The 72089-nt window shown below is 39.2% G+C and overlaps 4 protein-coding genes across 4 annotated transcripts; 3 read left to right on the forward strand and 1 right to left on the reverse strand.

The window, feature by feature from the left end:
- Positions 1–4783: 4783 nt before the first annotated feature.
- LOC127792034 (uncharacterized) lies at positions 4784–9467 on the reverse strand. The gene is made up of 9 exons (XM_052322326.1): positions 9203–9467; positions 8927–9123; positions 6838–7019; positions 6468–6752; positions 6286–6344; positions 6149–6185; positions 5963–6034; positions 5527–5851; positions 4784–5412 (listed from the first exon to the last, which is right to left on the reverse strand). The coding sequence occupies exons 1-9, from the start codon at positions 9312–9314 to the stop codon at positions 5035–5037; spliced, it is 1647 nt and encodes a 548-aa protein (XP_052178286.1). The 5' UTR covers positions 9315–9467; the 3' UTR covers positions 4784–5034.
- A 5823-nt stretch (positions 9468–15290) lies between these two features.
- LOC127788504 (ubiquitin-like domain-containing protein CIP73) lies at positions 15291–32022 on the forward strand. Its single transcript, XM_052316864.1, has 16 exons — positions 15291–15516; positions 16516–16690; positions 17099–17216; positions 18534–18614; positions 23505–23608; positions 23722–23796; positions 24858–25010; positions 25162–25231; positions 25475–25638; positions 28257–28421; positions 28576–28647; positions 28810–28942; positions 29082–29483; positions 31298–31482; positions 31607–31687; positions 31777–32022. Exons 2-16 carry the CDS (start codon positions 16562–16564, stop codon positions 31783–31785), a joined length of 1941 nt encoding a protein of 646 aa, XP_052172824.1. The 5' UTR covers positions 15291–15516; positions 16516–16561; the 3' UTR covers positions 31786–32022.
- Positions 32023–32394: 372 nt separating this feature from the next.
- On the forward strand, positions 32395–37688 carry LOC127792889 (40S ribosomal protein S11-like). The gene is made up of 6 exons (XM_052323572.1): positions 32395–32398; positions 32937–32965; positions 33075–33177; positions 37039–37183; positions 37273–37362; positions 37445–37688. The coding sequence occupies exons 1-6, from the start codon at positions 32395–32397 to the stop codon at positions 37533–37535; spliced, it is 462 nt and encodes a 153-aa protein (XP_052179532.1). The 3' UTR covers positions 37536–37688.
- Positions 37689–41441: 3753 nt separating this feature from the next.
- LOC127788511 (flotillin-like protein 4) lies at positions 41442–43740 on the forward strand. The gene is made up of 3 exons (XM_052316876.1): positions 41442–41864; positions 42092–42673; positions 43053–43740. The coding sequence occupies exons 1-3, from the start codon at positions 41520–41522 to the stop codon at positions 43572–43574; spliced, it is 1449 nt and encodes a 482-aa protein (XP_052172836.1). The 5' UTR covers positions 41442–41519; the 3' UTR covers positions 43575–43740.
- Positions 43741–72089: the final 28349 nt, after the last annotated feature.

The raw sequence follows: 72089 nt of genomic DNA on the forward strand, positions 1-72089 counted from the left end.
TTCCGTAGTCACTAGATTTTAAGACTAACATCTATTAATTTATAAGGTCCTTTGTACTACATCAGTTAATTGACAACATCAGTTAATTGACAAGAGAGAAAATATGAATTTTTAATAATAGAAGAATATTCTTACAATTTCTTATAACCTGGGGTGATTTTTGATTTATGCCCTTTTAACAAGTATATGAAACACACTCTATAGTAAAATTTTAATTATAATTATTAATATTTCAACGAAAAAGTCAAAGATAATTGTTGTAGGCTGGAGTGCGATTTTGTTCACTCCCTTTAACGGGGTAACTTTATCCCGTTAGTTTGAGGGGGTAAAAAGGTCATTTTGGGGTCTTTACCCACTTGTTTCTCTCTATCCTCTCTCTCTTTTTCCTTTTTCCTTGCTCTCGCTGTCATCGACCCTCTCGTTGCCTTTCGCTACATCGTCGCTGCATCACCCCGTCTCGTCGCGCCTCTACACCGCCTCACTACTACATCGCACCATTGCCTCGTGGTTGGCGAGGTAAGGCGGTCAACGCTTGAGAAGAGGCGGTGGCAACGATCGGAGAAAAAGAGGGAAGGGGGGAGAGAGGAGAGACGGAGAAGCATAGAGAAGAAAAGGGAAGCAGAAGCAGAAAGGAAAGGAAAGGGAGGTTAGTTTTTCGTTCACATCGCACTCTTGTAGGCTGTGTGAGGTACAATGTACTTGATGCTTCCTAGTCACGTACTCCGTACTTTTCCGTTCAGGCACAGTTATTGAACCCATAAATGCTGCAAATGAAAAAAAAATTGTAAATAAATGTAAAATTATGGTTCATCTCTAATGATGTTAGTTTATGGTTGTAAGTTAATTAAATATTTCTGAGTAAATTTTAATTGATGATCATAAAATATATGTTAAGAAAATTCTTTTTTTTTCCCACTTTTTAACTTCGAGATTCCTCTTTGAAATTGTTTGATGATGGAGAAAATAAAAATAAAAGGATGAAACTAAATTTTAAATCAATTAAAATTATCAAATGAGATGTTAAATTTTTGTACTTCTTAAATGAAATCCGATAACAATTTATAACATGCATTGCCGTGGAAACATGTTAGAATCAAATGAAAATTGGACATCATTGCTATATATCATTTGATACATTTAAGCATATATATATATCATGAATATATTATAACTAATCACCCACACTCAACAACATTACTGCCTATAAATAACTCAAAAAATCTTTACAATTGAGAACACCCAAACTTGGTCTTATAACATTGGATGGGCCATATATGGTTGTCCTCAAAGCCCTCATACCACTTTAATTTGACTTCTAAACTTAAGCGACGAAAGGCTTAGTCAAAACCTAAAAATCAAATAATAATTCTTGGGATCAAACTGATATATCTATCCAGAACATACCTTACAAGGACTCTAATAACACATCCCATTCAATAGTAAAGTTAATTTTGGCTAATATTCTTTATTATTATTTAGAGATAAATCAAATTTAACTCATAATTTAATTTATACGTACTATTTCAAACTCTTTTATTTTAAAATTTAAAAAAATCAACATCAAAGATAAGATACATCTTTTGGAATTTGCTCAAAATTATCATTCATAGTTAACATTAATCACGGAGACTATTTAATCTCATATAACGAATGTTTCATAATAAGTATTTTCAATCATTATTCATAACTATTTTATTTACTTTGTTATTATTTCAAGTCTAATTTAGATATTGGAGTTGACTTTTGTAAATTCAAAGAACTCAAAAATTAATCTGTAATTCAAGTTTAAGTGTCACATTTTTCAAGCAAATATATAATAATCAAAATTCTACATCATCAACTAAGTAGCTAGGTTCCCCCCCAACGATGCGGAAGGGCATGTCTCGTGGGAGCAATTAACCAACTTGGAGGCCATTGGTACAGGGACTATGCTAATTAAGGCCTTCGGGTCTTTGGCGCAGGTCTTAGCCTCTCTACAGAAATTGAAAGTGGTAACCTACAGGTTATGCACAAGTAGCTAGGAGCAGCCAACAAACAACTGTGTCGAACAGTTTGTTTTAGTTACAAACTCAGAAGCAAAAAAGAAGTGAGGATTGAATTTGAACTTAAATGCAACTGCATGGGTACGTACGCGGGAAACATGTATGCCGGTACAAGATAACCGCTAACGGAAATGTCAGAATAACGAAGCGGCAAACATGGCGGCTCATTAAGCGATGCGAATAAACATAACAAAACAGAGATTATTATATGCTATTATTGATCTTGTTTAAAAAGTACCTTTATTAGGTTTTTCATAGTAAATACGCTAAATAGCCTTCCAATTTCGGCAGAGCCATGATTACTTCAGATTATTCATTATTGTTACGCTTGGGTTCCAGCCGCTGTCATGCAAAAATCCATTGCCGGGATCATAGCAAGCATGCCCTCGATCATCTACAAATTGTCTTATCTTTATCAAAAACTGCATCGGCAATCGCCAGATGTATGACGCCGTCGCCGGGATCATGACGTGCCTTCACCTACAAATTGTTTTATCCTTGCCGAAAACTGCATCGGCACTCGCCAGAAATATGACGTAGTACGTCTTAATTTGTTGGAATCATACTGTTCCTTCATCTACAGTATCCTCTAAAAGCAGAATCGAACCTCGCCGAAAAGACGACGCCAAGGCCGGGGTCATACTGTTCCTTCTGATCGAACCGTTTTCTAGAGGAGATCAAAGATGTAAGTGTCAAGAGGACATGACCAACCAACCGGTAACTGAGTAACATGGAAGTCAAGGATAGTCGGCTTTGGACATGATCGACAGCCGACTTGGCCTTGGCTGAAAATCAAACCGTCGCCTCTGTTGATGCGATGACGGCCGAATCAGCTGAGCCAATGCTCGCTTCACCAAGTCGCCTTCGACGGTTCCGATTCGGACCACCGGGCTCGCCATCTCCCATCTGCGAGCGTTCAACGACATCGACAGCGCCGTGTTGGGATTCTTGTGCAGACTGCACCGAAACGAGCCCGAATGCGTCGTCGGAGAACATGCACACGTCTTCTTCGGCAGATAGCTATTGCTCTGTTTTTGAACAAACTGATCTCGAGGCGAGACCGCCATCAACCGGCGAGGAGACATCGATCTAGAGATCGGAAACTGCACCGAAGGCCCCAACGGAGCGAAGCCATGGATTTTGAGGCGCGGCGGCGACGAAGGCCGGTGGAAGGACGACGGTGCCGAATTCGATGACATCTCATCCGATGAGGAATGGGCAAACTGGCGAAGCGGTGATATTGATCTCTGAAATGCAGACCTGAATGGTAGAACTCGACCGCTTGAATATCCTCTAGGCGACTTCGCCATGGATGGAAGTGTTCGGTTTCCTCTAAAGGGCGCTTGGAGTTGGGGCTCTTCAGTTTGGCAAACCTGTTCCGCTTCAAACTCTCTATTTATAGACGAGAGACGGCAACGGGCAGATGGTATTAACGGACGTTTTGGGGGCGATTATTTGAGGGATAATATCTATGTGCTAACCAAACAATAGCCCACCTGGGGTTGAATTTAACCAGAATTTGGGTTAGGCAGCTAGGGCGTGGGGGTTCTGGCTTCTGATCTGACGGCTGGAAATTGACTGTTTTGAAGGAACGGACGGATGCGGAGCCGTTGGGCACAACTGTAATTAGGCAGGCCTGACGCATGTGCCGGCCACCTACAAGTACAAGATAAGATGGAAAATCTTGTTTGGATATAAGATACTTAGTATTAATAATTACAAAATTGTTAATAATAAATGAAAAAATAAACAATCATGATATTTTTATGTTATTAATAATAAATTATTCACCTTACCCATAAGATGGGAAGTTAACGATGGCCTTGTTTTGAACCAATATGGATAAGATGTTATATTGATCAAAAGTGGTGAAAACTCCAAGAAAGTGGATATCATCATATAATTAGCACATGATTTTTATTTTTAGAATTACATTGAAGCATCAATAAATACGTTAAGTTTAATGTCGGAGATATTTAACATAATTTAATTTATAAAATTGATGACGGGACGAATCACATCCATTAAAAATAGAGTTATATACTTATGATATATAGGCTAAAACATATTACGTAGGTTAAAGTATCTAAAAATTATTGGTAACATTTTTAAAATAATAAATTAGCAAAAAAAAATTAAAACGATAGACCTCCGAAAGCCCGAACTAATGATTGTGGGCCGGGGCCCAGCAGAAATTGTTGATCTACCAAACAATTGGACCATTGAATACCATACACTCCATGTAATTGGGGAATTTGCTAATTGTCATTCAATTATTGTAAAATGTTAAAATTTCTATTACAATTTATATAATATTAAAATTGTATTATTGTAAAATTTTAACATTTCACCTTTGTGTGACAGAGTCTCGTGACTTGCACAATTGAAATTGAATTTGTAAATTAAACCATTTAATTTCAATTAATTTGATTCAGTTGGGTTTCATTACACTGAAAATTAAATTTTAACACTAATTTTTTTTTCCTAATAAATTGCTGAAGTTTATAAATTATTTATAGAATTTCACTTGATCTAGAAACCGTATTTCCATTAATTTTTTTTAATTATCTTATATAAACCCTTTATAGCATACGAAAACTCTTAACTAAATTTTTAAATTTCTTTGATTCTATTTCATCCACTCTAACATCTTTTTTTTTTTTGCGTGATCAAATCATTTTAACTATTTATCTTCTATACAACACACAGTTTGTTTCCATGATGATTCTAAGAAAACTACGTTGTTCAGTCGGAAGTAAACTAGAACCGCAAATCAAGTTGGCTTATACTTCTGAATTCTGATATCACCACAACAACACGGCCACGTAAAACCCATCAATTAGCCACAAAACCATCTGGAAATCTGCAGTAGTAAACAAATGGAACCTCTACAAGCTACCATTTCAATAAGCCAAATAACACTCGAGGAGGGTAAGTTACTAGACACATAGCAACGGCCTAATATTAACTTGTACATGCACGGGAGAGTTTTCTAGCCATTCTTCTCCCGTTCAAACGCTCCAGCAAACTCGGCGTCGTGCTGTTTTGTATAAGCACGGTGTCGACGCTCTCTCCCGTATATAACCCAGAAAAGCAGAGAGAGCATAACTGCAGCAGAGACGATCACCAACCCGATATAGATCCATTCGCTGTACTGCTTCAGATCAGGGCAGTGATCACTGCTTACATCGGTAAAGGTTTGTCGAACGAAGGTGCAGTCCTGTAGATCAATTAGGAATGGACCATAATGATATAAAGCGAAGCTCACGTTTACGCCAGAAATCATCTGGTTGTAGATTGTTGGGGTTAAACGGCCCGTTGTGATGCAAATCCCGCTCGCTGAAACCTGACATACGTAGTTTCTCCACACCTGCAGGCCACAAAAGCATACAAGATTAAGCGCAACTCGGAAGGCCTAGGGTGTTTTCAGAAATTAATTCATTGGATACGACAATTTGCTTTATTTCTTTTTTCCTCTGCCTACCTCTGTTGCATTGTCCAAGTCCACTTCACCGGCAGTACAAGCTCGGTCCGTGAGATCAGGTTTGAAGGGGTTGCACAGGAGTGGCAGCAAAGGACCAGACTGATTGTAGTATAATGGGGCAAAGGCAGGAGCCAAGTTAATATTCGAGACATTGGTGATGGCCTCATTGATCACATCCACGAGTTGAGAAGTGACTTCCTTGCTACGCCTTAGAGTTTCCTGGGCCGTTGCATTATCCACACAAGGCAATATATCATCTAAAGCTGTATGTGAGGTTGGGTTTTCAACCCACTGATTCATTGAAAAACACGTGTCTGCAGTCACACTAATACGTTGAATGAAGGGGAATTAAATTACAGGAGGAGAGCAAAACAAAGATGTTAAAATACGAAAAGAAAGAAGATTGGGAAGGACATTCCCGAGCACTGGAACTTACTTGTGAAGAAGAAGAAATACGCCGCATAAAATAAATGTACCCGTAACAAGTATCCATCCAATGATCACCAAGCTGCATCAATTTCTATAAATCATCCCTTGTGAAAAATAACAGGTGCATATATATTGAACTATAAAGAGCTGGAGCGCACAAAGAAAATGGAGTGTACAGAAAGATCTCGCTCACATGTAGACAAGAAATTGCATGCCGAAAATTGAGAATACTGGACCAGAAGACAAAAGTGAATGAATATCCCGGAGAGAAATGTACAGAAGACAGACAAAGAAAGCTTTGCATCTGATCAAGGGTAAAAAGAGGCTTACCAAACCCGAGAAATGTCAAGGCCAGCATGACAGCAGAAAGAATGATGAGAGCCAATCTCCTGAAGAAGTTTAAAAAAAAAAAAATACTCCTTGAGATAAAGAAATAAACTCCAAACACAAAGAAAGCACGGGTGGGAACAACATAAAATAAGAAAAAGCTTTTCAGATTAATTGTCATTTACATGGAATCCAATAGATCCTTTATATCTCCTGAATTATCCTGAGTCTTAGAAGCAAGGGTGGTGGCAGAAGAATTAATCTTGCTTTCAATGTCGTCGATGTCAGTTTGGACGTTAGATGGTAGAAAAACTTTGAGCACTCCAACTTGCTTAGCCGCAGCAAGATAATCTGAAACATCTCTAAGTTGCTGGACAACAGCATTGGCCTGATTCACAACGTAGTCCAATGTTTTTCTCGTACTGTCATGAAACCTCCCCTGACCAGTGTACAGAACAACACATCCAACACTGAAACCACAAGTAAAGTTCTAGTTTGTCAAAATGATCGAGTAAACAAAAATAGTGGAGAAAGAAAAGCAAAAGGGGTGTGTACATTGCAGCAACAGTGAACAGTATGAGGAGACAAAGGGAGAGAGCATAAGCTGCTTGAGAATAGCCATAAGGCTCCCTTCTAAAACAGCAATAGCAGAGGCAGATGAGAGATAAGGTGAGTCCAAAGACCAGAAACCAGGCAGCTGCAATAACAAAGAACGGAGCAGCAGTAAAGCCAACAGACTGCATAGGACGCAAGAAGAAAGAAGTTAGGAGGCATCAGAAGTAAAATGAAGGCTGCAGGAGAAGAAAAAGATATAGATGCTGATACTCTAGTACCTTGAAAATTAATGGTACATACGAAAGACATCATTAGTAGAAAATTAGGATGGTGAATTAACATTTTTTTATATGGATTTTGAACTAGTTAATCAAATAAGAAGATACATAGCAAGGAAAACTAGTGAAATTAAATTATTATTGTTATAATCAACAACCCGGGGGGGGGGGGGGGGGGGGGGGGGTTCAAAGCTCCAATAACTGATTCACTTGGAACAGTAGAATGTTTAGTTAATGGAAAGTGACATAGTTAAAGATTGTTGAGTTGAATCAAGCTGCAACATATACAGCTATATGGCTTGCACTTTTGCCGATTGGATACATGACAAGGACAATAATTTGACTCCGATTAGTAGTAAATGGGATTAGGGTAAACCTCCTTCGGACCTGAGGATCAGGACCCAAAGAGTATTCTGTATCCAACAAATTATGAATGCCGCCCTTAAGCCATCACAATAATATAAGCTATTCCTCATAACAAGATAGTTGCTTCATTCGTGTCGAGTCATGTCAATGTTTGCCTGTAGATGAGATTTGATCATTTTCAGCAAATCAGATACCATCTCAGTGGGAAGAGGAATAAGGACTTCAAAAAGATCATGGGCACCAAAAGCATAAATACAATAGTCACGGTTGCCCTCATAAAACCGTAGTGTTTTCCATCAAACCACTCTTTCTTAATCAATTAATCAATCAATGATGGTGCATTGTTTCTTTTTAATTCAATTAAGCACTAGCAGCATTATCTCACTGTAGAATCAACTCAAAGGTACAAAACAGTGCATATACCACTAAAGTGAAATTCAATTTCAGAGACATTCGAATGCCCTCTTAATGTTTCTTACACTCAATGACCAGAGAAGCCAAAGTCCTCTGGAACCATTTCAACTTGAAGGATCTTCACTGTTTCTGCACGTCCTTCATTCATGCCCAAAATAATGGTCAATTACATCATCTACTGCTAGTTACAAAAATGATTCAGCATACCTTCTCTTGATTTAATACAAGAATAACACTTATTGTTGCAAAATTAAATGCTAGCCTCAAAATCAAGTGAAGGTATCCTGAATCATTTTTGTAACTAGCAGTAGATGAAAGATCAAAATCAAAAGCAGCATGCTCTATCAAAAAATTTTGTACAGAATTTTCAAAATACCATGTTCATTTATATCCACACAGAAGAAAAAAATAATCTTAAAAGCATTACAATTAATTTCATCTACCACCAAGTGGCAGCCCAAGCAAATGTCTTTTAGTTCAAGACTTCAGATCTACTGCAAGCAGCCTCTCTCTGACCTAGTGGCTCGATCGGTCGTTGGTCATGAGGGTTTTTTTTTTCTGTAAATGGGTCATGAGGTTATTTTGGGTTTAGGGGTGATCAAGCGGATGATGCCACCTATCATCAATCCTAACAGGGATACTATTAGTCACATGAATAGCACATAGGTGCAATGGGAGAAGTTTAACATGAGCTACCGCCGCCAACCTTACCTAACGGGTGAGGCGAAGGGTAGTGTTTGTTCGTACATAAGTGTCCCCTATAAGCTAGACTTTTTTTCCTTTTTTTTCTCAAGTAAGATTATATATTTTAGGACCTCAAAGAGCAATTGAAGCTTATGAGGCTCAAACTCGAGATGACGAGTTCACCAAGACTAGCACCTAACACCTAACACCTAACACTATGCTACAACACCAGTGATCTTCTAATCCAGACTTACCCCCTTTTGTTCATTTTAAAAAAAATCCTCTACAAAAATTCCGTAAAAATATCTTTTTTCCGGGAAAGCATCTGGAAGATTTGAGGAACTTACAGCCCAGTAATGGCGCTCGCTGATGTTCCATCCTCCAGTGTATTTCTTGAACCCATCAAGGGGGTCTTTCCTGCGCGTCCTCTCAGCCGCCAACACCAGAGAAGAGCTCACCGGAGCTTCATCACTGGACCCCTCGGCGAGAAACCTTTTATTCCCCCAAGAAACCAACCCCCCATTTACCTCCCCGAAATCTTGCCCTGAAAGTGAAAAAACAAGTGATGGGCGACAAGAATCCCAGCTTTAGCTCCTTTGAGCGTTCAGAACAAAGTGGAGTACCTGAAATCGGCGGTGTTTGGGTGGTGGGAAAGTGAGGCCCTGCTTGCGAGAAGGAAAAGAAGATAGAAGTAACGAGAAGAGAAAAGAAAGCCAGTAATCTGTAAGATAACATTGTAAATCCAGGCCCCGGCAGCTCTGCGTCTTTCAAATTGGCTTCCTCTCAGGAGAAATACAACTTTTGCAGATAATGAGAGAAAAAGACAGCAATCTTTGCAAGAACCTGCGAAGAGAGAGATCAGAGCTGGTGTAGAGAGGGCTAGACCTTTTGTGCTGCCGATAAATGGTTTTTTTGGATGACGAAACTACCCTCGTTAATCCGTCTGCTGGTTCCGCAATTATTGACTCCCAACGCAATGATTAAAAAGCCGAAAACTCCATTGTTGTTGCTGCCAACTCTTCTACGATTTTCCCAAAATTTCTTTAAGCAAATGACTAATCGATAAGTTCAATTCAATGATTCAATCTCCCTATTGAGTGCAAGCAATGCCATTCTGCCGCCACCCCCGGGATGATCCTTAAGCTTTGATCTATACATTCAAGTGTGCTTGACATAACTTATCTTCTTTTATTTTTTATTTGAATAAAGTAAAAATTATATTATATATTTTATTATAGTTATACTTAATGTTACAAAGTAAATGGGTAATTGGTTACTAAATCATATTTTTGTATTTTATCATGTCTTTTAAAAATAGAAGGCGGTTGAGTTAAAATCTTGCGAGGCTGAGTCTATCATCAAGAAGTCAATTTATAAACCCGAGGAAAAAAAAAAAAAAAGCCAAAAATGAGAGGGTATTTTCGTAAACTGAAGTGGGACGTGTGGGAAACCGTGGGTCCCAGTGAGGCTGTAACCGTGTCCGCGATAAACGGCTCTTTCCCCTAAAAAGAATTTAAACAGAGAAGACTCTTTGACATGTGGTGATACGGCAACCGATTTTGAAATGGACCCATGGCCCACAGCACAGTGCACCCTTCCAATAATTGATAAATTAAAAATTACTTCATGAATCGTTAGAATTAGAACCGTAAAATTACTTCATTTTCTTTATTATTATTACTGTTTAGTGTTTAATTTACAACAATACGAGTTGTAGTGAGTCAAATACATTAAAAAAGTATGCTTTATATTTTTGCCATATAAACAGTAAAAGCACTTCGAGGAGTGCACGTTGTGAATAAATTAATTTCTGACATCGTGCGTTGGCGTTGATTTGAGCTAAGTTTACGAGAATTCCGGCTTCTGTTCTGTTTGGTTTGGAATTTTATAGTGCTTCTCATATCGGCCGGCCATTGTTCAAACCGAACAATATTGATTTTCTTTTCCCATTCTCTTCTATTTTTAGGTTACGTTTTATAAAATTGTAAGAGTAGCTATGTACAATTTATAAAATAATAGGGATCCTTGCTGTAACATATAAATATTATCTTGAATATTTGTTTTACCTTATACATGTAAAATACTATAAACCTTGTTTTAAAATAAAATACGAGGGCAAATTTGTCATTTTATGCTTTAACGCAATGTTAGGCCAATGAACAGATATTTTCTTTTATTTTTAAGACATCAAGAGTATTTCTTATATATTTTTTTTAAATCTAAGGATATTATTTTCAATTTACTTTTTTAGACTTATGATATTAACATGAATGATAGATTTAAAGTTTAAAGTTGCAATAATAGTTATATCTCAAATTAAACATTTTATAGTAATGATAAATTGCTAGTGACGACACTCAAATATAATTATTAGGGCGATTGCTCTATTTTTATTTTTTTATTAAAAAATGAAAAGAAACAAGTTTATTAGAGATAGTAATTTAAGAGGCTTATATCTCTACTAAATTTAAAACTATTCGAATAAATTGTAGATTTATATTTAACTAAACTCAAAAATATAAATGGACTAATTACATGGGCCAAAATTTGTATTTATATTGAGTTTTTATATTATCACAATTTTTATGAATAATTAAGTGTTAATATAAAATGATTATAGACATTATATTTATTTATTTATTTATCTAAATCATCATTATAATTATAATCTAGTCGTTGAAAGTATTATATGAGACCTCCAATTAAGGTTATTGTCAAGCTCGGGGGGTATTTTTTTTTTTTTAGGTGCAATCCAACGTAATCAATAATAGCGTTGAAATAATATGGAGAATAGATTTGATTCACTTCCAAAAGTACTATCTTAATTTTATTGTATAATTTTAAATATTTGTTTGAAAATAATGAAATTTATTATACAAACAAATATTTTATTTTAATATTTAAAGTATTGTTTATTTATCGACCGTATCGGCCCAATCTTGACCTTCGACCTACAGTCCAATCCTGACCCAATCTTAGCCCTCAGCGTTAACCCAACTTTAGTTCTATGTCAGCTTGCAACAACATTATTATCGCAGCATGCTAGATATTTCAGCGCCTATTCAATATCTCATTCTTATTAATGGCATATTTCATTCTCATTAATGACGGATCCCATCCACATTAATAATGGTCCCATCCACATTAATAATAGTCTCATCTACATTATGCCACTGTCAAGGAATCTCATCAGTGCTGAATATCTAGTTCCATCATCTTGCAAATGTACTACACATGCGGAAGACCTATTCTCTTTCTATATAGACCATCTCTCTTCAGATTCAAAATATTTTATTCTCTAACCTACTAATATTCCGTCAACTTACTATTTTACTGATTTGAGCGTTAGAGTGTTTGTAGATGCTAGCTACCCTTTGATGGATCGATCACCGAAACCCATTCCTTGTCGTTACAAACTCGTATTCAACCATCCCTTTAGACAATAAAGAAAAATTTATAAATTTTGTATAAAAAAATATAAATCATTATTATTTTACTTGAATTTGTGACCTCTAGAATCCAAGTTGTTGTAAAACTTAAAAATAATAATTATTGTTTCCTTTATGACCTGAAAGGACGATTTTTGCCAAAAAAAACTCTTCCAAAACTCATTTTTATTTAAAAAATATATAAATATATAAAATTAATTTATAATTATTGAATATCATTCGGTGAGTCTTCATTTAAAAATTTATATTATTTTAGAAAATTGTTTTATAATTAGCTACACTTTTTTTTTTGAGAAAATTTGTTTAGTTGTGAGAAATACTTTTCAGCTTTTTATTTTCAATATCTTATAAAATCTCTAGTTATCAAATTTTATAGAAATTTTAGGAAATGTACTTAAATGATAAAATTATAAAAACTAATTTCTTATACTGAAAATTAAGAAATTTGTTCGAGAAAAATATAGATGTTTTAATTTACTTATTTTAGTATTTTTTTAAAATTTGGTTTAATTTTAGGAGATTGCAATTTTCAAATTTATGTTTTTACTTGAAATTTTGTATATTTAAATAAATTTTCTATTTAAAAAAAAAACCAAGACAATTTTACACAAAGCCCTTTTTCCAAATTCTGCCTCTTTTATTCCATAACCAAAATAATATCTTTAAAATTACAAATATTATATTAAAAATGCATGTAAATTTCATACACCAATGGAGTTTGTTTAAATTGTACCAATTACCTTTATATTTTATAAAATATCACCTAGGTTAACTAAATTAATCGTTTTACCCCTATATATAAACAAATTTCTTATTTCTTTATTTGTCATATCTATTTTATTTATTATCTCCCATCTCATATATTTCTTTTTCTTTCGTATCTTGCACCTCTATGACTCTTGTTGATTAACAGTTATTTTTTTCTCTTTCATTTTTTTATAAATTCCTATAACCACAATTAATGATAGTTTATTCTTTTTCTCTATCTTTATCTTTCTCTTCAATTCTATCCTATGTCTCTATTTTGCTATATTTATTTTTTTCATTTTCTCTCTATTTTGAGTTTAGGGCAAACTCTCATGTTAGGATTAGATTTGTTTTCAAGTATAGTTTCAAGCATTAACCTAAATTCAGTATCTCTATCTATCTCTTTATTTTTTATTTGAATAGCCCAGATAAACAATTAGGTTATTTGGTTTGACCCAAATTCAATATATATATATACACACACAAATATGTTATATTTCTTGTGTCAAATTTTTTCGTGGACGTGTAAAAGGAGGAGAGCTTTCACCCCTCTCTCATTTTATCTGTATCGGACAAACGTTATATTATCTGACACGAAAAACATAATATTCTCGTGTATATATATATATATGCATCTAATTCAATTTATTTGTTTATCTATTTATTTATGGGTCATTCAATTGCTCTCCTTGTCTATTTGATTTAATTACTCGTTTTTTTTTATATTTCACGATCCATTCTCAAACTCATATCAACTATAGTTTATTTGAATCCAAATTTAATATCTTTCTCGTATTTTTGATTTGGTCCTTTACTTTAATTATAGGAGTATTTCAAAGATCTGAATAAAACTAACATCCATTACTCAACAGAAAAAATGTATACAATGCATTGCAACTAACTTTAAAAAAGATTAAGAGATCTAACGAACCATGCTTCAAAAGATATAAGGCCCCGTTCGATAGTCATTTTTTCCAAAGAAAATATATTTTTCCATCAAAATTTTCACTTGTGTAGTGTTTGATAGTCATTTTTTTTTTTTTTATAGGGAATTCATTTTCCCATTTATGGTCACATGAGTGGATTTTCCTTCAAATCATGGAAACCAATTTCCTTAGGGGGGGAAAGAGTTGGAATTTTCTTGGCAATTGAAACAACCAACTTACCGAGCAATAAAATCGAGAGAGCCAAAGACAGCAAGCAAGAAAATGATGGGAAAGCCGAGGATGATAGGCCAAGGGGACGACTGGTGAGAGTGAGCCTGAGGCCGAGTCGACGCCGACAAGTGACAGAGCTAGACAGAGACAAGAACGACTGAGCAAGTAATGAGCGAGGCGGGCGAGTCAACGATAAATCGAGTGGTTCAACGAAGGCAATGAGGTTGGAGAGAGAGAATGGTAAGGGGTGGGCAGCTGGGGATGAGGGAGAAAGGTCCCGTTTGTTGCAGCTTAATTAAATAAATTATAATTTCTAACTTGTTAGATTATATTTTCTAAAACTTAGAATAAGTTGTGAATTTGTTTGTTATAGTTTCTTATAAGTTGTAGTTAAACAGTTGTGGTGTTTGATACCATAAACTGTAAAATAACTTATTTTTGTATAATTGTTCATAATACCCTTAATAGTTATAGAATGATAATTTAAAAATTAATTATTGTATATGTATAAGTTTCAAGTGTTATAAAAAAATTAATTAGTAGATAGAGAGAAAAGGAGATGGCGAGAGAGAATAAGAGATATAAAAATGGAGATGATGGTGGAGAAGAGAGACCCTTGATTGCGTGGACAGAAGATTAATTATTTGTTAAAACATGGACAAAATTATCACAAAAATGCAACTATTTAATCATAAGTTGTAGAAATTGGGGTTACCCCAGCTTTGAAAAAATCAGTTTCTACCCCTTCTAAAAGCTAGTAAAAGATATAAGCTAAAATTCTACAAGGTAAAACAAACACTATATACCCACTTTTTTGAAGCTAGAAGTTAAAAGTTACAGCTTTTAAACTGCAACAAACAGGCCCAAAGGCAGGTAGGAGAGGGTTTGCAAACTATTTATATTTTGTATTTTTAATAATTAATAAATATATATATATAAAATATGAATAAATTATTTCTTTGGAAAATAATTTTTTTAATTTTGTAGTTTTATTTGAGAAAATGATTTAATTAATTTAAAATAAGTTATTGTTTTAATTTTTTGTACAAGATTTAATATTTTAAATATTTTTTCATCATTAAATTTCAAGAAAAATATGTTATTTTTCATGAAAAATAATGCCTATCAAATATGAAATGCTAGGAAAATGACTAAATTTTATGAAAAATATTACCAATTAAATACTAAGAGATAGAAAATAACATCATTTTTAAAGTAAAAAATTATATCAATCAAATAATTTAAATTTTTAATTTTTAAAAATTTATTTTTTCTGTAATTTAATTCTCTAAAATTTATTTATTTTTCACTTAAATTTCATCCATACAATGAAACGCACGCCAAGGGTGAGATGTGTCACCACCCTAAAATTACAAACAGGACGCGCGCACACACAGTCGGCTACTATATAAATCAGTCACGAAGAGTTCTCTCACAGGACTGGAGATACAGAGGGAGCGACGGAGAAATCACCCTGTTCTGCTCTCCAAGCAGGCAATCGTCCGGACCGTTCTCGATCAAGATTCGCCGTGTAACGATCCCTCTCCTCTCGCTTCGATCATTGAATCTGTTTTCTGTCCCGTGGTCTATTTCCTCTCTTAGTGCTCCTTTTATGTTTCTTGAATTGTTGAATTCATATATTGGTGCAATTGTGCGTGTTTTGTGTTTCCTTTCCTTACTAGAATTACCGACCTCAGTGGAATTTAGGGCTTGTGAATTTCGTTCTGTTTGAATAGACCTTAGAGAGCGTTGGAAATGTTTAGGCTTTTATCCAATGTATGCTAGTACCGACTGAATTCTATCGCATCGGATCAATTTCAGGGTTTTATTTATATATATATATATATTTTTTTTTTGGGGTGGGTGGGGGGGGATTGTTTAGTTCAAGATTGGTTTTGTGGAAGTTTCTTCACTTGGAATTCACCAATTTTGTTAACTTTTTCTTTTACTTTGTTTGTCTGAAAATGGCATGAAATTGAGATTTTGGTGTTCAATATAATTATATTCAGTCATTAAGTATTAATGGGTTTTATGCAGTTTAGCCTTTACTGTAATTGTAAAAGAAGTTTTTGGTTTTTGATTTGTGGATGGATGGTCGTATGGGAATTAGATTGATTGGTTCCATTCAGTGCGGGATATTCTCCGTCCACTCTCACATGTCTCATCTCGTCTGCACCTGAATCTAAGATAAGGATTCCTAGAGAATATAGTTTGTAGCACAGGCCTAGTTTGCCAAGTTTGTTTCACCATTGACGTTTGGCCATAGAGTAGAGTTTGTTGTGTAGTTCTAGTTTATATGCATTGCTTTATGTTAATGGGTTGACAGTTACACGATACATGCATGTATCCAACTTGTATGAATTACCCGTGTCATTGAACATATGAAATACTTTCTGGATTCGCTGGGTATGTGCCTACCCTGTCGTGCCTTATTATCATTATACTGTTCCATGGCGTCCTGGACATAAATATCCATGTTTCTTAGATTATTTTCATCTATTAATGTTCCAAAATTTTAAACCTAAGTGGGATGCCTGAGTGCCTCGACATCTCATTTACCTGTCAAAATGTGTCAAATGTTAGGTTTTTTCCTGCAGTTATTCTGGATATTGACTGGACCTTGAGGAAAATGGGAAGTAGTGGTGGCGATGAAGGTAGGATCTCTGGAAGTGACATGGCTAAGTGTTCTGAAGCAACAGTTGAAATAAAGATAAAGACATTGGATTCCCACACATACACTCTGAGAGTGGATAAATGTGTAAGTGCCTTGTTTATTTTACTGGAAATTCTCTCCCTCTCTCAGGGTCATTTACTAAATAAATAATATCAACTTGTCTAAGTTCTTTTGAATGCAAATAGTTGTTAAGTTTGTTGATTATTTGTTGTGATACAATCCTGCACCATCTTCTGCCAATTAGTAAGATTATGCCTTCACTTTTAAAGAGTGTAAGTCACACTGGAAATTTTCCCCTCCTTTTCTTGAAGAAACCATTTATAATCATGTAAAATTTACATCAGGACAAAGACATAGGATTCTGTCTTGTGAATTGTCTTCATTATTCTATCTGTGGATATTCACATCTAGTGCTTATGCTTGTATATCGCGTTCAAGTAATGATAAAAAATTTATTTCTTATTTCTTTCTTTATTTGTAAATCTCATTCAGGTGTCTGTGTCTGCACTGAAAGAACAAATCGCTACTCTTACTGGCATGTTATCTGAACAACAGACACTGATATGCCGCGGAAGAGTCTTGAAGGATGACCAGCTCCTCTCAGCTTATTGTATTCTTTTTCTATTGCACATATTGCATTTAACATCACTTTCATTTCATTTACTTATGTATTACTTGCACAACCTTGTTAGATATGCCATCTGTAGATTATTAGCTGCATTTGTTGTTAAAATGATCTATTCTTTTACTCTCACTTTATATGCATATGCTCATTTCATGCGATAATTTTACCCATTTTATCTTTCTATTTATGTATAGGAAGTTCCTGTAGTAACTCAGAAATTGTTTATTTGAGCATTGTCATGCTTGTTAAGTCCAGAAATCAGGTCCTCATCACTATTTCTGATAGATATTCTGCCTGTGCGTCAGCAATTTCATAAACTTCAGTGTCAAAATTAGCTGTCTAATTTGGTTATGCTATTGGAAAAGAAAAATTGAGATGTGAATGTTCCAGTGGATGTGTGGGTGTGGCCATACATGAAAAAACAAAATGAAAAACAAGACTATATGCAATAAGGTTGAAGTGGTGCCTGTTGAAGATAAGATGGATATGTGAGAAGAAGGCTGATAAAAGCACCTGTGAGGCAACTGAATAAAATAGAGGAAATTTGTAGCAAAAAGTGGAGTGGAAGACCTAAGAAAATTTGATGGGAAACCCCTTGATCATGGACATAGGATTCAAGGGATCCAACGACTCTATCTCCAGGATTCAACTTAACTCAGATTTGATCCCATTCCCTCACGGTTTTGTACTAACCGATGAGAACCAAGTACTTCTCAACCTCAAATCTAGATGACCAATATATACTAATATTTATAGATATCTTCATTATGAATGTTTTAATATTTGAAGGCAAATCCTTTGGGCTTCTTAACTCATGACTGTCTTTTGGAGATCCTAATTAATGTATAACTTGTCTAGGTGATGTATATCTTAATACATGTCTTTTGGGTAGCCAAGCATATTGGATTTCCAATTCATTAATTTAAACTAATGTACTTAATTTTAAATCACGTACCAACACTTTTATTAGGTTGTCATATGTGATTGCCCTTTGGGGGCTCCATGTCTTGGGAGGAACTTCAACCTTTCACAAACTATAGTTGATTGTAATTTTTTATTACTTATTAGGATACAAGCATACTGTCTGTCTGAGAAGCATTTCTAGCAATACTACATTTTTTAATTGTTTCCAAGTTAAAATTGGGGTAATTTATGAAGTGTTGGTGCTGTTAGGTAGAACATCCAAGTTGCTGTCTATTGGTATGAGAGAGATTTTACATTTTCCCTGAACATTTTAAATATGTTTTTTTTTTTTTAATATCTCATTTGAATATAGTAGCCCCTAACAAAATACAATTATAGATGTGGAAGACGGTCACACTTTACACTTGGTTGCAAGACAGCCAGTTCTGCCATCATCAGGGAGCTCTCCTGATTGCCCAGGTCTGGCATGCTTTCAGTTTCCTAAACTAACATTATTATATATTTTGATATGGTGCAATATTTAATATGGAAAATTGACAACTGCAACATCTATATATAAGATTCCATTCTGTTCATATTGGCATCCTTTTTTGTAATTTTTTCTTTTATTTAGACGCTACAAAATAAAAATATTTTTCAAGGCTAGGATTCCTGTTTTGAGATTGCTCCTATGTTGAAACCTTGATTTCTTGCATTACACTCCCTTCATGGGTTCTTATCTAGTATCAAACTCTGGAAAAAATTGAGTTATCAGGGTGGGAACTTGCTCTAATCGTTGTGGCTACTCTACTCTTCAAACAGATTTGGGTCAGTAGCAACATAAAATTTTTTATTGACCGAAATAATTTTTGAAGTTTAATAATCTATAAAGGAGCTTCACATGGTAAATATTAAGGTCAGGAATATGAAATGGTTATGCCTTAATAGTTTCAGAAAAGAAAGAAAGAGCTATGACTACTTAAAAATATTATAGGTTCATGCTCCTAATAAATAAGCCTTTCATATAATATATTATGAAAATACTAAGCATTCTGTCTCTCTATTAATGAAAAACTTACAAAATTGCTATACGCCGAATTTGTCTCGTTAATTATCAAAATGCTTTAGTACTCTGTGTCAGTGTTATTAAAGGCTCAAGGCGCACTAAGGCACAAAAGGGTGTTGGAGCCTGAGGCGCAAGGTGCACTCCTGATGGAATTAGGCGCATGCTTACTAAAAAAAAAAGAAAAATATATATGCTAGTTGAAAAATAAGGTATAAAATAAGTCCTAACTCTTAATAACATAGTTACAAGTATGTTATCGAGGAAATTAAAAAATTCAACATATACTAATAAAAAAAACAATAAAAAATGCCAAAAGATGTAATCTAAACGTCTTTAAGTCAACTTAAATTAAATCTTAAAAAAAATTATAGGTCTTAAATCTTAATCAAGATTGACTAATTATGTATTTTAAATAATCTAAAAATTATTCTCATCATCAAGATCAAACATTTCTATATTTTCATCATTAAAATCATCATCTCTAATATTTTCTTCCATATCATCTACTCCTCTTGTTGGATGATTTCTATGGTTTAGAAGTGTGATGATAGTTTCATACATTTTTTTGGTAGGTAATATACTAGACTTGAATTTGCATCTTTCTTTGTATAATGAAAACTCAGCCTTTTGTCACATACCTAGGATTACCTAGGTTGTGATTGGAATTTGGGAGAGAAACTGGATGATAGAATTAAAGGAGGGAGAGAGAATTCAAAGAGAGAGTTAGAGGGAGAGATTAGAGAGGAAACAAGAGAGAGAGAGAATTAGGGAGATATGAATCACTTCATTCATCAACATACATTTCTCTACATTTTAGAGCCTATTTATAAGCTATTCAATAGTAATTGAAATCTGGAAAATAGCACCCATGTGCTCCTAACAACTCACAAAATACCTCCCACTAATTACTACAACCTTATTACAATAATGCCCTTCTCACTACCCATGAGTTGTGACATTCCCCTCCCCTTGAAAGGTTTCTTGTCCCCAAGAAACTTATTACAACCAAGCCATTGTTTCTTCATCCAATGCCCGTCCTCACCCATTGGTTTCTTCTTCGCTTTTCCTTCTTTTTATCTTGTTTTTCCCTTCTCTTTTGCTTTCTTTTTTCCTTCTCCTCAGCAGCAACAGTAGTATGTCTTGCTGCCACACCAATGGAAACATGAGTAAGCAAAACAACAAGGGTCTCGGTTCCTTCAACAAAGAATCCCTTCCTTTTCTTCCTTTCATCTTGTTTCACTTTATCCTTTTGCATCCTCCATTGCTCTAAATCAGAAACATACTGCTGGAAGGTTTTAGTGTAATCAATTTCATGCAAGCATCCTCCCTTAACCTCTAACCATTCTTGAACTGCCCTCCATTGGTTATCCATTTCGATTAAAGCACAAATTTCCCTCCAATTGACTGATTTCTCAGTTGGAGTTACCTGATTCAGAGTAGGTAATTCAGTCACTCCTTCCATTCCTATTCTTTCAAGGGAAATAGATTTAAAATCTCCACAATTTAAGGCTGTTGTGGGCGTTTCCATTCCAAGATCTTTGGCTTCCGGATTGTTAGCTAACATCTTAGCTTTATCCTCAACAGTTACCTCCTCCAACGGTGTCATATTGAGGATTTTAGCGGCTGGATTTTCAGTACCAGTGAGAGTGCTTGAGATGCTGCCAATTGTTGGACTGCCATCCCCCAATTCTTCGATCCCTTCTACTGCTGCTTTTTCTTCCTCATCAGCTTCTTGCATCTCCAAATTAACAACCTTAGAAGCTCCATTGATCATATAGGTTTTGGTCCTTTCTCCAAACCGGTTACTCAAGTCAATTACAAATTGCGGCCAGCTCAATTCCACCCTTCCCCAGCTCCAATTCTGGAACCAAATGTATGGAATTCCACTTAGATTAGTTGCAGCCATTTTTACCTTCTCCTTTTCAGCCACTCGGTGTTGGTAGAACACCGTCTCTGGAATTCCTAGAATTTGCTGCTCTTGATTTGCCTCCTAATTCCGCTCGATATCCCGTTGGAATTCTTTCGGCTTGTGTTGTCTTCACTCCCAGGCCGAAGTTGCTTTGCTCGGCTTCGCTTTTCAAATCCAAACTTGCTTGGCTCAACTACGCCTTCCAATCCGTGTTCAATTCTGCCTTGCAGTAGTCGCTGGGTTGGAGTGCCTAGCCCACTCAATTTTGGTTCATCTCTTCTACCTTCGAGTCGACTTCCTTCTTGTTGGATTCGGTGCCTTCTTCTCTCACCCGATCACCCTCCAAGGCCTGGAGAGCCACTAGCTTTGCTTCAATCTTCTTGGAGTCACTATCGCCACCCAATCACCGTCCACCGTCTTGCTTTTGAAGCCACTTCCGCTGCGTAACTCCTCCTTACCTGATTTGACTTCGTCACTGAGAGCAATAGCCTATGGCCGCAATGCCAATCCGATCCTCCTATTCTGCGTTCGATTCACAGCGGATTCAAGATTGCTTGGATTCGATTGCGATCGCTGTAGCCTCCGATTGCTCCAATCTGCTTCTCTCTGATGCCTTAGTCTACTTCAGTTGTAATTTCCTTCTCACCCTGGTCACCTGCAACGACTAGATCTGGGATGCAATCAAGGACACTTGAGTTTAATGCCGATTCCAGATTGTGGCTAGGATTAGGATCGGATGCCTAGATCTCCTTGCTGAGGAGTGTCGCCTTCAACATATAAGTCCGATCACTGTCGGAACTATCTTGGCCAATGTCGCCTTCAATACCGAGCCGATGTCTGCTTCGCACGACTTCGCCTCTCAATTCCGATTCAATTCCAAGCCAAATTGTATGTGCTTGAAGCAATGGAAATCGCCTGGCTCGTCGGAATTAAATGCCTGAATCGCCCTAGGTAACTGCCAAGAACTTCCTGATAACCGCATTTCAAGAATCAAATCTGAATTCAGCTATTAAAGTCTCCATAATCACAGCCGAGGAATGATTGGCTCTGATATCATTTGTCACATACCTAGGATTACCTAGGGTTGTGATTGGAATTTGGGAGAGAAACTGGATGATAGAATTAAAGGAGGGAGAGAGAATTCAAAGAGAGAGTTAGAGGGAGAGATTAGAGAGGAAACAAGAGAGAGAGAGAGAGAGAATTAGGGAGATATGAATCACTTCATTCATCAACATACATTTCTCTACATTTTAGAGTCTATTTATAAGCTATTCAATAGTAATTGAAATCTGGAAAATAGCACCCATGTGCTCCTAACAACTCACAAAATACCTCCCACTAATTACTACAACCTTATTACAATAATGCCCTTCTCACTACCCATGAGCTGTGACACCTTTGTGGTGTCTATAAATATTAATCACGCCAATAGAATGTTGATCATTGGATATTGAGTGTAGTTTGACTTTTTATTACTAGAATAATATAATCTTAAAGAAAATGGAGACTTGAACAGCTTTAACAAAACATTATTGAAGTAAATGAAACACAATCAAAGAAGATGGAAAACTAAGGAAAAGCCACTACTTAACTTGGGCCTATGAAAATATAATTATCTTTGTCTCTTTTTGTCCACTTCTTGCATCTGGAGATCATAGATGATATATAGAAGCCTAAGAAAGATGGTTGCAAGTATGGGGGGTGCTGTTTTGGTGACTTAATGTTACATTTTGTTATTGCATGCCTTGAATTTGTTCAATTCTCCCTATCCATCTTCATCTAGTTCAAATTCAATTGGAGCATTTGAAGTAGTAGCTTTTTTACTTATTGTTAAATTTGTAGTTGAAGTAATAAATTTGAACCCTAAACAATAAAAAATTAAATAAAGTAACAAATAGTCAAATAAAAACCTTGAAAAAACAATTAAAAGGCCCAAGGCGCGCCTTAGCCAAAGGCGCCTTGGGCTGAGGTGCGCTCCTTGTAGGTCTGTGCCCACCTGGGATGCTTTCAGGCGCCTAGCCTTGAGCCTAGGTGCGCCTTTATAACACTGCTTTTTGTGCAGGGCAGTGATGTCAAATATACTCTTTGGTAGATATATTCCGATGCATTTTCTATCTGTTGACTTCATACTAGGAGATCAGGTTGAATTATTTGGTGATGCTTACAAACTGAAAAGTAAATCAAAGAAGAATACCAATATGTTTCTATCTAACTGTTGTGATTCTCATATTTTGTCTCACTTTCCTCCCTTGATGAGCTTTTAGGTAAATGCTATTTTTAGTTGAATGTTTGGATTACATATTCCTCACACATTGAAATTATATAGATCAAATTATTCTAGGTATGTAAAATCTAATTTTGACAGACAGTATTATCTTTTTGTAACAATGTCCAGCTTCAAGTCTTCGCCAGCAAGGCAATAATGCAGGTGCTAGAGTAGTTATTGGAGCCTTTAATCTATCTGAACAAGGTGGCAGAATTCCTTCAGGTCTCAGTCGGGTATGTAGATATGACGTTATGCAATCTCACATTTTGTCCTGAATTGGTGCTAACTAACATATAACGTTTCTGGTTTCCTCTCTCTTTCTCTGTCACACAAAAATATCCAATAGTTTATCTCAGCCATTCTTGATTTCAATGGAATCACAAATATTGGCAGTGGCAATGAAGGGGCTGATGCTATCAGGGTAAGTTTCAATTACTTTCCTTGAAAGGCCTCGCATGTAGAGATGGTGGTTGTGTTAAATTTAGTACATTTTGAGCAATTTGTTCTTATACTCAATCCCCAACTAGGTTTAGTTTAATGTGAAGGGTCCTTTTTCTTCTAATAAGATGCATGAGACTGTGACATGATTAAAATGGTTTGATTATGTGAGAAGAAAACCAATAGAGGCTCTTGTGAGGAGAGTGAACGGAATGGAACAAGTACCTAGCGAGGAAAACTAAGAAAAATTTGGTGGGAGACACTTAAGTATGATATATTTAATAAGGGCATTACAGCAGATAACATCGTAGATAGAAATGACTAGTAGTGGACTAGAATTTATGTGGTTGCCCCCACATAATAGGATAAAGTCTTGATAAGTTATTGTTGTAGACTATGTTAATAGAGTTGATAAATTGTGATGGTTAAGGTAGATATTTTTCTCCATGGTTATGTATCTGATCTATATCAATGAACTCTGTTTGATTGGACGTCCATTGATTACTCAAGAGCCACGTCCAAGGTAAATGAAATGATTATAAGATGGCTTCCTATGTATCCAATTGCAAATTGTGGATTGTTAGAGAAATTTATTTCCTCATGTTGAATTGTTAACTATCATCTAATTTAAAAGATGAAATTTGGGGACAGAGAGGGTAACTTTATTTTTTATATTATATTTTTAATCTCAACACACTCTCGCTCATGTGCTATACTTTGCTGAATAATTGGTCTAAATAGGTGTATCTATTTAAATATTGAGTTGGCAATGAGGTTTGAACTTAAGATCTTTGACTGCTTGGATACGATGTTGAATTATTAATTACTATCTCATCTAAAAGGTCAAGCTTGTAGAGAGGGGCAGCTTTATTTTTTTTTATTTTTATTTTTAATCTCAATATGCCACCAACCCTGACTTGCTTAGGATAAAGTGCAGTTGATGATTATGATTTTTCATCTCAACACATTACTCGAGAAGAATTGAGCACAACAACATCTGAAATATCAGAGCAATTTTTATTCACTTATTCTTTCTATTTATAGGATGCTTCTGCAGAAAGCTTTTCAAGGATTCATGCTGGTAGCTTAAGAAATTCTGGCAGACAAGGCAATTCAACAAGAAGGGGTCAATCTATTCCCTCTAGCAATGTTTCGCCATCCCTGACTTCTGTTCCTTCTGAACCTCTGCAGCTGCCTGTAAGTTTTGATTGCCTTTTTTTTTTTGTGTGTGTGGTCCTTTTGAGGTTTGATGCTTTTCCATTCCCTATTTCTGTTTCATGCATTGTCTGTTCTTTCTCTGCTAGAGCAGGGACATCACCACATGGTCATCTTTGTCTTGTTTTTGCAGGTTATCCCTGATTCTTTGTCAACTCTGTCCCAGTATTTGACTCGTATAAGGCGTGAATTTAGAGCAAATGGTTAGGACTATTTTCTAGCATTATATCATTATATCTTTCCATGTATGCTGCTCTTTTTTTGGGGCGGGCGGGGATGTTATGGAGCATGGCCATATATGTTATCTTCACTCACCTCTGTCTCATGGAACTTTTCCATAAGAACATGGTTGGAATTTTATCTCATTTGGGGGGGGGGGGGGGGTGTTGTATTTGGTATGCTCTTTCCCAAAAATGTTACTGACTTTTGAGTTTTGGTGATGGCAGTTGGAGGTGAGAATGGTAATTCCCAAGCTGCTGGCACACAAGGGAATGATGGACAAGAATCTGCTGCTGCTGGACAGGCAGGGCTCCCAACACCATCATTCTTGGCCGATGTGGTGCTGTCTACTAGACAAATACTCACTGAACAGGCAGCAGATTGCTTATCTGTAAGAAGATGAGCTCAATATCCCTCATTTTTGTTAGATTTTGTAAGTTAAGATTATTCTTTTTATATCTGGTTGAGTTGTTTCTGTTGAGCTAATCTAATGTGAATATATAAATAAAAATGTGGCAAAATTATCAAGATTGAGAACAAATTGCATGCCTCGAAATATAGGATGTAGATTTCAATGAAGAAAAATAAAGATAATAAATAGGCATGGGAAAAGAGTTTGAATTGCTTATATATATGTTATTAAAGACTTGTTCTGGAGCAGAGACATGTGAAGGAGTTGTTGAGGCTTTTCCAATTATAGAGTCCTTATCCATTTGCCTTGATAATGGATGAAATCACTAAACATATCTAGGCAGAGATGCCTTGGTGTGTGCTATTTGTAGATGACATTGTCTTGGTGGATGAGACAAAAGAAGGCATGAATATTAGAATCAATATATGGAATAACACTTTATAGTCTAGAGGTTTTAAGTTCAGTAAATTGAAAATCAAATATATGGAATGTAAGTTTAGTAAAAATATGTGTGGATATTGTTATGATGAAATTTGAAAATCAAAGCATCCTGAAAACATATCAATTTAGATCTTGGATCACAATCACCCAAAGGGATAGGGAGATTAATGATGATGTTACCCATAGGACTAAGGTAGGGTGGGTACAATGGAAAAATGCATTCGAAATTTTATGTGATGGTAAGATTCCATTAAAGCTAAAGAAAATTTTTATAAGACAACTATAAGACTAGTTTTGTTGTATGTCACAGAATGTTGGGTAGTAATGTACCAAGATGTGCAAAATATGAATGTAACAAAGATGAGAATGTTTTGATTAATGTGGCACCCTTGCCCCCGATCTCGATTGGGTATAATTGTCTCACACTGCCACCACACAAAATCACAATGGAGTCTTTCCACTAGATGGATACGATTATAATATGTCAAAGTCTTTATCCCATTATGTGAGGTCAGTTACATGAATTTTAGATTTTCATTCATTTTTGTCCATTGCCTTGTCTTCTGTAAGGCTCATTACAACACTCTTGTTTTTGAAAATGTATGGATCAAGCACCAAAATTATACGGTTCTGGTAGTTTGACAAACAACTAACTTTGTTGACTGCCTTTTGTTTGTGCTGAGATTTTTTTTTTTTTTCTTGCAATTTTTGCTGAGATTTTCTTAAAATATTTTTGTTGGGAAATGATAATGACAGCTAAATTTAGGGCTTATAGATCCTTTTCCAATTGTGATAAAATGGGTTTTCACAATTAATTTGGTAATGATGGTTTGGTATGGTGATGATGCATGTCATGAAGTGCTTGCTGCTCTTTTTTCCAAGAATAACTTGATCTTCAAGTTTTATTACAATATCCACACTCTTATTTTTACTGAACTTGCATTTCTTATATTCTGTTTTGGATCAACTTGAAACCTTTGGATTCTAAGGTATATAACCATAATTCATATATTAAGAAAAAGTGTAAATTACATTTCTAGGCTTCTATCCCCACATAGTGAGATTAAGGCTTGATATATTGCTATTGTTACACTTTAGCCTTCTGCAATCAGACAATTATTTGATGAGAAGGTCAAATATCTTACCTGAAGCAAGTCTTTGCTTCATCTCTTTTTAGAATCCTAGCCAATTGTCATAAACCTCCAACCACAATGACACCAATCAACATCCATCACCCACCAACCGTGAACAACCACAAAAAACCTTATGTCTATATTATCAATCCTATCATTGTCACTAGCCCAATCTACATCCCTGAATACTAACAACCAATAATTAACCACTATAATCCATCGATAACTATCAACAAGCAACTGCTAATCGGAGGACCATCAACCACTAAAGTGGAGAAGAGATGATTATTATGATTATTGAGTATGTTACTCACATAACCAAAAGAAGATTAAAGTGAACATTTTTGCAATTGTAAAATCCATTTGAGGTTAGAAGGAAAGTTTTATTAGATGGTAACTAGCTTTGCTGCATGGCATGGAATGTTAGGTAGTTAAATACCAACATATGCAAAATATAAGGATAACTTAGATGAGAATGTTGTGATAGATGTGTGTTCATACAAGAAAAAAAAAATAGAAATGATTATGTGTGTTAGGATTGGGGGGACACCTATTGTACATAAGATGCAAGAGATGCAATTAAAAGGGTTTAGATATGTGAGAAGAAGATCAATAAATGCAGTTGTGAGGAGACTGGATGGATTAAAAGAAATTTGCAGCAAAAAGAGGTTGAGGATGACCAAAGAGAACTTGGAGAAAAATGCATAGCGCACTCCAACAATGGGATTAAGGTTTGTGCTACTGCCGATGATTAATATGGTTTCCAATGCCTCAGACCCCTCTTGTAAGTGTAAGGTTGGAAATTCTTTTTCCATTAGTGTTGAATTGGATGATATAGTTTTTCATTCTGGTATTTTCTATGAAGGGACCTCTTCAAACCCTTTTTGCCCCTGGAAAGTTTCAGAAGAACATTTCTACTCCCTCTCTACGTTGTCCTGCTGAGCCAATAAACTTCATGTAGTTGTTACCTGAAATGCACAATGATCAAGCAACAAACCTTACCATTTCATTTCATACTTCCAGGAACTTAGCAGGCAACTAGAGAATCAGGCTAATGTGATTGATCCTCTGGCAAGAACCAACATTCAATCCAATGCTATAAGATCTGGCATCCTTTTGCAAAATTTAGGTGCTCTGCTACTCGAGCTTGGTCGGACAACCATGACACTCCGAATGGGCCAATCACCTGTGAGTTTTTGTTTTATCCCTGGTCATATAAGGAATTTCATCTAAGTGAATGTGCATGGTTTCAGTGGGTGTCATTTGAGCTCGGGGGATGCACATTAGCAAAATCTTTGGATGATTGTAATGATACCATTAATGGGAGTATAACTTTCTTCAGGCTGACACTATTGTTAATGCTGGTCCTCCTGTGTTTGTATCCATGTCTGGTCCCAATCCTATTATGGTTCAGGTTAATCTCTCTCTCTCTCTCTCTCTCTCTCTCTCTGTAATTAGTGTTTATGTTCAGGTAATTTGCTCAACATTGCTTTCTTTGTGCATTTAACATATCCCCTCATCCCAACATACCCCAAAACCAAACTGCTCTGCTTCACTTTAATTTGAACTTAAACAGCCACTTCCTTATCAACTTGAAACAAACTTTGGGGCAATTCCTATTGGGACTGTACAACATGGCTTTGGATTGTCTAGAGGATCTCTTGGCTCTGGTTTCCTTCCCAGAAATGTCGACATCAGTGTACACTCAGGTGGCGTAATTATTGGTCATTTCAATGTAGATAAATTATTGCCACCTTTTACTCTATGCCTTTTCTATGTTTATTAAATGAATTCCTTCCACATGCTGGTTTTCTGTAACTTTTTATTGACACCAAACTTTGTTGTTAGGTCCCTTGATGCGTCCACCTTCCGCTAACCAAAGGGAACCAAGTGGTGGGCAGCAGTCTCCAGTGCGAAGCAGCCAATTGACTTCTGGTAGTAGAAATTCAAGTCATCAGGCCACTCCAGGAGCCTCTGGAAGTCCATCTTTGACCAGAGAGTATGAAGTCCGCGCACTTCCTATCGGGACTGTGGTTACAGCAATACCTGCTTCTCTCAGGCAACCTCCTGCTGACTTGCCTCGAGGTTCAATGGGCTTGGTCTATCCAGTTCTTGCAAGATCTCAAGGTGCTGCTTCTGGAAATCTGAACAATGGAAGGGATCCTCACACGTCCGATGGACCTCGCGCTGGTGGTCTCGAGCTGGGGCAACAACCTACTGCAGGGTTGCGGCAAAATGTTGGAGCAGATGGTAACCTTGCACTATGACTTTCCCTGATTTCTTTCCTTTTAGAAATGGCTGTTTAGTTACAGAAAACATTTCCCAGGTTTTTATCTCCAACAATTTTTTTTATTTCATCTCCAATTTCCTTTTCCACATATAATTTGGAAAATGCATTCAATTTTTTTTTACATGGAAGACTATTTTCTTATTGTGAAAACTGAAATAAGTGTTTCAAATATGAAAACATGCTTTCACTTCAGTTGTTATATACATTGTTAATAATATTATTATGATAATATTAAAATATTAATGATTATATTGTTATAATATTAATGCTAAGACAATGTATATGATATTGCTAATAATACACTTTTAATGATAATAATTTATTAAAATATTATTATATTTAATTTATGACTAAATTAGATTGATAGTATTACATATTTAATATTACAAAAATATTCATCCTATTATTAATATTAATATTTATTGTTATATCATTAATGATATAACTTATTAGTATCTTGACTATTTATTGGGTCAATTTTTTTATTTAATAATACTTTTACTATTTATAATACTAATATTGCATTATCAATATTAATTTGTTAAATATAATTATTTTAAATCAATTTTAAAATAATAATATTATTTTATAATTTTAAATTTATAATATATAGTATAATAAATTATTTATCATTAATCAACTTTTGCTATTTGTTGATAATTCTATACTACAATATTATTATTTGTATTTTTATTGATGTTAATGTTTATTCAATTAATATTAATTTTGGTTGAGTTGGAATTTCATATTTTCTATGCAGAAAACAAGGGGAAAACTCTCCTATTTTGTGAAGAAAACAATGGAAAAAACCTCTAAAGATATTTGTTATCTAACAACAACATGTTAAGCTTTTATCCTATTATGTGAGGCTGGTTACATGAATTCTAAGTTTCCATTCATTTCTATCTATAAATTTTATCTTCTTTAAGGCTCCTATAAAATAAAACTTACACTAAGTCTTTCTTGGTCTTCCGCTTACCTCTTATGCCAAATATTTGTTTCATTCCATCCACTCCCAAGTGAATTTTGAAATACTGGAAAACTGAGTTTTCTGTTTTTATTTAGAAAATTATCTCATTTGAGCATGTTTTCCAGTTTTTTTGTTTTCTATGATTCTTTTCCCAAAAGACAAGCCTTATTTCCAAACTGAACAACCCGTTATGGTTAGTGCTGTAAAGTCCTTGAGGTGAACACTCGGTGGGGTAAAACAGCTGGTTGATGGTTGGCTCCTTATCGCTGTTCAGCGGGGCTGCTTCTATGATCTGGTTAAAATTAAGTATAACTCTGAACATGCATTTCATGTTAATCCTTTGTAGCGTTAAATGTCTGAAGTAAAGTATGATCTGCTGCATCTATTAATTTGATTAGAGCAACACGAGCTATTTTTTTTCTCCTACTCTTTGTAATGATATTCCAAACCAAATAACTTGACCTAGGTTCTCTTTTCTGTATCTCAAATATTTGTCTACTTCAAAAAAGAAGTAAATAAAATTCAGATTTCCCTCAACGGGTACTTTCAGAAAGTTATCCAATGAGTTTAAGGGGGTGTCTTATGAAAATTTCTACCTATTTCCTGTTGGGGCATGCATAGATTAGTGGGTTTTAGTATAACACAAGTCATGTAGAAGTAGAGAGGAAACATGTCTTGTGTTATGCTAAGAAGGAACAGGGAGGTGAAACAGGTGTACACCATTTTTGGTTCCCTATTGCCTTTCTTATTCAAAAGTGGGGTGAAAGGGAAGAATGAAGGGCTTATCCTATCTTTCCACTGCAGTTCGTGATGGATCGGGTCAAGTTACTCCCGCAACTTCAGAGGCTTCGCCAAGAGTGAGTGATCAAGGGCTGTTCTTTTCCAATTTACTGCGTGAGATCATACCCGCTATATCTGAGATTGCATCAGGGGGGTCAGCTAGTACATCATCAGATGGAGAAGTTGAGACGGAGGATATAGCAACACAAGTAAGTTTGCTTTACAAGCCGTTCATCCCCCCACTGTTAAAAGATGGATAGTATATTTGCTATTTTTCGAGTAATAGGATCAATTTTAAAGTTTCCTAAAGTGAACAGCCTACATTTCCTCCAGGCTGAAGAAAACGCAGATGGAGAGGCCTCAGCAAGGCAGCGTCGCGACCCACAATGTCCATCAAGCTCAAAACGTCAAAGGGTAATACGCTGCTGCTGCTGCTTCTTTTTCTATACAGTATGAAATTCTTTTTCTATACATAAGCTATTTTTTCCTGTTAATTACTGCAGAGGGAGTGAGATTTTCCCAAACACAAGACTTTGGAGCTTGGGTTTGACATGTGAAGCTTGTAACTGACTGGTTAAGAACAACAATCTGTTGTACTTTTGTAGGCTTCAAGATTGTACCATTTTGGTATAGGAATTTTTGTTCATTCCAGTGAATTTATCCATAACTTTTCAATATTGGAACTATTTCCCTTTTTGATCCTTTGAATATTCGAGTGAATTTGTCCACAATTTTTGTTATTGGGATAAGTTTCATCTACACTCAATGTAGTTTTTGTTTAGTTTTATAGAGGTTTATAGTTTAAACTTAGTTTTTTTTATGCTTATTAAAAATTATATCGTTTCAATAAATTTCATAAGAATTTTTGGGCAATTTTAGTTTAAAAAATATATATTTTTAATTTTTCAGCTTTAATTTTATAATTCAACAAGTCTTAATATTTTATGTCTCAAAAGATAATGTAATTTATTTTTTTAAAGTAAAAATATATATTTTTGTTCATTTTCAATTCATAATATAAAATAAAAAAATTCTCTACAATTAAATATAGGACCAAAAGTTTTTTTTTTTTTTTTGAGAAAACATAATTAAAAAATATAGGAAGCAAACCAAGTGCGCCCATGAGTTTGAATTGATTCGTAAAGTTGGAGCACCCTAATCCCGAGCTCCACTTCAGAGCTAGAGAGGCTCACAGAGAGATTTATAGAAAGGAGGCAAGAAGTCAAAATTACCCCCGCCCCTGCTTCTCTCCTCTCCCCTCCCATAGCCGCTACCTTAGCCTCGCTGTTGCCCTCGCCTTGCCACTGTGCCTCCGTCGCCTCGCTGCGCCTCGCCTCACTACCATCGCCGCCTTGTCGATGGTTCGCTGAAGATGTAGCAACGATTGGGCTCGACGAGGAGACGATGGCAGCGAGGCGAGGGCGGTGGCGAGACTAGGGCAGTGGCCATAGGAGGGGAGAGGAGAGAAGCAGGGCGGTTGCAATTCATGGGAGGGGGAGAGAGAAAGCAGGGCATGGAGTAAAATTATCTTTTTACCCGCTTTCGATAAGCCCGTCGGTAAGCCCGTCAGGCTTTCTAGCATTTTCCCTTAATCCCATGCGCTTATGTCATCTTGTCATCAAAATGTGCTTAATTCTCAGCTGCTAAAAATAATAATGAGAAGGCGTTCTTAAGCAGCCAAAGGTGTTTCTTTGGTGAGATTCGGGCGATTCGCTCTGCCTATCTTCGAGTTTGTTTATTCGCCGGTCTGTGTTTCATGAGGGGATCAGACGAATTATGGTTTTAACAATGTGTTTGTCGCTGCTCGAAGAAATCAGGAAAAGGGGAACGACCTGGAAAGGGAGGGAATCGCTACTGGAAGAGTATTGGATTAGGCTTCAAGACTCCTAGAGAGGCAACTGAAGGTACAGTATAGTCGTGAGTTTGCCATTTTTAATTAATTTATAATCAAATGGATTTTGAAAGAATTAGTGCGTTCTTCATTGTTGGATTAATTAATAATGCGTGGGATAAATGACAGTGGGAACTCGATTTTTCTATGATATTAAGGGAAACTGCATATAATTGGAATTTTGAAGCGTTGGATTAGATTTATTTTTCGAACTCTTTTAAAGGAGAATAATGTGTATCATTCCCAGCAAGAAGTTTCTAGGCATCTAGCTGGCTGATGCATAACGAGTGGCATAAAGTGAAAGATCTTTAAAAATTCAAGGTTACTAGCTCTTTATTGTTTGCTAAATCATTAACTTGGTCTTTCTATGCTTACTATGTACTGAAAATTATTGTACTCATAAATATTTAGATTAGAAAGTTGTGTCCTAGGGCGACTGTTAATCAGTATTTTTGACAGTTGGTCTAAATGAATTTTCCTGTAGGACATGTATCTAATATAAGTTCTGAGGAAGTGAGGAGTAAGCCCATCATATGTTGCTTTTAATGAATCAAAGGCAACATGCTCTCACATTGTAATACCCACGGTTTAGAGATGTCAGCACGTTCAATCATGCCTTACCATTTATATTAGCTGTCTTGCGAGGGTAGAAGTTATCCTTTATCTATAATGAGATGTTTGGCTATTGGGAGGTAGATTACAATATTTAAAGGGCAAAATTTATATGGTTATGCCATATGTAATTTTTTTTGTTTATCTTTGTACCTTCTCTTTTGGCACTTTAACAAATATATAACTTCTATTATTGACTTGTCATACATGGAACAAAATTGATTTTCATTCATCTTGGTTTCTTTTCTTAATCTTTCCTCAATCTCTCTTTCTTAGAGTTTCATAGTGTGTAGGGCTACAAAAGAGAGTGTTTCTAGGCTTAGATTTGTTTATTAAGAATTTTGTCAAACTCAAGCTAGGATTCGACGTGTTAAGAATTTTGTTAGGCTGGGGCTCAACTAATTTATACTAAATGAGCTTCAAATTCAAAATGAGCCTTTTCATGAGCTCTAAATTTAAAGTTTGTTTAAATTAGTATGTTTTAAAATATTTTTAAATTTTGAATAATATAAATGGTATGACAAAAAAATGTCATAAAACACATTATTTTAGAATAAGCCTATAAACACATTGTGGTGCTGTTTATTTGCAGCCCCAATAGTGTGACTCATTGACCTGATTTATAATTTCCACAATGTTAACATCTCTCTCATTATTATAATTAGGCAAGCAGTTCTCTTATCTCATATGAACTGTTCATTTTTTAAAATCTATTGTTGGCTATGATCAGCTCAAATATCATGGCAGAATCCAGAATAGGTTTTCCCTTGTGTTACAACTTTTGGGTAGATCTTACCCTCAAAACCTAGCTGTTAAGGGGAGGGTGTCCAAGAGGTTATAAACCTCACACCAGAAGCTTGAACTTTCAATGTGGGATAAGTCCCATACCTGCAGTTGACCATAACATACCACCACGCTCTACAGCCCGACGCCCACGACGGCAAGCTATGCACTAGCCATTGCTAGTCCCGGGCGAACACTACAATGCTGTCGTCACCTCCATCGCCCCTTGCTTGCACTAGGAGCCATGTGGTCAGCTTTGATTGATACCACTATTATAACCCTTGGGTAGAACTCACTCTCAAAAGCTAGCTGTTAAGGGGAGGGTGTCCAGGAGGTTATAAACCCCACACCAAGAGCTTGAACTTCCAATGTGGGACAAACTGTAATGGACCATAACATACCACCACGCTCCACAACCCGACGCCCATGACGGCAGGTTGTGCACTAGCCATTGCTAGTCCTGAGTGAACACTGCAATGCTGGCATCATTTCCGTTGCCCCTCACTTGCACTGGGTGTCATGTGGTTGGCTTTGACACCACTATTATAACCCTCAGATAGAACTCACTCTCAAAAGTTAGCTGTTAAGAGGAGGGTGTCAAAGAGGTTATAAACCTCACACCAGGAGTTTGAACTTCCAATATGGGTTCCATACCCTGCAATGGATTATAACACTTTGTTATTTCTTTCTTAAAAATCACAATCTTCCCATATTCCCTCGTTATTTCTTTCTCCAAATCCATATCCCTCATAGTCATATACATTTCTAGGTATTTCCTGTACCTTTAAATCTTTCCAAAATTGGCCTTATATCCTATCCTAATCCAATATGCATATGTACAATATTAGTCTCTTCTCCAAAAGTAACTTTAGCTGCAATAATCTTTTCTTCTGTTGTCTTCATATCCACTACGCCATCCTTTCAAGTTTCATTCATATTAATCACCATTCCATTAATTGTCTGATCATTTCATGAGTACCAAATCCAACGATCTCAAACCTCTTGGAAGTGAATAATATTAATTTCTCTTGATTATAACATGTCACTTTCATAAAGTTTCTTGTTAAAGTTTTAATTAGTGTTATTAAAGACTCAAGGCGCACTAAGGTACAAAAAGGTATTGGAGCCTAAAGTGCAAGACGGGTGCCTAATGGAATTAGGCAAATGCTAACTAAAAAAAAGAAAAAGAAAAAAATATATATTCTAGTTGAAGAATGAGGTATAAAATAGGTTCTAACTCTTAATAACATATTCACAAGTATGTTATCAAGGAAAGTAAAAAAATTAATATATTCTAATAAAAAGAATAATAAAAAATGTCAAAAGATGCAATCTAAAAGTTCTTAAGTCAACTTAAATTAAATTTTAAAATAATTTATAGGTCTTAAATCTTAATCAAGATTAACTAATTATGCATTTTAAATAATCTAAAAATCATCATCGTCATCAAGATCAAACATTTTCATAGAAGTATCATCTCTAATATCTTCTTCCACATCATCTCCCTTTTCATTTTCATCTAGTTCAAATTCAATTAGAGCATTTAAAGTAGTAGCCATTTTACTCATTGTCAAATTTGTAGTTGAAGCAATAAATTTAAACATTAAACAATAAAGTTAAATAAAGTAATGAACAGTAAAATTAAAAAAAATAGTTAAAAAAGCCAAAGGCATGCCTAAGCCCAAGGTGCCTTGGGTCGAGGCGTGCCTTGATGGTTTGTGCTCGCCTAAGGCATTTCAGGCGCCTAGGGTGTGCCTTGTGCCTAAGTGCACTTTTAATAACGCTGGTTTTGATATTTTATGATCCAATCTTAATCTCCGATCTTGAAGAGTTTTTTACTTTACTTGAATCTGCCCATGAAGAGATGTGAGAGTCCTTGTAGATTTAGCTCTACATTTGGACATTGATGAATTAGCCAAAGCTCATTTTTCACTACAAATTAGCATTGCAATGGGTTGTTATGAATAGTTATGCCCCAGCAATTTTTTATTTGTCTAGAATTCATATTGTTTGATTTGATGAGTTTTATGCTAGCTATCAGCTATCTAAGGGGTTTGGGTCTGGTGATAATAGAAATCCATAGATGGAGTTAACAAGTCTAGGTTTTATATCCCGGAATTAGCTGAATATTTATTTATATGTAATGCATGCAAAACCAATAAATAGTAATCAGTCTCAATAGGGTTTTTTTTTTGGGAGGCAAGCATCTACCGTGAACATTGCACAGGTTTTATATTGAGTGGTTGTGCATGTATAAACATTTTCTCTTACAAATGAATAATTTCTGCCTTTTTATTGTTTTTTATTTTTAGTTAGATATTTGTATTGCTATGTTGTTCAAATTCTGGTTGTCTATTTCTAATATTGTAAGATGAGGGAGGTTTTGAATTGCAAGTGAGCTTGACTTTGCTTAAAATGACTGGAGCCTTCTGGATTAAGATCAATTTCGGTAATTAGAATTTTACTTCTCTGTTTACAGGAACCTATATTAACAAGAAATGTCCATTTACTGGTGATGTTTCTATAAGAGGCCGTATACTGGCTGGAACCTGCCATAGTGCCAAGATGATGAGAACAACCATTGTTCGACGCAATTACCTTCATTATGTCAAGAAATACCAGAGGCAAGAATAATGTTTCATCTAATTGTGTTTTTGTTTTTGGAAAAAAATATATTTTAAGGTCAAACTTTTTACATTTGTTATAATTTCAGATACGAGAAGAGGCATTCAAATATTCCAGCTCATAAATCCCCTTGCTTCCGAGTAAAAGAGGGAGACCATGTTATTATTGGCCGGTGCAGGTTTGTCTTAAAACCTCTACAGTTCTTGATGCATTTTGGAGTATACTCGGTTTTATATGACTGTCTATATTCCATTGTGCAGGCCATTGTCAAAGACTGTAAGGTGTAATGTACTAAAAGTGGTTCCAGCTGGTTCTCCCGGTGGTGGAAAGAAGGCATTTACTGCAATGTGATTGAGTTCAGAGGCAGGATTTTTCTTAGGATTAATATTGTGCAACAAAGGACGATAACGTTGGATTGAGCTCAGCTAGACATTTTATATTTGCTATTCAAATTTGAAAATTTATCGACGTGGCAATTTATACTTTCCATCAAATAATTTTAATGTTGCCAGCTTTCATGTGATGCGAACCCGTCCCGTTGGCATAGTGGTGTTGATCGGCTTTACAATCTGTACTTGATGTTCGTGTTATAGCCTGTTCTGGGTCACACTAACAAAATTGGAGTATTTGTGGAATGGGTTAATTAATGTTTGTGTTGTCCCTGGTTAAGTCTTATTTGTCCAAAATAGATGAAACAAACCTTCACCCCATAACTGCTAAACATTGTCATCTAATGATATCTATCTTGATCTAGCCAAAAGCAAAACTAACAAATTTAAGTAAAAATGCAATTCTATTTTTTTTTTTTTAATGACCCAAGTTTTGATCTTCATCCGACTAGTCCTGGAAGGGAGTGGCTTTCTCTCTTAATTTGTCTTTTAAATAAATTTAGATATAATTATAGTTTATACACATTTGGAATAAGCATTCAAGAATTGATTGCCTTTTATGTGAACCCCTTTTTATGTTATGTGTTCGAAGATTGATTGCTCTCTTTCTATGAATCTCTCTTTACGTTATGTGTTTTTAATTTTAATAGAGAAAGTAAATTATAGATAAAAATTTTATTTTATTAAATAAAATAAGAAATTGAACTCACGATCTACTGATATTAATCCTAATTTATCATATCCCAATTATTACTTAATCCATATTTAAAAAATGACAATATGTTTGTTCTTCTATTTTGAAAAAGGAGATTTATGTCTTTTCTCTTATTTTATCTAGGTTGCGCGAACATAATATTATCGTTCTATAAATTAATATTTTTTATCTTTATTATTATTAAAAATATTATATTATTTATGTCAAACAATATAATATTTACGTAAGATAGACAATATTAAAGAGTGCATGGGCGCTGCATGTCTCGAACATTTGACTATAGGATAACATTTATGTTGTTATTGTAGTTTTCTTAAGAGTCCATCACTTTTGTTCAAATTTATATATAGAAAATATAATTAAATTGACTATTATAACACCCTTTCCCCCTCCCCTCCCCTTTAAAAAAAAAAAAAAACCAATTTGACTACGTCATTCTGAGCAATATATCCGCGTGTGTGTGAACGTATAGAGAATATTTTTATTCTCGCTGTATAGAATATGCGCTGATTTATCATTGGCTCCGCTCCGGCGTGGATTGCAACCACACATAGCCATAGATGATAGAACCAACTGGGAGAGGGTCTGATTATTCAGGGTTGTCCAACTGAAGCAGCTTCTTTTTTGTTTCCGAAAGCCAAGTCACACTCGGACAGGCGTGCAGAGATGGAGGGAGATGCCCAAGTACAGCCAACCTACTGACTTTTCACCCCACTGTTTGTATGTTAATGTTCCTAGGGGTTGCTTCGATCCCTGGAGTTCATCACTTTTGTGTACGTATAGAGAGAGAATACTTTTATTCTCCGTGTATGAATTTTTCAGCCTTAGGAAAGCCTCTTGCAATTCATTGACAATGACATCCATCCATACTATCACATAAATAAATATTAAGATAATTTTTGTACGCATTACAAAATTTTTGTTAGTAAAGTGTTTTTTAAGATAATTTTTATATATCTAAATTTTAAACTGTTGTTACCCACTATACTAAAACTCATTTTATTTAAAATATAAAAATTTAAATAATTACCATCAAATATCAATTAATAATTTTTTTTACTTAATTATTTTTCTATATGTGCATGCTACGTACAAACCACTATTCTAATGCTATTTAAGAGTACTCCCAATCTTATTTTCCTTTTAAGTGTATTTATTGTATTTTATTCTTAATATTTAAATAATTTTATTGATTAATAATAAATGAATGAATCATATTCTGAATTATTTAATCAACTAATAGAATTTGAATGGTGTAATAAATATACTTTATTTAAAAATAATTAAGAAACATTTATTATTGTTTAATTAACTATTATTTTAAGAACACAATTAACATTAATACCCTAATAATATTAATAATAAGATGACAGTGATATTTTTATAATTATCTTGACTAACTTTATCTATCAAACAAACTAAAAGATGACAATCGTCACAGCAAAAATAAATTATAAAGAGAATAAGACACAATCATTTCTTACATATGACATTACTTAAAATATTAATTTGTACACATGCATAATTCGCACTGGTTAATATATATATCTAGAAAGTAATATTAATTGAAAAAATAAAAATTTTATGGTATCTTGACATAAACAGACTCTTTAGGAGGATTAATTTTTTTTGTGCTCAATTATATATGTAGACTTAATTTAAATGAGTTTTACATACAGGATCGAGTCCTGCATATATATATATATATTGTTGAAATCAGGCTTTTTTAGATATTCGAATATTTTGTAATCATATTTAATTTGGCTGTGGAGGGTTTTATAGTAAAAAGAAATGGATGTCCTTGTTTTATGAATAGTTTTTTTTTTTTTTTTGTAAGAGTTGTTAAAAGAAAAGTTGTAATAGGTATGGTCCATAGTTATCTAATACGCCCCTCCCCTCGGGAACCATGTTCCAGTACACGTGCAGTGGAACGCGGTGCGTTTGCGTCTTGGAAAGCTTGGGGACGTGTCCCAATTCCCCTGTAATGAAGACCCGGATCTTTGATGCCATTAATTTTGGCCTACACTCAGTCTCGCCATTAACCCTTCCTCAGACCCTCTCTCGCTCAAGTGCTCGCCGTCCACCTTTTCTGCCTTTCTCCCTTTCTCGCTTCGCTCGTTGTCGGTTGCGGGCTGCTATCTCTCACTCTTACTCACTCCGGCCTCCATGCCTTCGTCGGATGACTCAAACCGTCACTAAGGTCGCTGACTCGCTCGCCCTCCTCGGTCGCTTGCCTCGCTCAATCGCTCTTCCTTGTTGCCTCTCTCTAGCTCCGTCGCTCACTTGCGCCGCCTCGCCCTCGATCGTCACTCGCCCTCACCGGCCGTCGGCTCTCCCCTCACTCTCTCGCTTGCTGCCTCTCTGGCTCTCTCGGTCCGTCGCATCAACTAGAGACTCCCAGTTGCATCAGTTGGTGGAGACAATAAAGCTTAGCCTCTTTCTAGAGTTGTGATTTCATTTTTTGGCTAAAGCTGAGATTCCATATTTCATTCTATTTTTTAAAATTTTAAAATTATTATATTAATATTTATTTAATTAATATTTTTATTATTATTAATATATTTAAAAAACTAAGTGACAAACTGGCGAACCGAAGAAACCTACCCCCACGTACTGCATTCCGGGAAAAATAACGTATCACATTCCCGTACCGCGTTCTGTATACCAAATGTTTCACAAACCAGGTAACTATGGTATGGTCGGTCCTTAAATCATAGAATTAGTGGGGCTGTATTCAGTTCTAAAAAACAGAAAGTGTGCTCTATCTTTCTATTCTAAAGTTGTAAAACTAACGTATATAAACAATTATTCTTCTTTACATGCAGTTTACCAGATACTTTCATTCATGATTTCTTAGAATTTGGATTATTGATCATAATATGTTGTATATATTTATATTATTAATATAAATACGTACACAGAAATATTTCTAAAATGATTATAATATCTGATTTCGCAGAAGTATCATTTTTAATTTGAACTTAGCGGCCTTATAATAATATAAATATAAATGCTATATATATGTATGTTGAATTGAATGTTCCTGCTCGAAGGTATCTTCTTGGGTACGTATCTCGTGTCTCATTTCGCAGAAGTATCATTTTTAATTTGAACTTATATAGCGGCCTATAAATGCTATATATATATATGTTCCTGCAGATTGATCTATCCTCCATCGATCCCTGATCTCTGTCTGATCATCTCATCGAGCCAGCCAATCAAGAAGCCGCCATGTATAGAGTTGCGAGTGCATCGGAGTACTTAGTGATCACCGGTTTCGGCATCACCGACATCAAGATCGCCAAGAAAGCATGGGTGCTTCCTGGCCAGTCCTGCAACGTCTTGGACCTCTCCCCGGTGAACTACACCTTCGAAGTCCAGGCCATGAGCGCCGAGAAGCTCCCTTTCGTCCTCCCCGCCGTCTTCACCATCGGCCCTCGCATCGACGACCGAGACAGCCTCCTCAAGTACGCGAAGCTCATCTCTCCCCACGACAGGCTGTCCCGCCATGTCAAAGAACTCGTCCAGGGAGTCATCGAAGGCGAAACTCGCGTTCTCGCCGCCTCCATGACCATGGTACGTACGTATATCAATCTCTCTGTTCGATAAATTTTGAACGTGATGAATCAGTCTTTAATTACGATCTTATATGCCTTCACAGAAATTGTGCTGTCAAAATTAATTATCAAGATGATTGATATCTAGATCCGGCAATTTTTTTTAAGATTTTTCCTTTAGATGTTCATAAATTTTTACCCTGATTAATCAGGCGGCGTGATATTTTTGTGAATTTAATTTATTAGGAAGAGATTTTCAAAGGAACGAAGGAGTTCAAAGAGGAAGTGTTTGAGAAAGTGCAGCTGGAGCTCAACCAGTTCGGGCTTCTGATCTACAATGCGAACGTCAAGCAACTCGTCGATGTCCCCGGACACGAATACTTTTCTTACTTAGGGCAGAAGACTCAGATGGAGGCGGCGAACCAAGCGAAGGTGGACGTTGCGGAGGAGAAGATGAAGGGAGAGATTGGAGCGAAGCTCCGGGAGGGAAGGACGCAACAGAACGCAGCGAGGATCGATGCGGAGACGAAGATCATATCGACGGAGCGGCAGGGGGAGGGAAAGAAGGAGGAGATTAGGGTTAAGACTGAGGTGAAGGTGTTCGAGAACCAGAGAGAGGCGGAGGTGGCGGAGGCGAACGCAGACCTGGCAAAGAAGAAGGCTGGGTGGGTGAAAGAAGCTCAGGTGGCGGAGGTGGAGGCCGCCAAGGTGGTGGCTCTACGAGAGGCGGAACTGCAGGGTGAGGTGGAGAGGATGAACGCGTTGACTCAGACGGAGAAGCTCAAGGCCGAATTCCTCAGTAAAGCTAGCGTTGAGTATGAAACCAAGGTAACGCTAACGAATACATCTCTCACTATTTTTTTATTTTTATTTTTAATAAAAAATAAATAATTAAACTGAACACAATGATTACCCACAAATTATATTTAGAACATAAATATGCAAAAAAAAAAAAAAAAAAATCCCTATAAGTAGAACATAAATAAGCAAAAAAATTTGAGAGGCCAATAATGGTCTTAGCTAGCTAGCTGGGTTCCATTTCCATATACTTAGCTCTATCCGAAGATGTCTATTAATTAATACGATGTGATAATAGTATAAATTTTAAATTATAAATCAATTTAATATATTTTCAATATATAAAAATCTATGTAAATTACTTATTGGAATTCAAACTAACTATTATGATTAAAAAAAAAATACAAAGGTACAAGAGGCAAACTGGGGCCTCTACAGGAAGCAGAAAGCTGCAGAAGCAATCCTCTACGAAAAAGAACGAGAAGCCGCGGCCCAAAAGGCCATCGCCGAGGCCGCTTTCTACGCTTGCCAGCAAGCCGCCGACGGAGAATTATACGCCAAGAAAAAGGAAGCCGATGGGCTCGTGGCACTGGCACAAGCCCAAGGCCTTTACATCCAAACTCTTCTAGACGCCCTTGGAGGAAACTACAATGCCTTGAGAGACTACCTGATGATCAACAATGGCATGTTCCAAGAGATAGCCAAGATCAACTCCCAAGCCGTCCAAGGCCTGCAACCGAAGATCAGCATCTGGACAACCGGCGGCGAGGAGGCGGCCAGAGGCGGGAGTACTGGTGCCATGAATGAGGTTGCTGGAGTATACAGGATGTTGCCGCCGTTGTTCAAAACGGTTCATGAGCAAACCGGGATGCTGCCACCGGCTTGGATGGGCGCCTTGACCGATTCCGCTGATCACAATAATGCCAACTGATCATCAGGCTTTATATATATAGTTAATCTGTTTGTTTCCTTTGATTAGAAACGATTGGAATTGTACCCCCATGGTGTATATTTGTTTTTTTTTTTGTGCGCGCGCGCGCGAGTGTGTGGGTTTATTTAAAAAAAAATAATAATAAATATGAAACTTGGCAACTTTATTTGAGGGTGGTTTTAATTTATTTGTTTATTTGTTTATTTTGAATGTCCATTAAATGTTTATGTTTAATATTCATTTTCTGCTACAAATGTAAAACAAAACAAGCCTCGCTTGATTTTCGTATACTTGTTCTAAAAATTAGTATTTTAATAATACGTTATACTACTGATATAATTAACTATATTGTAGTACAATATATTAATAAATATTAATACTTATATTATTTTAGTTTATTTTCATGTTAATCAGATAATAGTATAATTATTCTATACTAGTAACAATTCCTATAGTATGTTAATTAACTTTTTAATATAATAAATAAATACATTAATAATAATGTACGATTTTATGCTTTATTTATATTATGGTGAAAATTAGTATACCAGTAATTATACTAACCAGCTAATTATCTAATAATACAATATATATCTGGTAATGCCTAATAATTATATTATTAAAAATAAAATAAAATAATATATTATTTTATAATATAATAATTATATTAAGATAACATATATATCCTCTAATTAATTATATCTTGTGATCGAATATTTTACAATTCATTATATTGTTGATATCATTTATGAATTTTAACATAGTTATATTATATTATAAGACAAGTACTGATAAACATTAATAACTTTATATTATTTTATCAAAATATATTACAAATAGAATTTTAAAAATATTTTTTAATTTTTTTTTGGAGTAAATATGTTTGAGAAATTTAAATGAAAGAATTTTTCACGAAAATAAATCAAAAAAAAAGAGATAATTAAAACTTGATGCAGCTAATTATTTATTGAGTGTATTCAAGTTGAGTCTGTTCTATCATTTAATTTGATGCATCTTCTCTAGACTAGAGTTAGGAAAATCTTTGTATCCATATTCAAACATCTTATCCATGTTTACTTTTAAAATAGATGCATGCCATAGAGAAAGGGGTTAATAAGTAAATTCTAGAGATTGAAATGAAATTATCAATAAAAGAACATCACTCCTACTTGACTTTTTCAGAATAAGCTGTAAGCACACTTGATTAGTTATGATAAAAATACTATTTGCACATCATTGTGTATATCTTGAGTTACACAATAATGTATCAATGTCTAAAATATTCTCACTTAATACGCTGAGGCACAATGAGACACAATAAGACAAAATATGTATATGTTATTTAAATATCTTATAACTTAAAATATACATAAATGATATATAAATACCATATGACCCGGTGTACAAACCCTTCCTGATCCAGACATCAGCCGTTCGCTGATCCGACGGCTCCTATTTACTCAATCCACTACACGAGTCCAACTCTTCGTCTACGTCTCCTCACCTCGATACACTACAGCATATTTCCCTCTCATCATCATTCACTTCGCTCTCTCTCAAACACTGTCTCTCGGGTCTCGACTCTTGACAATCCGCCATTTCTGCCTCCTGCCTTAAAACCCTCTGCTCTCTCTATCTTCTATTTATATATCTATACATTCTCTCGCAGTATCTCTGTTTCTTGTCTTCCATTTGTCTCGTTGTTATATGCCGAATTTGTCTCGTTGCTAATTATCAAAATGCTTTAGTACTTTGTGTGCAGGGTAGTGATGTCAAATATACTCTTTGGTAGATATATTCCGATGCATTTTCTATCTGTTGACTTCATACTAGGAGATTCGGTTGAATTATTTGGTGATGCTTACAAACTGAAAGTAAAGCAAAGAAGAATACCAATATGTTTCTATCTAACTGTTGTAATTCTCATATTTTGTCTTGCTTTCCTGCCTTGATGAGCTTTTAGGTAAATGCTATTTTTAGTTGAATGTTTGGATTCATATTCCTCACACATTGAAATTATATAGATAAAATTATTCCAAGTATGTAAAATCTATTTTTGACAGACAATATTATCATTCTGTTCTGTAACAATGTCCAGCTTCAAGTCTTCGCCAGCAAGGCAATAGTGCAGGTGCTAGAGTAGTTATTGGAGCCTTTAATCTATCTGAACGAGGTGGCGAAATTCCTTCAGGTCTCATCGGGTATGTAAATGTGACGTTATGCAATCTCACATTTTGTTCTGAATTGGTGCTAACTAACATATAATATAGCGTTTCTGGTTTTCCCTCTCTTTCTCTGTCACACAAAAATATCCAATAGTTTATCTCAGCCATTCTTGATTTCAATGGAATCACAAATATTGGCAACGGCAATGAAGGGGCTGATGCTGTCAGGGTAAGTTTCAATTACTTTCCTTGAAAGGCCTCATATGCAGAGATGGTGGTTGTGTTAAATTTAGTACATTTTGAGCAATTTGTTCTTATACTCAATTCCCAGCTAGGTTTAGTTTAATGTGAAGGGTCCTTTTTCTTCTAATAATATGCATGAGACTCAGTCATGATTAAAATGGTTTGGTTATGTGAGAAGAAAATCAATAGAGGCTCTTGTGAGGAGAGTGAACGGAATGGAACAAGTATCTAGCGAGGAAGACTAAGAAAAAATTGGTGGGAGACACTTAAGTATGATATATTTAATAAGAGCCTTGCAGAACACAAGGTCGTAGCTAGAAATGACTAGTAGTGAACTAGAATTTATGTGGTTGCCCCCACATAGTAGGATAAAGTATTGATGAGTTATTGTTGTAGACTATGTTAATAGAGTTGATAAAATGCAATAATTAAGGTAGATATTTTTCTCCATGGTTATGTATCTGATCTATATCAATGAACTCTGTTTGATTGGAGGTCCATTGATTAGCCACATCCAAGGTAAATGAAATGATTATAAGATGGCTTCTTATGTATCCAATTGCAAATTGTGGATTGTTAGAGAAATTTATTTCCTTATGTTGAATTGTTAACCATCATCTAATTTAAAAGATGAAACTTGGAGAGAGAGAGAGAGGTAACTTTATTTTTTATATTATATTTTTAATCTCAACACGCTCTTGCTCGTGTGCTAGACTTTGCAGAATAATTTGTCTAAACACGTGTATCTATTTAAATATTGAGTTGGTAATGAGGTTTGAACTTAAGACCATTGACTGCTTGGATACGATGTTGAATTATTAATTACTATCTCATCTAAAAGGTCAAGCTTGTAGAGAGGGGCAGGTTTATTTTTTTATATTGTTATTTTTAATCTCAATATGCCACCAACCTTGACTTGGATAGGATAAAGTGCAGTTAATGGTTATGATTTTTCATCTCAACACATTACCGGAGAAGAATTGAGCACAGCAACATCTGAAATATCAGAGCAATTTTTATTCAATTATTCTTTCTATTTATAGGATGCTTCTGCAGAAAGCTTTACAAGGATTCATGCTGGATTTATCTTCACTTACCTCTGAAATATCAGAGCAATTTTTATTCAATTATTCTTTCTATTTATCTTCACTCACCTCTGTCTCATGGAACTTTTCCATAAGAACATGGTGTTGGAATTTTATCTCATTTGGGGGAGGGGGGGGTGTTGTATTTGGTATGCTCTTTCCCAAAAATGTTACTGACTTTTGAGTTTTGGTGATGGCAGTTGGAGGTGAGAACAGTAATTCCCAAGCTGCTGGCACACGAGGGAATGATGGACAAGAATCTGCTACTGCTGGACAGGCAGGGCTCCCAACACTATCATTCCTGGCCGATGTGGTGCTGTCTACTAGACAAATACTCACTGAACAGGCAGCAGATTGCTTATCTGAAGAAGATGAGCTCAATATCCCTCATTTTTGTTAGATTTTGTAAGTTAAGATTATTCTTTTTATATCTGGTTGAGTTGTTTCTGTTGAGCTAATCTAATGTGAATATATAAATAAAAATGTGGCAAAATTATCAAGATTGAGAACAAATTGCATGCCTCGAAATATAGGATGTAGATTTCAATGAAGAAAAATAAAGATAATAAATAGGCATGGGAAAGGAGTTCGAATCGCTTATACATATGTTATTAAAGACTTCTTGTGGAGTAGAAACATGTGGAGGAGTTGTTGAGGCTTTTCCGATTACAAATTCCTTATCCATTTGCCTTGATAATGGATGAAATCACTAAACATATCTAGGTAGTGATGACTTGGTGTGTGCTATTTGCATATGATATTGTCTTGGTGGATGAGACAAAAGAAGGCATAAATATTAGAATCAAGTTATGGAATAACACTTTATAGTCTAGAGGTTTTAAGTTGAGTAAATTGAAAATCAAATATATGGAATGTAAGTTTAGTAAAAATATGTGTGGATGTTGTTATGATGAAATTTGAAAATCAAAGCATCCTGAAAACATAACAGTTTAGATCTTGGATCAATCACCCAAAGGGAAAGAGAGATTAATGATGATGTTACCCATAGAACTAAGGTAGGGTGGGTACAATGGAAAAATGCATTTGAAATTTTATGTGATAGTAAGATTCCATTAAAGCTAAAAGAAAAATTTTATAAGACAACTATAAGACTAGTTTTGTAGTATGTCACAGAATGTTGGGTAGTAATGTACCAAGAAGTGCAAAAAATGAATGTAACAAAGATGAGAATGTTTTGATTAATGTGGCACCCCTGCCCCCAATCTCAATTGGGTATAGTTGTCTCACACCGCTACCACACAAAGTCACAAGGGAGTCTTCCACTAGATGGATACGATTACAATATGTCAAAGTCTTTATCCCACTATGTGAGGTCAGTTACATGAATTTTAGATTTTCATTCATTTCTGTCCATTGCCTTATCTTCTGTAAGGCTTATTATAACACTCTTGTTTTTGAAAATGTATGGATCAAGCACCAAAATTATACGGTTCTGGTAGTTTGTCAAACAACTAACTTTGTTGACTGCCTTTTGTTTGTGCTGAGATTTTTTTTTCTTGCAATTTTTGCTGAGATTTTGTTAAAAGATTTTTGTTGGGAAATGATAATGACGGCTAAATTTGGGGCATATAGATCCTTTTCCAATATTGATAAAATGGGTTTTCACAATTAATTTGGCAATGATGGTTTGGTACGGTGATGATGCATGTCATGAAGTGCTTGCTGCTCTTTTTTCCAAGAATAACTTGATCTTCAAGTTTTATTACAATATCCACACTCTTATTTTTACTAAACTTGCATTTCATATATTCTATTTTGGATCAACTTGAAACCTTTGGATTCTAAGGTATACATCCATAATTCATATATTAAGAAAAAGTGTAAATTACATTTCTAGGCTTCTATCCCCACATAGTGAGATTAAGCCTTGATATATTGTTGTTGTTACACTTCTAGCCTTCTGTGATCAGACAATTATTTGATGAGAAGGTCAAATATCTTACCTAAAGCAAGTCTTTGCTTCATCTCTATTTAGAATCCAAGCCAATTGTCATAAACCTCCAATCACAACCACACCAATCAACTGTTGGAAATGTATGCCCTAAAGACACGTTTTGTTTAATTTATGGTAATGATGTTTCTTTTCTTCAGTTTGTGGCACATATATTGTTTGCATTTAATTGTTGGAAAAGTGTCCATGCTATTAAGTAAGTGATTCATGTGATGGGTCGTTCTTCACAGTTAGGCATGAATCATGGGTACTTAATAAGCAAGAAAACATTACTCTTGATCTTTTGATAGAACTGAGCATTCTATCATGATAAGATCATTGTGCAATAGATCCTAATGGAGGATGGCTTGCCTTAGCCAGTAAACAGTCCATTTACTCTAATTGTACAAGCGCATTCGGAATGCGTAGAGTGGACCTGTGATAGAAGCTAATGACAAAGTACTAATTATCATGGAGCTAGTCTATCACTGCTACTACGTGGACGAGTACTCTAATACTTGAGTATTAGTTGGTGGTCTAGTGAACCTAGAGCTATATTCTTAGATTCATTGTAGGTGAGGTCTATCAAAGATCAATATCCTTTTGAGTTGGGAGTACGGTTTTGTTATATGTATTTCCCGCATCACCCCGCATGGGCCAGACTCGGTCCGATAGACCGGCCCAATCACCCAAGGCCAAGAAGGCCCGGACGACCTCGTCAAGGAAGGTCCAGCCTCCATCAAAGATCCGGAACTCGTAAAGCGAGCGTATGGCGAGCTCCCGGTAATCCCCCAACGAGCTCGGAGCAATCGACTAACGAGCTCCTGAAATATCCTCCAGATCGCTGGACCATCCAGGTCGCTCGCCTAAAACCTCCAGCTCGCATGAGCGGCAAAGCTGCTGAGAAGTCAGAGGTAGGGTCCGATCACTTTATCTGTAACAGCCCATGCCCCTCGTAATGAGGATCCCACTCCCGGTCTTGCGAAGGCGGTAAGAACTATTTGTCCCCCATTATACAAACACTGTATTTTTATATATTATCTAGATTGTAAAAGTCCCTCAAGAAAAATGGAAATAAAGGGGGCCATGAGGAGCAAGGAGGAGGGACAGAAAAGAATAATCAGATACCGCCACTCTGGGAGAATAATCAGATGGCGGCCGTGGACTAGGCATCGTTCTGGCCGAACCACGTAAAAGATTCTGGTGTACACGCTTGGAACTTTGGGGGGGGGGTTTTCTTCCTTCCTTCTCGGTATTTTTTTGGATTGACTCACCGCGGCCCAAAACGAATCACGGTCGGCCGAAATCAAACGTCGACAGGTTTCTAATTAGCTAAGACAGACTAATACAAGATAGTTTCTGTGATTCACCCCCTTGTGATTGTCCAAGAATAATCAAATAATCCAGGGCCCTGGGAACGTGACTTAAGAGTGTGTGCTTCTGGGTAGCTCTCAGTGATAAGCAAGTACATTCGAGTAGTCACGGATTATTGGACTAGTGATCTAAGGATGGTAGAAATCATTTAGAGAGGTGTTAGTATATTATTCCTTTCTAAATGATGGGTGTTACACAGAGGGGTATTTTCGTCATTACACTAGTAGGTCAAAGACATGGCATATGAAAAATTATTCGTGGGGTCAGTGTTACCATATGGTGATAGTTGGAACACTTAGAATGACAGAATATAGCTACTAGGTAGCAGGGATATTTTGGTCATTTTAATAGCCGTGAATAATTTGTCTTTTGGTCCCCGGGGTAGCTCGATTTAACTCATGTATTATTTAATACATTTGGCTTGTTGGATGAATTACATTGAGAGAGAATTATTTTATTCGGAATGGTCCATAATTAATTGGGCTAGAATAAAATAATAGTTCATTAGTTTTTAATTAATTAATTGGGCTAACCCAATTAGAAAAAATCAATTAAATGGACTTGGCCCATTAGGGTTTGGCTCACTAGGGTTTTAACCCTAGGGTTCTCCCTATATATTCTCTCTTTGGTTATTTTTCATCCAAGGTTCTTTTACTCTTCTTCACCGAAAGAGAGGCCACGAGTTCGAGTCATACTTCGAAAGATCGAAAGAGAGCCTTCAAGTTCTGATGCGAAGGAGCCGAAAGATTGCAGGACAGCCGTCGTCTCCACCACGCGAAGAAGCTCCCGCTCATCCTGCTCCCATCGCTCCATTCCGTCCGGTAATCCGCCGAAAAAGTAAGTCTCCTAGATTTTAATCAATACGAGGAAAGTTTTTTTTAAAAAAATCGCTTCTGTTGCATGCTATGTTTCCTCGGGATGATCATTCATCAACATCCATCACCTACCAACCATGAACAACCACAAAAAACCTTATGTCTATATTATCAACCCTATCACTGTCCAATCTACGTCCTTGAATACTAACAACCAATAATTAACCACTATAATCCATCAATAACTATCAACAAGCAACTGCTAATCGAAGGACCATCAACCACTAAAGTGGAGAAGAGATGATTATTATGATTATTAAGTATGTTACTCACATAATTAAAAGAAGATTAAATGAACATTTTTGCAATTGTAAAATCCATTTGAGGTTAGAAGGAAAGTTTTATTAGATGGTAACTAGCTTTGGTGTGTTATGGGTATTTCTCGAAAAGAGTTAAGTGGGCTGGTGTCGACCCAGCAGGCCGGCCCAATCTCCCAAAGGCTAACGGGCCCAAGGCTAAAGCTTTTAGAATGAGGTTGCATATCGTTAAAACATGAGCGTAGACCAAACAAGCTACTAGCGAAGCATCCAGCTCGCTGGTTGACCATACAGCTTGCTGACCGACCAAGCACCTCGCCTAACAAAAAAATTGCGGAATAATCGGAAGCGATATTCACCTGCCTTATTTGAGGCAAACCGAATCCCAAAAATCACGGCGATCGTTCCTAATAAATTGAAGACGATAAGGAAACGTCATCCATGGAGCAAAATTCTTCTACATTTAGAACTCATTCAAATTGTGAACACCTTACGCTAAAAATAGGGGTCAAGAGCCATTGTATGGACATGAGCAATAATATACTATTACTCTGTAGAATTATCAGAGAATAGTCGTGGACTAGGCATCATTTTGCCCAAACCAAGTAAAAATTCCTTTGCGTGTTTCTTCTTCCTCTCTTTCGTATTTACTTTCTTAGTGCGGGCAAAACAAATCATGGTCAACCAATTCCGAACGTTGATAGTAACTAGCTTTGGTGCATAGTCATGGAATGAGTTCTATAAGTCCCCTGTAAGGGACTTGGGTGAGTTCTATGAGCGAGCTGCAAAGGAGATAAGATGGGAGTAAACTTTTGGGTCGAAGAAACCAGGTAACCAAACGGATGGAGCTCAAAGCAAGAAGAGGGGCAATAGCGATAATGACAAAGGGGACTAGGGGCAAAATCCCAATGATCAGGTTGTTAAGAAAGCAAGGAACGAGCAAGGGGGCGAGCGACCTCCACACCTAGGTCGTTATGAGAACTACAACATCCTGTCTGACACTTAAGATAGGATTTACGCTGGTGAGAAGAGCAAGGAGGATTTTGGGAGGCCTAATCCCATAAGGACTCCTAACGGATTTAGGAATAAAGACAAGTTCTATACCTACCACAACGAGATAGGACACAACACCTTCGAGTGTTAGGCATTAAAGGGCGCGATCAAGGAATTGATCAGGAAAAGGTGATTACGTGATTATGTGGTGCGACCAGGGAATCAGCAACCCCAACAACTAGCTCAACTGGAGCCTTGTCAAGCCCTTGAGCAGGATCAGACACTTGCGGTAAGAACTATTTTTACTATTCATGGTGGGCCTCATATCGTAGGAACTTCTAACAGGTCGCATGAACGTTATGTGCGAGAGGTCGATCACCTACTACTCACCGGATCATAGTTACCTGGTTCGTGGAACGTCCAGTATGTGGAACGCGGTACAGGAACGTGGTACATCACTTTTCCCGGAACGCGATACGTGGGGGGTAGGCTTCTTTGGTTCGTTTCTTAGTTTTTTAAATATATTAATAATAATAAAAATATAAAATAAATAATTATTAATATAATAATTATAAAATTATAAAATTTTAAAAAATAGAATGAGACGTGGACTTCCAATAAAAAGCTTTAGCCAACAAAATGAAATCACAACTCACTGGAGAGGCCAAGCTTTATTGTCTCCACCAGTTGATGCAACTGGGAGTCTCCACCAGCTGATGCAACAGAGCGAGAGAGCCAGAGAGGCAGCAAGCGAGAGACCGAGGGGAGAGCCGACTGCCGGCGAGGGTGAACGACGATTGAGGGCGAGGCGACGCAGGCGAGCGACGAAGCTAGAGAGAGGCAACAAGGAAGAGCGATTGAGCGAGGCGAGCGACCAAGGAGGGCGAGTGAGTCAGCGACCTCAGCAACGGTCCGAGTCGTCCGACGAAGGCACGAAGGCTAGAGCGAGTGAGAGCGAGAGACAGCAGCCCGCAGCCCGCAGCCGGCAATGAGCGAAGCGAGAGAGGGAGAAGGGCAGAACGGGTGGGCGGCGAGCGCTTGAGTGAGAGAGGGTCTGAGGAAGGGTTAATGGCGGGCCTGAGTGTAGGCCAAAATTAATGGCATCAAAGATCCGGGTCTTCATTACAAGGGAACTGGGATGCGTCCCCAAGCGTTCCAAGACGCAAATGCATCGTGTTCCAGTGCGCGCGTACTGGAACGTGGTTCTCGGGGGGGAGGGGCGTATTAGGTAACTATGCACCGGATATGGCAGGCAGGAGGGACCGTCTAAGAAAGCCATATTGGTTCCAGATGGCGTCGTTTTCACAGAAGAAGACAAAAAAGGCTTGCCCTGGCCGCATAATGACACTCTTGTGGTTCGTGCTCGAATTAGCAATGTTGAAGTGCAAAAAATTATGGTAGACTCGGTCAGCCCGGTGAATGTGATGTACAGGGGATGTTTTGACCAGATGGGCCTAGGATTGGACCAGTTGATGGCATCCCCAAAGCCGCTTTATGGTTTTACTGGAGACATGGTGATCCTGACGGGGCGTATTAGGCTCCCACTTACGGTTGGAGATTCAGATCTCCAGGCTACCGTGATGACGGATTTCCTGATCATCGACTGCCTCTCGGCATACAACATCATTATGGGGAGGCCCGTAACGAATGACCTGAAAGTGGTCGTCTTGACCAGAGCTCTGGTAATCAAATTCCCTACTCTAAATGAGACTGGATGCATAAAAGGCGAGCAATATTCGGCGAGATGTTGCTATGAAGAGGCGTTAAAAATGAGGCTCAAAGGAAAGAAAGTCAATGTTGTCTCAGGAGGGAGGCCATAAGTCATCAGTGAAAGGGGAGTTAGTCACGACCTGGATCCATGCGAGGCGGACTATCACCGAGCTATTGGACCGATAAGCGAGTTGGAAGATATTGTGGTTAGTGACACAGATGCTGAGAGGTGTCTTAAGTTGGGTAAGGACCTCGCTCCTGAGATAAAGAACCAGCTGGTCGAATTTCTAAAGGAAAATCTAGATGCGTTCGCCTGGAATCATGAGGATATGGTCGGGATAGACCCGAATGTGATGCAACACCGGCTCAATATAGACCCCAATCATAGGCCAGTTCGTCAGAAGATGAGGCTTATGACTGTAAAACGCTACGCGACCCTAAAGGAAGAAGTGGACAGGCTTCTGGCCAACAAGTTTATCAAATAAACTCACTACCCGGTCTGGATAGCTAACCTAGTCCTTGTAAGAAGAAGAACGAAAAGTGAAGGGCATGCGCTGATTGCACGGATTTGAATAAGGCATGCCTAAAAGACAATTTCCCTCTACTTAGAATAAACCAGCTCGTGGATGCAACTGTTGGTCATCAGCTTCTCAGTTTCATGGATGATTACTCGAGGTACAACCAGATTCTAATGAAACCCGAAGACGAGGAGCATACCTCGTTTGTCATAGATCGAGGGTTATACTGCTACAAGGTAATACCCTTCGAGCTGAAGAATGCGGGAGCAACCTACCAGTGTCTAGTTAATATGATGTTCGAGGATTTGATTGGGAAAATCATGGAGGTATATGTAGATGATATGCTGGTGAAGTCTAAGCAGGTTGTCGACCATGTACGTGACTTGGAAGAGATGTTCCAGATTCTGAAGAAGTATCAGATGAGGTTGAATCCACTCAAGTGCATGTTTGGCGTAGCTTCTGGGAAATTCTTGGGCTTTATGGTGAATGAAAGAGGGATTGAGGGCAAACCTAAGAAAATCCAAGCTCTGCTTGACATGAGATCGCCAACTAGAATAAAGGAGGTGCAAAGCCTTAACGGCCAGATCGCTGCCCTCAGTAATTTTGTCTCCAAGCCCTCTGATAAATGTATTCCGTTCTTTAATGTGTTGAAGCAGGCAAAAACTTTCAGTGGATGGAAGAATGCGAAGTTGCCTTTCAACAGTTAAAAGAGTATATGGGATGGGCTCCGCTCATGTTGAAACCAAAGGAAGGAGAGGAGTTGACTGTTTATCTGAGGGTGTCTCAATATGCTATCAGTGCGGCACTGGTGCGAGAAGAAGACATGTTGCAATACCCGATGTATTATGTAAGCCACAAGCTAATAGATGCTAAAACAAGATACATACCCATGGAAAAACTGGCCTACTGCTTAGTGGTGGCATCAAGGAAGCTGGGCCCTTATTTCCAAGCCCATTGAATCGATGTGTTAACCAAATATCCACTAAAGCAGGTTCTATAGAAGCTCGACTCGTCCGGCTGTTTACTTAGGTGGGCCATTGAGTTCGCTCAGTTCGACATAGAGTACAAACTGAGGTCGGCCATAAAAGGACAGGTGTTAGCAGATTTCATTGTTGAGTTCACAGGCCCAGTATATGAGGAGCCCGAATCTTCAAAGAGTCCATCATAGGAATTATATGTAGATGGGTCTTCCAACGAGTATGGAGCTGGAGTTGGGGTATTCCTGATAATCCTGGAGGGACATAAAATTCTCTATGCACTGAGATTCGGATTTAAGGCGACCAATAATAAAGCAGAGTATGAGGCACTGTTGGTAGGACTACGCCTGGTGAGAGAGGTGAAGGCAGAGCAACTAATGGTCTTCAGTGACTCACAGCTTGTGGTGTGTCAAATACGAAGTGAATATCATACGAAAGGCTAGAAGATCTACCTCCAGAGAGTCCATAATTTAATGCGCACCTTTGAGGGGTGCGAGGTGAATCGAGTGCCAAGGTACCAGAATGCACACGTCGATGCCCTAGCTCACTTGGCATCAGCACGAGATGCAGACTCCTTAGGAGCCATTCCAGTGGAGTTCTTAGTAGCACCAAGCACGGAAGGGCAAGGTGAAGTATTGGCAATTGCGGTGAGCCCAGACTTGTGGATGAGGCCCATTACTGACTATCTACAAGAGGGAAGATTGCCAGGCGACAAGATAGAGGCACGACGTATGCGAGCTTGCGCAGCCAGATACTGTCTTCATGATGACATGCTCTACAAAAGGGGGTTCACAACCTCATTGTTGAGGTGCCTTAATGACCTTGATTGCCAAGCAGTTCTCAAGGAGATCCATGCAGGCCATTACAACAACCACGCTGGGGGGTTGTCCTTGACTCAAAAGGCACTTCGTCAGGGGTTCTACTGGCTTACCATGAAGCAAGATGTCATAAATCTGGTAAAGAGATGTAACACGTGCCAGAGGTTTGCGAAAGTACCATGAGCTCCACCTGCCTATCTGCAGTAGATGAGCAGCCCATGACTTTTCACCATTTGGGGCATGGATCTGATCGAGCCACTCCCCACAGCTCGCGGCGGATACAAGCATGCTATAGTGACAGTTGATTACTTCACCAAATGGGCAGAGGCGAAGGAGCTCACGGAAATATCCACGACAAAGGTAGAGAAGTTTGTTTGGAGTAATATTATTTGCAGATTTGAAGTTCCCCAGCAAATAGTTACCGACAATGGAACCCAATTTAGCAGCAAGCAATTTGTCAGGTTCTGCAGCTCATTGGGGATAGTAAAGAGCTTCACAGCGGTGGATAGGCTTGGCAATGGTTCAGTTTGGTTTTGATTTTTGCTAAAACCATAACGAAACCAAACATAAACTACTAAAACCAAAACTGAACCATTACCCATTGGTTTTAAAAATTAAAAACCATAACCAAACCATTCGGTTTCAGTTTTAACCATAGTTTTTTTTAATTTGATTCATACCAACAAACAAAGACAAACTCTTGCAAACAGCATTCATAAAATTTTTTGATAACTCCACAACAAACAAAGACAAACTCTAAGAGCAACTTCAAGAAATATACCATTTTCAGCACCAACTTCAATTTGGCGCTGAAGAGCTTTCCAACGAATACACCATTTTGGTGTTGAGCACAATTTTCGATCACCAAATTTGGTATTGAGTGAATACTATTCACCAACACCAAATTTCATTTTTTATTTTATTTCCAATTTTACCCCTCTTTATGTAACTTCAAAACAACTTATTCCCTTTATATCATTTATCACTTTTATTATATTTTGATTAATAATTAGAAATATAAATTAAATTGTTATAAAAATATATACCAATGTAAATATTTTATTAAGATCTATAAAATAAATATAATATAGAATATATTTTATAAATACTATGTTAATATAAAATGAACTATTTTTTTTATTTATATAAAAGTTTTTATTTAATAATTACTTAATAGAAAGAAAATAATCTTAATGCAAAAACTCAATAATATAATAAAAAGTAATAATATTTTCATTAACTTAAATTAAAAATACATGATGAAAATAGAAAAAAAGTTTAAAATAAAAACAACAACAACATGGCTTAAAAATAAAATGCTTTCTATTCTTATATTATGCTAAGTTAAATAAATTAATTGATATTTATTAAATATTTATTTATAAAATATTCTTCAAAGATTCTCTTTTACATTAATTTGGTGTTGAAAATTTTGGTGTAAAACACTTTTGGACGCAAAATTAGCACTGGATTTGGTGTCCAACGTTGGAGTTGCTCTAATAAAGTTACCTTCTTCTTACATAAAGTTACAAATTAACTTCAAATTTCTTGAATATAATTATTTGATTGATAAAAATAAAATAATTTAAGATTAGGTTTTATTTTTATTTGTTAATTACTTTATAAATGTTAAATATTTTATATATTTGTAATGCATTAGTTAAAATATTTGTAAAAAAATATATTAGTCAATATATATATTATGTGTATATATAATATATTAAATAAATAAATATCTATTATATATATGCATATTCGGTTCAGTTACCCACACATTCAGTTCAGGTTTTGATTTGGATTTAGTGAAAACCATAAACAAACCATATTCATTGAAACAGTGTTCGATTTTTTCCCAAACCAAACCATTACCCAGTCAAACGGTTTTTAATCGTGTTAACTAGTTCAGTTTCGATTCGGTTTCCCACTGTTTTGGTTGTAATTGCCATTCTTAGCGGTGGACCACCCCCGGGCCAATGGGCAAGTCGAGGCTATGAATAAGATAATTAAGCAGATGTTGAAGAGCAAACTGGGGGCGAGAAAAAGAGCTTGGGTAGATGAGCTACAAAAGGTACTTTGGGCTTACAGGACCACAACTCAGACCACCACAGGAGAAACTCCTTTCTCTATGGTAGGTCTGAGACCATGATCCCAGTAGAATATGAAGTGACCAGTCAACGAAGAGCCACCTTCAACCCAGGGAACAACGACCAGCTGCTGGCCGCGAATCTTGATTTGCTCGAGGAAGCCTGTTTGAGGTTGGCTACCTATCAACAACGAGTCGCGAGGTACTAAAACAGAAGGGTCCGGGTTCAATGCTATAGCATTGATGATCTCGTGCTGCGCCTTGTTCTTCCGGGAGCTCGCAAGGCTAGCGACGGGACACTAGGCCCGAATTGGGAAGACCCCTATATTATCAAAACAAACCTAGGGAATGGTGCATATCGCTTGTCTAGCATGAATGGAGCCGAAGTTCCACGAGCTTGGAATGCGGAACACCTCAGACCATATTTCTAATAAGCAACACTTTTTCCTTGCATTATATTAATCATAGATTGATGTTCTATTTATTTTGACATTACTCCGTTAATAAATTGAATTCCTGATTATTGCTGTCAAATCTTATTATGTCTACCTTTTGTTAAAAATAAGAGATAGGAAATAACACTAATTCAGGGTTAAAAGGCTATGGTATGCGAGTTGGGGCCCATTCAACTTAATCTACGTGCCATGGTTTGTGTCTGATCTGAGCATTCATCTTAGTCCGTGCCCTAGGCCGTAGTTTGCGAACTAGAGCCCATTCATCTTGACCGCAGTATCGTGGTTTGGCGCCTATTAAGCAACCATTTCGGCTAAAAACTTGTCGACGTTTGATTTCGGCCGACCGTGATTCGTTTTGGGCCGCGGTGAGTCAATCCAAAAATACCGAGAAGGAAGGAAGAACCTCTCCCCTCAAAATTCCAAGCGTATACACCAGAATCTTTTACGTGGTTCGGCCAGAACGATGCCTAGTCCACGGCCGCCCTCTGATTATTCTCCCAGAGTGGCGGTATCTGATTATTCTCTTTTGTCTTTCTTGCCTTTCATGGTCCCTTTGATCCTCATTTATCTTCCGGGGCTTTTACAATTTAGATAATATATAAAAATACAGTGATTGTATAATGGGGGACAAACAGTTCTTATCGCCTTCGCAAGACCGGGAGTGGGATCCTCATTACGAGGGGCATGGGCTGTTACAGATAAAGTGATCGGACCCTACCTCTGACTTCTCAGCAGCTTTGCCACTCATGCGAGCTGGAGGTTTTAGGCCAGCGACCTGGATGGGCCAGCTATCCGGAGGATATTTCAGGAGCTCGTTAGTCGATTGCTCCGAGCTCGTTGGGGGATTACCGAGAGCTCGCCATATGCTCGCTTTACGAGTTCTGGATCTTTGGTGGAGGCTGGACCTTCCTTGACGAGGTCGTCCGGGCCTTCTTGGCCTTGGGTGATTGGGCCGGTCTATCGGATCGAGTCTGGCCCATGCGGGGTGATGCGGGAAATACATATAACAAAACTTATTAGTCATGATTCACTAGCTGAGGTCTTCTCATCTTGACCAAGAAGTCATGGCTTGCGACCTACCTAGATGTTCATTGTGACCTCGCTAAACTCTCAAAATTCATGGTATGTTAGTTGGGATCTGTCGACGTTTGATTTCGGCCGACCGTGATTCGTTTTGGGCCGCGGTGAGTCAATCCAAAAAAAATACCGAGAAGGAAGGAAGAAACCCCCCCCCCAAAGTTCCAAGCGTGTACACCAGAATCTTTTACGTGGTTCGGCCAGAACGATGCCTAGTCCACGGCCGCCATCTGATTATTCTCCCAGAGTGGCGGAATCTGATTATTCTTTTCTGTCCCTCCTCCTTGCTCCTCATGGCCTCATTTATTTCCATTTTTCTTGAGGGACTTTTACAATCTAGATAATATATAAAAATACAGTGTTTGTATAATGGGGGACAAATAGTTCTTACCGCCTTCGCAAGACCGGGAGTGGGATCCTCATTACGAGGGGCATGGGCTGTTACAGATAAAGTGATCGGACCCTACCTCTGACTTCTCAGCAGCTTTGCCGCTCATGCGAGCTGGAGGTTTTAGGCGAGCGACCTGGATGGTCCAGCGATCTGGAGGATATTTCAGGAGCTCGTTAGTCGATTGCTCCGAGCTCGTTGGGGGATTACCGGGAGCTCGCCATACGCTCGCTTTACGAGTTCCGGATCTTTGATGGAGGCTGGACCTTCCTTGACGAGGTCGTCCGGGCCTTCTTGGCCTTGGGTGATTGGGCCGGTCTATTGGACCGAGTCTGGCCCATGCGGGGTGATGCGGGAAATACATATAACATAAGCCCCCCAGTTCGTGGCACGATCTTCGTGCTGGGAACTGACGCGTGCCAGCTGTTCTTCCATCCCTCCAACTTCTGTCCAATCACCTTAAGTCTCGTCGTTCCACGCAGCACGCTTTGTCGGCAGCGCATTTAATGCGCGCCCCCTCCCCATTTCTGCGCATGATTAAACTCGTAGGACCCACAAGCTGTTGTGCGGCCGCTGGATGCCGAGCATGTGATAAGTCGTCATTCGATCCGACGGTTGGGATGGATCAGGCCGTCAGTATAAATAGTGGGGAGTGTCCACCCGCTTCTTCTTTCACGCTATTTTGAAACTCCCTCAAACCTTTGCCTCCCTGCTTTCTTGTTTTTTCTCTCTCGAGGCCTCCGTTATCGCCGTGCTTTCAGACGTCTGCCGTTCTCGTCCGGTGCTTGGTACGAGTCCCCATTCAGTCGTCAAGCGCAGCTTTTAGGTAAGTTTGTCGTGACTTTCTTCTTCTTCTTGTGAGGCCGTCCACCGTTGGTTAGCCGTCGGTGGTTTCTCTGGCTTCGTCGATCGATGTCGTTCTCATTTTTGGAGAAACGGCACGATTCGATTTGTCGTTTGCTGGGCCTTTGGGTCCAATGACCTTAGGATTAGCTTTTCATGGAACACCGGGCTTGCGGCTGCAGCCCCTCCGCCCTAGGCGGTACCCCTTTTGCGAAGCGCTCGGCCTGGAAGACCTAGGGGACGTTTTAGGGTTTTTCTTCTAGTTTCTTGAGGTCTGGTTCGCGACTTGCGACCTGACTGTTCTCTCTTTTCCTTTGTAGATGTCCGACCAACACCGTGGAAATTCAGGTCAAAAGCGCTGCAATTATATCGTAGGAGAAAACGACACTTCGAGCTCCGAAGATTGTCTCATTATGGAGGGCCAAAATCTTGGGGGTGCGAGCTCGGGGTGCAGGGAGGTCGCCGTCCCGACCTCTCGGGAAACCGAGCTGAAGGTTCAAGATCAGATCGCTGCTGATCTTGCGGTCTTCAAGAGATTCTCGTCCAAGGCCAAGCTTCACGAGGTGATGACTTGTGCTCAGGAGTTTCGTCTCCCCAGGACCTGCCGAGTATACATCCCTGCATCGAGCTCCCATGCAGCCTACCCGCCAGCCAATTTCGTAGCTATTAGCCCCCAACACCTCGAGTCTGGCTTTAGGTTCCCAATAGCCCCGTACCTTATCGCCCTCTTGAACGACGTCAAGCTCGCCCCCTTCCAACTAACACCGAATTCGTATGCCCAACTTACTTCTTTGGCCGTTTTATTCCTTATAAACAAACTTCCTCTCCCTTCCCCAAAACTGATAAGATTTTTATTTTCTTTCAAAAACGCCAAGGACGGGCTGTATTACCTGGCGGCCCGTCCTTCTCCGTACAAGGCCGCCCTTCCTCAGGGTAAAGCAAAGGGGAAGTCCAACGTGGGCGATTACAAGTCCAGTTGGTTCTTCGTGTCTTGCCCTTCCCTTTCTCTACTTAGGAATTGTAGCTTCGCACTGACCCCTGGTAAGAGAAGATGAGCTCTCACGAATCTTTCCTTTGTTCCGAGAGTGCTTGTTTTAACTTGCTCATGTTTTGATGCAGATTTTGGGGGGAAGAAACCGATTTTATCGGCCGAGGAGACTGATATCCTTGGCAAACTTGTGGCTGCGGAGTCGAGCTCGGAGATTCTTGAACTTTCGGACGAGCTACTTCGCGAATACGAGCTCGCCCTTCCTCTTGGCACCGAGACTGTCGAGGGAGATCATTTCAGGGACTTGGGTGCGGAGGTTCTCTCTTCCGGCTTACAGCTCGCTGAGACGAACAGTTCAAGAGGGGAAGCCGACCAAGACGATAATATGGTTGATCTCGAGCTCCTCCAACCGAAGCGTCATAGGGCGAGGTCGAGCACTACGTCTTCCATAACCCCGAGCTATAGCTCGCGGGATGGCAGGTCGGAGCAGCCGCAGCCGCAGTCACGCCCCCAGCAGAAGCAAACCCAGCAGTCGCGGGGGGGGCAGCAGGAGCAGCGGCAAAGAACACTGCCCCGTCAGCCCCAACAATCAAAGCAAGCTCATCTGCAGTTGGGGCATCGGCCACCTGCCTCCCGAGACCATGGTTCGAGTGGAGCCCGTGGGAAGGAGGTTGCGGTGGAGGTTCGAGACGCTCCTGCTGCCAGCTCGAAACGGAGATCGGATCAGCTGCAACAGGGGGAGGATATCAGGGCCAAACGGGTCAGGGTCCGTGAGAAGGAGCTGGCCGTGGAGGCCCTGCCAGGAGGGGTCTTTGTTGGTCCCCTCCTGGATTCCGTGCCCGATTTCTTGGGTCCGAACTCTAAGCCCCTTGACGACCCGAAGTTAAAGGGAATCCCCTTTTGTGATTTTGTCGCCCGTCACAGCCTGGTGGTAAGTAGGAATTCTTCGTACCTTGGTTTCTTAACCTACCCCTTTTTTTTTTTTTTTTAATGAGCTAACATTTCTTCTTTTGCAGACTTCTCTTGCTGCCGTGAAGCTCCGAGCTCAGTACAAAGATTTTGAGGAGCAGCTTCAGTCGGTGAGCATGTCCCGTCAGGCCGAAATCGCGAAGCTTGAGGACGAGAAGAACGCCCAAAAGGCCGAAATAACGAAGCTCTCGGACGAGAAGAAAGATCTCCAGGTCGAGCTTCTTGCCACTCAAAAGGAGGTGGAGGGTTGCTTGACGGGTCTGAGGATGGAGATCCAGAAGAATAAAGATCTCGACGAGGAGCTTCGCAGATCGAAGAACATGTGGGAGCAAGCCAACTCCGGGCTCACCGGCGAGCTAAATGGAGCGAAGGCGGAGTTGCGGAGGGCTGAGGAGCGACTCAAATCAACCGAGGCCGAGCTTAGGGAGGCGAAGGAGGAGCGGACACGGGCGGATGATCGTGCCGTCCGATGCGAGGAGCTTGCCAAGAGGACCATTGACGATATAAGGGCGGAGGTCGGAGAGCGGATGGACGCGGCTCGTAGGGAGACCAGATCCGACACTTGCTCGGCATTTCTGTACACCCTTTGGGTGAACCATCCTGAGATGGATTTCTCCTTTTTCGGTGCGCAGGCTGTCGAGGAGGTGGCTCGGTATGCTGCCGAGGCCGCGGAAGATGCTGATGATGCCAATACCCTTGACTCGTTTTTGGTCGCAGCGCAAGCTCCTCAGGTCGGGGCCGAGCTATCCGGGGTCGCCGCGGCTCAGCCTGGTGAGACTGCCAAGGAGCCTCATGTGGAGGTTGCCGAGGTTTTCCCAGCCGGGATTGTCGAGGTCGATCTCCAGCCGACCATACCTACTGAAGCTCGCCCTGTCGAGGTTGATTCTGCAGAACCAAACGCCCCTCTTAGCTAGGATTCCCACATGTATTTTTTTTATTTTATTATTATTATTTTTTGTAATGTGACCTTCATCTCATAATAAAAAATTGGCATTTTGTGCACGTTGCCTCAGATTTCTTCGCGAATTCAAGTTATCTCTGATGACGATTCTTGAATCATGACTTGAAAGTAACTTCTTCACGGTATAACTTGAAATTTCTTCAACAAAGCTCCCGTATTTTTGAAAGGTCCACTGATAAGGAACTTTTGAGTATGTAACTTGATAATAAACTGTTCGAAAATAGGTCCAGGTAGATCCGGAGTTTTATCAGCTCGTAGACTAACGCTCTTTAACCAGCTCGTTGATGATAGTTGTAATAATCAGCGCGAACACTCATACCTAGGCAATTTCCAGGAAACCCCGTTCGGCATGTTTTGACGAAATAACGAGAGCCTTCCCGAGATATATGTAAAGTCGGACAGCCTTGTGATCTTGTCTAACATGCGGTGGCTGAGAAGCTCGTTATAGGGCGTGTGCCTGATAGGTCGCGAATGCTTTATTTTTAGCCAAGTTAAGACGGACCTCAGCTGATAGGGTCCAATACGCAAAGTTTGCTAGGGTATGAGCTTATGCCATGGCCTCGGTCGGCATGTTGAGGCTTTAATAAGTTTTCAATAAATTGGGAGCGAACACTCAGGTAGGTCGCAGACCATGGCTTTAAGCCAAGATAGGAGGACCCCAGCTAGTGAAAGCGCAGCCTGTAGCACCAAGTTATATGTTCAGGCGGGTCATAGAGTGACCCCAGCTAACACACCATGGCTTGTTATTTCGTTTGACTTGTACGGCCGGGATATGTGTCCAGGTAGGTCGCGTTACGTCCTCAGCTAACACCCAGTGGCTTCTACAAGTTTTATTTGAACTGAGAGGGAACACCCAGGTAGGTCGCAGACCATGGCTTTAAGCCAAGATAAAAGGACCTCGGCTAGCGAACCCAAGCTCGGGGTTACTTGTGGAAGTGGTTGCTCAGTAGGTTCCGAACCATGACATAAAGTCAAGATGACTGGTTCTCAGCTCGCAAACCACGACCTGATGGAGGGACCGAGGTAAATGCTCGGTTAAGTCGTTGACCGTAGCGCCGTGGCTAGGTTATTTAGGCATCAGCTCGCAAACCATGGCTTCTCGACCCCTCGTTACGGGGGCATTCAATCGAATACCAATAAGAATAAAGTGTAATGAAAGTTCATAAATTCTGACCAGAATCATGAAAGTCATTCGTAATGAAAAAGACGGAGCATAGGCAAGAACGATTACATTTATCCGAAGTAAGGACGAAGATGTTCTGCGTTCCAAGCTCGTGGGAGAGGGAGACCGTCCATGTTTGCCAGATGGTATGCTCCGTTATTCAAATTTTCTTTGATGATAAATGGACCTTCCCAGTTAGGCCCTAAGGTGCCATCGCTTGCCGCCCGTGCTCCTGGTAGTACTAGGCGTAGTACCGGATCTCCGACGTTGTAACGTCGGATTCGGACCTTCCTATTATAGTATCGTGCCACTCTTTGTTGATAAATTGCGATCCTCACGCGAGCTACATCTCTTGATTCCTCGAGCAGGTCCAGATTAGCCGCCAGTAGCTCGTTATTGTGATCTGAGCTGAAGGTGGCCCTTCGGTGGCTGGCCACTTTATTCTCAGCGGGGATCATAGCCTCCGACCCATACGCCATTGAGAATGGGGTTTCTCCAGTGCTGCTTCGGGCTGTTGTTCGATAGGTCCATAGCACTGTTTGCAGTTCATCCACCCAGGCCCCCTTTCTAGCCTCAAGCTTTGTCTTCAGGGTCTGCTTGATTATTTTGTTGACTGCTTCGACCTGCCCATTGGCCTGGGGGTGATCAACGGCGGTGAAACTCTTTTGAATCCCCATTGACTCGCAGAATTGGATGAATTGCTCGCTGGTAAATTGGGTTCCGTTGTCCGTTACTATTTGCTGTGGCACTCCAAATCTGCAGATTATGTTATCCCATGTAAAAGCTTGTGTCTTCGCACTGGTGATCTGTGCGAGCTCTTTGGCCTCTGCCCATTTGGTGAAGTAGTCAACTGCCACTATGGCATGTTTGCATCCTCCGCGAGCTGTGGGCAGCGGCCCGATTAGATCCATGCCCCAAATGGCAAAGGGCCAAGGGCTGCTCATCTGCTGCAGGTAAGCCGGCGGAGCTCGCGGAATCTTGGCGAACCTTTGGCACTTCTCGCATTTCTTGACCGTCTCTATGGCATCTTGCTTCACGGTGGGCCAATAAAACCCTTGTCGGAGGGCCTTTTGTGCCAGAGAGAGTGCCCCTGCATGATTACCGCAGTGGCCTGCATGAATTTCTTCTAGCACAGACTGGCAATCGGTGCCGTCAATGCACCTCAGGAGTGGGGCTGAGAATCCCCTCTTGTACAGTCTTTCATCGTAGATGCAATATCGGGCGGCTTGAGCTCGCAGGCGACGTGCTTCCAGCTTGTCTTCCGGTAGTTTCCCGTCTTGCAGATATTCCAAGATGGGGGTCATCCATGAGTTTTGGGGCACCGTGATCAGTAGCGTTTCATCTCGTTGTTCTGTGCTCGGGGTGGCCAAAAAATCGACAGGTATGTCCCCCAAGAATTCTGCGTCCCGGGCAGTTGCTAGGCGAGCCAGAGCGTCCGCATGAGAGTTCTGGGAACGGGGGATTTGATGCATTTCATATTTTTCGAAAGTGGCTAAAAGTTCGCGTGCCTTCTGTAAGTATGCTGCCATCTTCGTGTCTCTGGCCTGGTATTCTCCCCGCACCTGGTTGACAACTAGTTGAGAGTCGCTGAAGATCTCCAAGAATTCAGCTCGTATTTCCTTTGCCAGGCGGAGTCCTGCTAGTAAGGCTTCATACTCGGATTCATTATTGGTGGCTAAAAAACCGAACCTCAGGGCGCAGAGGATTTTGTGACCTTCGGGGCTTATTAGCATAACCCCGGCTCCCGCTCCTTGTTCGTTCGATGATCCATCGACGTATAGTTCCCAGGACGGTCCTTTCAGGTTTTCCGGCTCTTCGTCAATTGGCCCAGTAAACTCGGCAATGAAGTCTGCCAACGCTTGACCCTTTATCGCCGTCCTTGGTTTGTACTTTATGTCGAACTGAGCGAGCTCAATAGACCATTTTAGTAAACGACCTGAGGTATCCGGTTTTTGGAGGATTTGTTTCAATGGGTATTTGGTCAGGACTTCGATCTCATGAGCTTGAAAATAGGGTCGCAGCTTCCTCGACGCCACTATTAGACAGTAAGCTAATTTTTCGATTGGTGCGTACCTTGTTTCTGCATCGATTAGGCTTTTGGAGACGTAATAAATGGGGTGCTGCACCCCTTCTTCCCCCCGAACGAGGGCCGCGCTGAGAGCCTGTTGGGATACTCCTAAGTACAAGGTCAACCTCTCTCCCTCCTTAGGTTTGGCGAGCAGCGGGGCCCGTCCCATGTACTCCTTTAGTTGTTGGAATGCGAACTCGCATTCTTCTGTCCATCTGAAGTCTTTCTCCTTTTTTAGAAGCTCGAAGAAAGGGGCACACTTGTCAGTTGCCTTTGAAATGAAACGGCTCAGAGCCGCGACCTGACCATTGAGGCTTTGCACCTCCTTCTTTCTTATAGGCGACCTCATGTCGAGCAGAGCCTTAATTTTGTCTGGGTTGGCTTCAATGCCTCTGTTGTTTACCATAAACCCAAGAAATTTTCCAGAGGCTACACCGAAGGCGCACTTGAGCGGGTTGAGCTTCATCTGATATTTCCTGAGGACTCCAAACGTTTCTCTTAGATCGGAAACGTGGTCCGTCACTTGCTCGGATTTTACCAGCATGTCGTCAACGTATACTTCCATGGTTTTTCCGATCAGTGTTTCGAACATCGTATTGACCAGCCTCTGGTAGGTCGCGCCAGCATTCTTCAATCCAAAGGGCATGACCTTGTAACAATAGAGCCCCCGGTCGGTTATGAACGAGGTGTGCTCTTGGTCCGTTGGGTTCATGGGGATTTGGTTGTAGCCTGAATAGGCATCCATGAAACTGAGGAGGCGGTGACCAGCCGTTGCATCTACGAGTTGATCGATTCTGGGGAGGGGAAAGCTGTCTTTAGGACAGGCCTTGTTCAGGTCGGTGAAGTCGATGCAGGTCCTCTACTTCCCGTTTTTCTTTTTTACTAGGACCGGGTTGGCCACCCAGACCGGATAGTGGGCTTCCTTGATGAAATTATTCGCTAAGAGTTTGTCCACTTCTTCTTTAAGAGCGGTATAACGCTCCGGAGTCATTGGCCTCCTCTTCTGGCGCATTGGCCTGTAGCCTGGATCTACGTTGAGCCTGTGTGACATGACTTCTGGGGCGATTCCCACCATATCTTCGTGGTTCCATGCGAATACATCAAGGTTAGCTTTAAGGAAATCTGTAAGTTGGGATTTTACCTCGGGGGCCAGACTCTTGCCTAGCTTGAGGTGCCTTTCCTCGTCTGTCTCGCCAACTGAGATATCTTCGAGCTCTTCCATGGGACCGGTGGGCTTTTCGCAGTCGACCTCGCGTGGATCCAGGTCCTCCCATCGGCCGGTTGATCGCGGGCCGACTTTTGCGATGATATTTACTTTCTTTCCCTTTGCTTCCATTTTCAGGGCGTCCTCATAGCAACGTCTTGCGAGGTGCTGCTCGCCTCGTACACACCCTACACCGTCGGGGGTCGGGAATTTCACCGTAAGCGACCTGGTTGAGGTCACTAGATCCAGGTCGTTCATCGCCGGCCTTCCGAGTACGACGTTGTATGCTGAGGGGCAGTCAATTATGAGGAATTCTGCCAAAGTAGTGGCCTGGCGGTTCGCATCCCCGATGGTGAGGGGAAGGCTGATCCGACCGACGGGAATCACTGCGTTTCCCGTGAACCCATAGAGTGGCTCTGGGGACGAACCCAACTGTTCCGGTCCCAAACCCATCTGATCGAAGCATGCTCTGTACATTACATTTACCGAGCTGCCCGTGTCCACCATTATCCTCCGCACTTCGGAGTTGCCGACCTGGGCTCGTATAACGAGTGCGTCGTTGTGCGGCCAATGGACGTCTCTGGCGTCTTCTTCCGAGAAAAACATCTTCTCTGGGATTGGGTTACCCCTAGGCCGCTTCGCGGGAACCGGCTGTTCGCCCGATCTCGCTAGCAAGACATGGTTGGCCTCTCGTATGTATTTGTCGCGGGATTTGTGGGAGGAACCAGCGAGGTGGGGCCCGCCATGGATCGTGTAGATGGTTCGTACAGCCGGTGCTTGGTCGTCATCGGTGGGAGGCTGCTGCTGTACCGGCGGCTGGCTTGGTTGATTAGTCGGCCGCACCACGTAATCTTTCAAGCGACCTCTTCTTATCAGATCTTCGATGGCGTCCCTTAGGGCCCAGCATTCCGAGGTGTTGTGACCCGCCTCGTTGTGGTACGCGCAAAATTTTTCTTTGTTTCGGAATTTGTTTGGGGTTCTTAACGGGTTGGGCTTCCCGAATTCCTCTTTGTTCCTTTCGATGGCGAAGATCCTTTCTTGGGGGTCTGACAGGGCACAGTAGCTGTCAAAGCGCTGTGATCTATGAGGTCGCTCATCTCCCTCTGCCTTCCGAGCTCGCTTGAACACTTCATTGCTCGAGCGCTCCCCCCGAGCTTCTCTTCCGGCGTCTCCGTTGTGCCTTTTCTTATTCTGGCTGGAGCCCCCAACTTCTTCTCTCGACCCGACGGGCTTCTTCGTCCCGAAGGCGTCTTCCCATCGGATTTCCTTGGAAGCTCGTTCATAGAATTCCCCCAGGTCTTTGACCGGGGTTCGGTAGATGCTCTCGTAGAGCTTTCCGTCTTTTCGAAGGCCGGCGGAGATCGCCGTTAGGATACTTTCATTCGAGGGATCCTCGACGTTGCTCACCTCGCGCCTGAACCTGGCGATGTAATCCCTTAATGGTTCGTTTGCTTTCTGGAATACGGTGGCGAGGTGGCAAGGTGGCGCGAGCTGCCTCCTTAGAGCCCTGTATTGGTTAAGGAACCTCTGTTGGCACTCCTCCCAGCTGTTGATGCTACGAGGCGGAAGGCTCCTGAACCAAGCTCGGGGGATGTCTCCTAAGATTGCTGGGAAGGCGCGACATTTAGCCAGCGAGCTGGTTGTCTGTAGATCCATTTGCACGTTGTACGCATCCAGGTAATCATAGGGGTCACTGTCCCCATTATATTGTGGCATGCTCGGGACCTTAAACCTCCGGGGCAGGGGTTCGAGCTCAATTTCTCTGGCGAACGGCGTCCTATCCCCACGGCCATTATTCTGGCTGCGGACTCCTTGTCGTTCCTCCAGCTGTCGCACCCTCTGATACAGCTCTTCCACAGTTGAGTCCGGTCCTACTGATTGCTGAGCTTGCGATCGCCTGCTTCTTTCTCGGACTGGGGAGCGGTGAATTGGGGACGGGTAGTTATCCCCGATATCTTCTTCCGCGGGTGGGTGTCTCTCCTCCCGCGGTTGGCGGACCCTGCGAGGCGACGCCGGTGGGTCGTGGACAGCCCCTGCTTGAGCTTGGGCCAGAATTCTGACCGCGTCAGCGAGTTGCATTACCGTATTCTCCAATGCTTCCTGGCGCTGTTGCCAGTCCCGGATCGTCCCTGTCCCGGTGATTTGGACAGTAGGCTGGACAGGGATCCGTGGTGGTATGCCGGGAGCGTCTCCGGCGGGCGGCGGCAAAGGAGTATCGGCTGTCGGGGCAATGGGTCCTCCATTTGGTGGTAAGTCTCGTGGTCGGTCGTGGTGATTTTCAGGCGGGTCGACCGCCGCCTCGGAACTTCTAGTATTCCTTCCTCTAGCCATGGCTATTGATCAGAGCGGCCCCTTCCTCTAGCGCCAAAATGTCGACGTTTGATTTCGGCCGACCGTGATTCGTTTTGGGCCGCGGTGAGTCAATCCAAAAAAAATACCGAGAAGGAAGGAAGAAACCCCCCCCCCCCCCCAAAGTTCCAAGCGTGTACACCAGAATCTTTTACGTGGTTCGGCCAGAACGATGCCTAGTCCACGGCCGCCATCTGATTATTCTCCCAGAGTGGCGGTATCTGATTATTCTTTTCTGTCCCTCCTCCTTGCTCCTCATGGCCCCCTTTATTTCCATTTTTCTTGAGGGACTTTTACAATCTAGATAATATATAAAAATACAGTGTTTGTATAATGGGGGACAAATAGTTCTTACCGCCTTCGCAAGACCGGGAGTGGGATCCTCATTACGAGGGGCATGGGCTGTTACAGATAAAGTGATCGGACCCTACCTCTGACTTCTCAGCAGCTTTGCCGCTCATGCGAGCTGGAGGTTTTAGGCGAGCGACCTGGATGGTCCAGCGATCTGGAGGATATTTCAGGAGCTCGTTAGTCGATTGCTCCGAGCTCGTTGGGGGATTACCGGGAGCTCGCCATACGCTCGCTTTACGAGTTCCGGATCTTTGATGGAGGCTGGACCTTCCTTGACGAGGTCGTCCGGGCCTTCTTGGCCTTGGGTGATTGGGCCGGTCTATTGGACCGAGTCTGGCCCATGCGGGGTGATGCGGGAAATACATATAACAGGATCGAACTACGATCTATCTGAACATATAACTTGACGGGAGAATGCGATTCAATCTAATCTTCACCAAGCAATCGTGTGATAGCTGAAGTTTGCTCATGTTCACTTAAATGTTCTTCATTGTGACCTACTGGACACACGGCTCAAACTTATAAGATTTTACTTTACATATTATCCAAGATTATTCGGTTTCAAAGCTTATCATCTGCGAGCTAAAGACGTCTCTCAGTTAAAATTGAGTCGATACTATGGCTATTATGTTTAACTTCCAGTTGCAGCAA

The sequence above is a fragment of the Diospyros lotus genome, chromosome 1 (genome assembly GCF_014633365.1).
Source record: "Diospyros lotus cultivar Yz01 chromosome 1, ASM1463336v1, whole genome shotgun sequence".
Taxonomy (NCBI): Eukaryota; Viridiplantae; Streptophyta; class Magnoliopsida; order Ericales; family Ebenaceae; genus Diospyros; species Diospyros lotus.

Coding starts and splice junctions, on each gene's coding strand:
- LOC127792034 (XM_052322326.1), bottom strand. CDS start 9,314: ATGTTATCTTACAGATTACTGGCTTTCTTTTCTCTTCTCGTTACTTCT. Junction 6,753..6,837: donor CTGTTCACTGTTGCTGCAAT/GTACACACCCCT, acceptor TTGTGGTTTCAG/TGTTGGATGTGTTGTTCTGT. Junction 6,345..6,467: donor AAGGATCTATTGGATTCCAT/GTAAATGACAAT, acceptor AAACTTCTTCAG/GAGATTGGCTCTCATCATTC.
- LOC127788504 (XM_052316864.1), top strand. CDS start 16,562: ATGGGAAGTAGTGGTGGCGATGAAGGTAGGATCTCTGGAAGTGACATG. Junction 23,797..24,857: donor AAGGGGCTGATGCTATCAGG/GTAAGTTTCAAT, acceptor TTCTATTTATAG/GATGCTTCTGCAGAAAGCTT. Junction 25,232..25,474: donor GCGTGAATTTAGAGCAAATG/GTTAGGACTATT, acceptor TGGTGATGGCAG/TTGGAGGTGAGAATGGTAAT.
- LOC127792889 (XM_052323572.1), top strand. Junction 32,966..33,074: donor AGCAGCCAAAGGTGTTTCTT/TGGTGAGATTCG, acceptor TGTGTTTGTCGC/TGCTCGAAGAAATCAGGAAA. Junction 33,178..37,038: donor TCCTAGAGAGGCAACTGAAG/GTACAGTATAGT, acceptor CTCTGTTTACAG/GAACCTATATTAACAAGAAA.
- LOC127788511 (XM_052316876.1), top strand. CDS start 41,520: ATGTATAGAGTTGCGAGTGCATCGGAGTACTTAGTGATCACCGGTTTC. Junction 41,865..42,091: donor TCGCCGCCTCCATGACCATG/GTACGTACGTAT, acceptor TTAATTTATTAG/GAAGAGATTTTCAAAGGAAC. Junction 42,674..43,052: donor GCGTTGAGTATGAAACCAAG/GTAACGCTAACG, acceptor AAAAATACAAAG/GTACAAGAGGCAAACTGGGG.